Below are 70,542 nucleotides of genomic sequence, written 5' to 3' on the forward strand. Positions count from 1 at the left end.
CTAGGTGCCGGCTGAGCTAGAGGCCAAAATCTACAGGTAGGCACTTCGCAAAAAAACACCTCTGTTTTCTTCCAAAAATTTGGATGTGTCCACGTTGCGCTTTGGGGCGTTTCCTGTCGCGGACGCTATGCCTACCCACACAAGTGAGGTATCATTGTTATCGGGAGACTTGGGGGAACCCTAGGTGGAAGGAAATTTGTGGCTCCTCTCAGATTCCAGAACTTTCTGCCACAGAAATGTGAGGAACATGTGTTTTTTTAGCCAAATTTTGAGGTTTGCAAAGGATTCTGGGTAACAGAACCTGGTCCGAGCCCCGCAAGTCACCCCATCTTGGATTCCCCTAGGTCTCTAGTTTTCAGAAATGCACAGGTTCGGTAGGTTTCCCTAGGTGCCGGCTGAGCTAGAGGCCAAAATCTACAGGTAGGCACTTCGCAAAAAACACCTCTGTTTTCTTCCAAAAATATGGATGTGTCCACGTTGCGTTTTGGGGCGTTTCCTGTCGCGGGCGCTAGGCCTACCCACACAAGTGAGGTATCATTTTTATCGGGAGACTTGGGGGAACGCTGGGTGGAAGGAAATTTGTGGCTCCTCTCAGATTCCAGAACTTTCTGCCACAGAAATGTGAGGAACATGTGTTTTTGTAGCCAAATTTTGAGGTTTGCAAAGGATTCTGGGTAACAGAATCTGGTCCGGGCCCCGCAAGTCACCCCATCTTGGATTCCCCTAGGTCTCTAGTTTTCAGAAATGCACAGGTTTGGTAGGATTCCCTAGGTGGCGGCTGAGCTACAGGCCAAAATCTACAGGTAGTCACTTCGCAAAAAACAATTCTGTTTTCTTCCAAAAATTTGGATGTGTCCATGTTGCGCTTTGGGGCGTTTCCTGTCGCGGGCGCTTTGCCTACCCACACAAAATGAGGTATCGTTTTTATCGGGAGACTTGGGGGAACGCTGGGTGGAAGGAAATTTGTGGCTCCTCTCAGATTCCAGAACTTTCTGCCACAGAAATGTGAGGAACATGTGTTTTTTTAGCCAAATTTTGGGTTTGCAAAGGATTCTGGGTAACAGAACCTGGTCCGAGCCCCGCAAGTCACCCCATCTTGGATTCCCCTAGGTCTCTAGTTTTCAGAAATGCACAGGTTTGGTAGGTTTCCCTAGGTGCCGGCTGAGCTAGAGGCCAAAATCTACAGGTAGGCACTTCGCAAAAAACACCTCTGTTTTCTTCCAAAAATTTGGATGTGTCCACGTTGCGCTTTGGGGCGTTTCCTGTCGCGGGCGCTAGGCCTACCCACACAAGTGAGGTATCATTTTTATCGGGAGACTTGGGGGAACGCTGGGTGGAAGGAAATTTGTGGCTCCTCTCAGATTCCAGAACTTTCTGCCACAGAAATGTGAGTAACATGTGTATTTTTAGCCAAATTTTGGGGTTTGCAAAGGATTCTGGTAACAGAACCTGGTCCGAGCCCCGCAAGTCACACCATCTTGGATTCCCCTAGGTCTCTAGTTTTCAGAAATGCACAGGTTTGGTAGGTTTCCCTAGGTGCCGGCTGAGCTAGAGGCCAAAATCTACAGGTAGGCACTACGCAAAAAACACCTCTGTTTTCTTCCAAAAATTTGGATGTGTCCACGTTGCGCTTTGGGCGTTTCCTGTCGCGGGCGCTAGGCCTACCCACACAAGTGAGGTATCATTTTTATCGGGAGACTTGGGGGAACGCTGCATGGAAGGAAATTTGTGGCTCCTCTCAGATTCCAGAACTTTCTGCCACAGAAATGTGAGGAACATGTGTTTTTTTAGCCAAATTTTGAGGTTTGCAAAGGATTCTGGGTAACAGAACCTGGTCCGAGCCCCGCAAGTCACCCCATCTTGGATTCCCCAAGGTCTCTAGTTTTCAGAAATGCACAGGTTTGGTAGTTTCCCTAGGTGCCGGCTGAGCTAGAGGCCAAAATCTACAGGTAGGCACTTCGCAAAAAACACCTCTGTTTTCTTCCAAAAATTTGGATGTGTCCACGTTACGCTTTGGGGCGTTTCCTGTCGCGGGCGCTAGGCCTACCCACACAAGTGAGGTATCATTTTTATCGGGAGACTTGGGGGAACGCTGGGTGGAAGGAAATTTGTGGCTCCTCTCAGATTCCAGAACTTTCTGCCACAGAAATGTGAGGAACATGTGTTTTTTTAGCCAAATTTTGAGGTTTGCAAAGGATTCTGGGTAACAGAACCTGGTCCGAGCCCCGCAAGTCACCCCATCTTGGATTCCCCTAGGTCTCTAGTTTTCAGAAATGCACAGGTTTGGTAGGTTCCCTAGGTGCCGGCTGAGCTAGAGGCCAAAATCTACAGGTAGGCACTTTGCAAAAAACACCTCAGTTTTCTTCCAAAAATTTGGATGTGTCCACGTTGTGCTTTGGGGCGTTTCCTGTCGCGGACGCTATGCCTACCCACACAAGTGAGGTATCATTGTTATCGGGAGACTTGGGGAACCCTGGTTGGAAGGAAATTTGTGGCTCCTCTCAGATTCCAGAACTTTCTGCCACAGAAATGTGAGGAACATGTGTTTTTTTAGCCAAATTTTGAGGTTTGCAAAGGATTCTGGGTAACAGAACCTGGTCCGAGCCCCGCAAGTCACCCCATCTTGGATTCCCCTAGGTCTCTAGTTTTCAGAAATGCACAGGTTTGGTAGGTTTCCCTAGGTGCCGGCTGAGCTAGAGGCCAAAATCTACAGGTAGGCACTTCGCAAAAAAACACCTCAGTTTTCTTCCAAAAATTTGGATGTGTCCACGTTGCGCTTTGGGGCGTTTCCTGTCGCGGACGCTATGCCTACCCACACAAGTGAGGTATCATTGTTATCGGGAGACTTGGGGGAACCCTGGTTGGAAGGAAATTTGTGGCTCCTCTCAGATTCCAGAACTTTCTGCCACAGAAATGTGAGGAACATGTGTTTTTTTAGCCAAATTTTGAGGTTTGCAAAGGATTCTGGGTAACAGAACCTGGTCCGAGCCCCGCAAGTCACCCCATCTTGGATTCCCCTAGGTCTCTAGTTTTCAGAAATACACAGGTTAGGTAGGTTTCCCTAGGTGGCGGCTGAGCTACAGTCTAAAATCTACAGGTAGTCACTTCGCAAAAAACACTCTGTTTTCTTCCAAAAAATTTGGATGTGTCCACGTTGCGCTTTGGGGCGTTTCCTGTCGCGGGCGCTAGCCTACCCACACAAGTGAGGTATCATTTTTATCGGGAGACTTGGGGGAACGCTGCGTGGAAGGAAATTTGGGGCTCCTCTCAGATTCCAGAACTTTCTGCCACAGAAATGTGAGGAACATGTGTTTTTTTAGCCAAATTTTGAGGTTGCAAAGGATTCTGGGTAACAGAACCTGGTCCGAGCCCCGCAAGTCACCCCATCTTGGATTCCCCTAGGTCTCTAGTTTTCAGAAATGCACAGGTTTGGTAGGTTTCCCTAGGTGCCGGCTGAGCTAGAGGCCAAAATCTACAGGTAGGCACTTCGCAAAAAACACCTCTGTTTTCTTCCAAAAATTTGGATGTGTCCACGTTACGCTTTGGGGCGTTTCCTGTCGCGGGCGCTAGGCCTACCCACACAAGTGAGGTATCATTTTTATCGGGAGACTTGGGGGAACGCTGGGTGGAAGGAAATTTGTGGCTCCTCTCAGATTCCAGAACTTTCTGCCACAGAAATGTGAGGAACATGTGTTTTTTTAGCCAAATTTTGAGGTTTGCAAAGGATTCTGGGTAACAGAACCTGGTCCGAGCCCCACAAGTCACCCCATCTTGGATTCCCCTAGGTCTCTAGTTTTCAGAAATGCACAGGTTTGGTAGGTTTCCCTAGGTGCCGGCTGAGCTAGAGGCCAAAATCTACAGGTAGGCACTTCGCAAAAAACACCTCTGTTTTCTTCCAAAAATGTGGATGTGTCCACGTTGCGCTTTGGGGCGTTTCCTGTCGCGGACGCTATGCCTACCCACACAAGTGAGGTATCATTGTTATCGGGAGACTTGGGGGAACCCTGGGTGGAAGGAAATTTGTGGCTCCTCTCAGATTCCAGAACTTTCTGCCACAGAAATGTGAGGAACATGTGTTTTTTTAGCCAAATTTTGAGGTTTGCAAAGGATTCTGGGTAACAGAACCTGGTCCGAGCCCCGCAAGTCACCCCATCTTGGATTCCCCTAGGTCTCTAGTTTTCAGAAATGCACAGGTTCGGTAGGTTTCCCTAGGTGCCGGCTGAGCTAGAGGCCAAAATCTACAGGTAGGCACTTCGCAAAAAACACCTCTGTTTTCTTCCAAAAATATGGATGTGTCCACGTTACGCTTTGGGGCGTTTCCTGTCGCGGGCGCTAGGCCTACCCACACAAGTGAGGTATCATTTTTATCGGGAGACTTGGGGGAACGCTGGGTGGAAGGAAATTTGTGGCTCCTCTCAGATTCCAGAACTTTCTGCCACAGAAATGTGAGGAACATGTGTTTTTTTAGCCAATTTTTGTGGTTTGCAAAGGATTCTGGGTAACAGAACCTGGTCCGAGCCCCACAAGTCACCCCATCTTGGATTCCCCTAGGTCTCTAGTTTTCAGAAATGCACAGGTTTGGTAGGTTTCCCTAGGTGCCGGCTGAGCTAGAGGCCAAAATCTACAGGTAGGCACTTCGCAAAAAACACCTCTGTTTTCTTCCAAAAATTTGGATGTGTCCACGTTGCTTTTTGGGGCGTTTCCTGTCGCGGGCGCTAGGCCTACCCACACAAGTGAGGTATCATTTTTATCGGGAGACTTGGGGGAACCCTGGGTGGAAGGAAATTTGTGGCTCCTCTCAGATTCCAGAACTTTCTGCCACAGAAATGTGAGGAACATGTGTTTTTGTAGCCAAATTTTGAGGTTTGCAAAGGATTCTGGGTAACAGAACCTGGTCCGGGCCCCGCAAGTCAACCCATCTTGGATTCCCCTAGGTCTCTAGTTTTCAGAAATGCACAGGTTTGGTAGGTTTCCCTAGGTGGCGGCTGAGCTACAGGCCAAAATCTACAGGTAGTCACTTCGCAAAAAACAATTCTGTTTTCTTCCAAAAATTTGGATGTGTCCACGTTGCGCTTTGGGGCGTTTCCTGTCGCGGGCGCTTTGCCTACCCACACAAAATGAGGTATCGTTTTTATCGGGAGACTTGGGGGAACGCTGGGTGGAAGGAAATTTGTGGCTCCTCTCAGATTCCAGAACTTTCTGCCACAGAAATGTGAGGAACATGTGTTTTTTTAGCCAAATTTGGAGGTTTGCAAAGGATTCTGGGTAACAGAACCTGGTCCGAGCCCCGCAAGTCACCCCATCTTGGATTCCCCTAGGTCTCTAGTTTTCAGAAATGCACAGGTTTGGTAGGTTTCCCTAGGTGCCGGCTGAGCTAGAGGCCAAAATCTACAGGTAGGCACTTCGCAAAAAACACCTCTGTTTTCTTCCAAAAATTTGGATGTTTCCACGTTGCGCTTTGGGGCGTTTCCTGTCGCGGGCGCTTTGCCTACCCACACAAGTGAGGTATCGTTTTTATCGGGAGACTTGGGGGAACGCTGGGTGGAAGGAAATTTGTGGCTCCTCTCAGATTCCAGAACTTTCTGCCACAGAAATGTGAGGCACATGTGTTTTTTTAGCCAAATTTTGAGGTTTGCAAAGGATTCTGGGTAACAGAACCTGTTCCGAGCCCCGCAAGTCACCCCATCCTGGATTCCCCTAGGTCTCTAGTTTTCAGAAATGCACAGGTTTGGTAGGTTTCCCTATGTGCCGGCTGAGCTAGAGGCCAAAATCTACAGGTAGGCACTTCGCAAAAAACACCTCTGTTTTCTTCCAAAAATTTGGATGTGTCCACGTTGCGCTTTGGGGCGTTTCCTGTCGCGGGCGCTAGGCCTACCCACACAAGTGAGGTATCATTTTTATCGGGAGACTTGGGGGAACGCTGGGTGGAAGGAAATTTGTGGCTCCTCTCAGATTCCAGAACTTTCTGCCACAGAAATGTGAGGAACATGTGTTTTTTTAGCCAAATTTTGAGGTTTGCAAAGGATTCTGGGTAACAGAACCTGGTCCGAGCCCCGCAAGTCACCCCATCTTGGATTCCCCTAGGTCTCTAGTTTTCAGAAATGCACAGGTTTGGTAGGTTTCCCTAGGTGCCGGCTGAGCTAGAGGCCAAAATCTACAGGTAGGCACTTCGCAAAAAACACCTCTGTTTTCTTCCAAAAATTTGGATGTGTCCACGTTGCGCTTTGGGGCGTTTCCTGTCGCGGGCGCTAGGCCTACCCACACAAGTGAGGTATCATTTTTATCGGGAGACTTGGGGGAAGGCTGGGTGGAAGGAAATTTGTGGCTCCTCTCAGATTCCAGAACTTTCTGCCACAGAAATGTGACGAACATGTGTTTTTTTAGCCAAATTTTGAGGTTTGCAAAGGATTCTGGGTAACAGAACCTGGTCCGAGCCCCGCAAGTCACCCCATCTTGGATTCCCCTAGGTCTCTCGTTTTCAGAAATGCACAGGTTTGGTAGGTTTCCCTAGGTGCCGGCTGAGCTAGAGGCCAAAATCTACAGGTAGGCACTTCGCAAAAAACACCTCTGTTTTCTTCCAAAAATTTGGATGTGTCCACGTTGCGCTTTGGGGCGTTTCCTGTCGCGGGCGCTAGGCCTACCCACACAAGTGAGGTATCATTTTTATCGGGAGACTTGGGGAAACGCTGGGTGGAAGGAAATGTGTGGCTCCTCTCAGATTCCAGAACTTTCTGCCACAGAAATGTGAGGAACATGTGTTTTTTTAGCCAAATTTTGAGGTTTGCAAAGGATTCTGGGTAACAGAACCTGGTCCGAGCCCCGCAAGTCACCCCATCTTGGATTCCCCTAGGTCTCTAGTTTTCAGAAATGCACAGGTTTGGTAGGTTTCCCTAGGTGGCGGCTGAGCTACAGTCCAAAATCTACAGGTAGTCACTTCGCAAAAAACACCTCTGTTTTCTTCCAAAAATTTGGAAGTGTCCACGTTGCGCTTTGGGGCGTTTCCTGTCGCGGGCGCTTTGCCTACCCACACAAGTGAGGTATCGTTTTTATCGGGAGACTTGGGGGAACACTGGGTGGAAGGAAATTTGTGGCTCCTCTCAGATTCCAGAACTTTCTGCCACAGAAATGTGAGGAACATGTGTTTTTTTAGCCAAATTTTGAGGTTTGCAAAGGATTCAGGGTAACAGAACCTGGTCCGAGCCCCGCAAGTCACCCCATCTTGGATTCCCCTAGGTCTCTAGTTTTCAGAAATGCACAGGTTTGGTAGGTTTCCCTCGGTGCCGGCTGAGCTAGAGGCCAAAATCTACAGGTAGGCACTTCGCAAAAAACACCTCTGTTTTCTTCCAAAAATTTGGATGTGTCCACGTTGCGCTTTGGGGCGTTTCCTGTCGCGGGCGCTAGGCCTACCCACACAAGTGAGGTATCATTTTTATCGGGAGACTTGGGGGAACGCTGGGTGGAAGGAAATTTGTGGCTCCTCTCAGATTCCAGAACTTTCTGCCACAGAAATGTGAGGAACATGTGTTTTTTTAGCCAAATTTTGAGGTTTGCAAAGGATTCTGGGTAACAGAACCTGGTCCGAGCCCCGCAAGTCACCCCATCTTGGATTCCCCTAGGTCTCTAGTTTTCAGAAATGCACAGGTTTGGTAGGTTTCCCTAGGTGCCGGCTGAGCTAGAGGCCAAAATCTACAGGTAGGCACTTCGCAAAAAACACCTCTGTTTTCTTCCAAAAATTTGGATGTGTCCATGTTGCGCTTTGGGGCGTTTCCTGTCGCGGGCGCTTTGCCTACCCACACAAGTGAGGTATCATTTTTATCGGGAGACTTGGGGGAACGCTGGGTGGAAGGAAATTTGTGGCTCCTCTCAGATTCCAGAACTTTCTGCCACAGAAATGTGAGGAACATGTGTTTTTTTAGCCAAATTTTGAGGTTTGCAAAGGATTCTGGGTAACAGAACCTGGTCCGAGCCCCGCAAGTCACCCCATCTTGGATTCCCCTAGGTCTCTCGTTTTCAGAAATGCACAGGTTTGGTAGGTTTCCCTAGGTGCCGGCTGAGCTAGAGGCCAAAATCTACAGGCAGGCACTTCGCAAAAAACACCTCTGTTTTCTTCCAAAAATTTGGATGTGTCCACGTTGCGCTTTGGGGCGTTTCCTGTCGCGGGCGCTATGCCTACCCACACAAGTGAGGTATCATTGTTATCGGGAGACTTGGGGGAACCCTGGGTGGAAGGAAATTTGTGGCTCCTCTCAGATTCCAGAACTTTCTGCCACAGAAATGTGAGGAACATGTGTTTTTTTTAGCCAAATTTTGAGGTTTGCAAAGGATTCTGGGTAACAGAACCTGGTCCGAGCCCCGCAAGTCACCCCATCTTGGATTCCCCTAGGTCTCTAGTTTTCAGAAATGCACAGGTTTGGTAGGTTTCCCTAGGTGGCGGCTGAGCTACAGGCCAAAATCTACAGGTAGTCACTTCGCAAAAAACACCTCTGTTTTCTTCCAAAAATTTGGATGTTTCCACGTTGCGCTTTGGGGCGTTTCCTGTCGCGGGCGCTTTGCCTACCCACACAAGTGAGGTATCGTTTTTATCGGGAGACTTGGGGGAACGCTGGGTGGAAGGAAATTTGTGGCTCCTCTCAGATTCCAGAACTTTCTGCCACAGAAATGTGAGGCACATGTGTTTTTTTAGCCAAATTTTGAGGTTTGCAAAGGATTCTGGGTAACAGAACCTGTTCCGAGCCCCGCAAGTCACCCCATCTTGGATTCCCCTAGGTCTCTAGTTTTCAGAAATGCACAGGTTTGGTAGGTTTCCCTATGTGCCGGCTGAGCTAGAGGCCAAAATCTACAGGTAGGCACTTCGCAAAAAACACCTCTGTTTTCTTCCAAAAATTTGGATGTGTCCACGTTGCGCTTTGGGGCGTTTCCTGTCGCGGGCGCTAGGCCTACCCACACAAGTGAGGTATCATTTTTATCGGGAGACTTGGGGGAACGCTGGGTGGAAGGAAATTTGTGGCTCCTCTCAGATTCCAGAACTTTCTGCCACAGAAATGTGAGGAACATGTGTTTTTTTAGCCAAATTTTGAGGTTTGCAAAGGATTCTGGGTAACAGAACCTGGTCCGAGCCCCGCAAGTCACCCCATCTTGGATTCCCCTAGGTCTCTAGTTTTCAGAAATGCACAGGTTTGGTAGGTTTCCCTAGGTGCCGGCTGAGCTAGAGGCCAAAATCTACAGGTAGGCACTTCGCAAAAAACACCTCTGTTTTCTTCCAAAAATTTGGATGTGTCCACGTTGCGCTTTGGGGCGTTTCCTGTCGCGGGCGCTAGGCCTACCCACACAAGTGAGGTATCATTTTTATCGGGAGACTTGGGGGAAGGCTGGGTGGAAGGAAATTTGTGGCTCCTCTCAGATTCCAGAACTTTCTGCCACAGAAATGTGACGAACATGTGTTTTTTTAGCCAAATTTTGAGGTTTGCAAAGGATTCTGGGTAACAGAACCTGGTCCGAGCCCCGCAAGTCACCCCATCTTGGATTCCCCTAGGTCTCTCGTTTTCAGAAATGCACAGGTTTGGTAGGTTTCCCTAGGTGCCGGCTGAGCTAGAGGCCAAAATCTACAGGTAGGCACTTCGCAAAAAACACCTCTGTTTTCTTCCAAAAATTTGGATGTGTCCACGTTGCGCTTTGGGGCGTTTCCTGTCGCGGGCGCTAGGCCTACCCACACAAGTGAGGTATCATTTTTATCGGGAGACTTGGGGAAACGCTGGGTGGAAGGAAATGTGTGGCTCCTCTCAGATTCCAGAACTTTCTGCCACAGAAATGTGAGGAACATGTGTTTTTTTAGCCAAATTTTGAGGTTTGCAAAGGATTCTGGGTAACAGAACCTGGTCCGAGCCCCGCAAGTCACCCCATCTTGGATTCCCCTAGGTCTCTAGTTTTCAGAAATGCACAGGTTTGGTAGGTTTCCCTAGGTGGCGGCTGAGCTACAGTCCAAAATCTACAGGTAGTCACTTCGCAAAAAACACCTCTGTTTTCTTCCAAAAATTTGGAAGTGTCCACGTTGCGCTTTGGGGCGTTTCCTGTCGCGGGCGCTTTGCCTACCCACACAAGTGAGGTATCGTTTTTATCGGGAGACTTGGGGGAACGCTGGGTGGAAGGAAATTTGTGGCTCCTCTCAGATTCCAGAACTTTCTGCCACAGAAATGTGAGGAACATGTGTTTTTTTAGCCAAATTTTGAGGTTTGCAAAGGATTCAGGGTAACAGAACCTGGTCCGAGCCCCGCAAGTCACCCCATCTTGGATTCCCCTAGGTCTCTAGTTTTCAGAAATGCACAGGTTTGGTAGGTTTCCCTAGGTGCCGGCTGAGCTAGAGGCCAAAATCTACAGGTAGGCACTTCGCAAAAAACACCTCTGTTTTCTTCCAAAAATTTGGATGTGTCCACGTTGCGCTTTGGGGCGTTTCCTGTCGCGGGCGCTAGGCCTACCCACACAAGTGAGGTATCATTTTTATCGGGAGACTTGGGGGAACGCTGGGTGGAAGGAAATTTGTGGCTCCTCTCAGATTCCAGAACTTTCTGCCACAGAAATGTGAGGAACATGTGTTTTTTTAGCCAAATTTTGAGGTTTGCAAAGGATTCTGGGTAACAGAACCTGGTCCGAGCCCCGCAAGTCACCCCATCTTGGATTCCCCTAGGTCTCTAGTTTTCAGAAATGCACAGGTTTGGTAGGTTTCCCTAGGTGCCGGCTGAGCTAGAGGCCAAAATCTACAGGTAGTCACTTCGCAAAAAACACCTCTGTTTTCTTCCAAAAATGTGGATGTGTCCATGTTGCGCTTTGGGGCGTTTCCTGTCGCGGGCGCTTTGCCTACCCACACAAGTGAGGTATCATTTTTATCGGGAGACTTGGGGGAACGCTGGGTGGAAGGAAATTTGTGGCTCCTCTCAGATTCCAGAACTTTCTGCCACAGAAATGTCACGAACATGTGTTTTTTTAGCCAAATTTTGAGGTTTGCAAAGGATTCTGGGTAACAGAACCTGGTCCGAGCCCCGCAAGTCACCCCATCTTGGATTCCCCTAGGTCTCTCGTTTTCAGAAATGCACAGGTTTGGTAGGTTTCCCTAGGTGCCGGCTGAGCTAGAGGCCAAAATCTACAGGTAGGCACTTCGCAAAAAACACCTCTGTTTTCTTCCAAAAATTTGGATGTGTCCACGTTGCGCTTTGGGGCGTTTCCTGTCGCGGGCGCTATGCCTACCCACACAAGTGAGGTATCATTGTTATCGGGAGACTTGGGGGAACCCTGGGTGGAAGGAAATTTGTGGCTCCTCTCAGATTCCAGAACTTTCTGCCACAGAAATGTGAGGAACATGTGTTTTTTTAGCCAAATTTTGAGGTTTGCAAAGGATTCTGGGTAACAGAACCTGGTCCGAGGCCCGCAAGTCACCCCATCTTGGATTCCCCTAGGTCTCTAGTTTTCAGAAATGCACAGGTTTGGTAGGTTTCCCTAGGTGGCGGCTGAGCTACAGGCCAAAATCTACAGGTAGTCACTTCGCAAAAAACACCTCTGTTTTCTTCCAAAAATTTGGAAGTGTCCACGTTGCGCTTTGGGGCGTTTCCTGTCGCGGGCGCTTTGCCTACCCAGACAAGTGAGGTATCGTTTTTATCGGGAGACTTGGGGGAACGCTGGGTGGAAGGAAATTTGTGGCTCCTCTCAGATTCCAGAACTTTCTGCCACAGAAATGTGAGGAACATGTGTTTTTTTAGCCAAATTTTGAGGTTTGCAAAGGATTCAGGGTAACAGAACCTGGTCCGAGCCCCGCAAGTCACCCCATCTTGGATTCCCCTAGGTCTCTAGTTTTCAGAAATGCACAGGTTTGGTAGGTTTCCCTAGGTGCCGGCTGAGCTAGAGGCCAAAATCTACAGGTAGGCACTTCGCAAAAAACCCCTCTGTTTTCTTCCAAAAATTTGGATGTGTCCACGTTGCGCTTTGGGGCGTTTCCTGTCGCGGGCGCTAGGCCTACCCACACAAGTGAGGTATCATTTTTATCGGGAGACTTGGGGGAACGCTGGGTGGAAGGAAATTTGTGGCTCCTCTCAGATTCCAGAACTTTCTGCCACAGAAATGTGAGGAACATGTGTTTTTTTAGCCAAATTTTGAGGTTTGCAAAGGATTCTGGGTAACAGAACCTGGTCCGAGCCCCGCAAGTCACCCCATCTTGGATTCCCCTATGTCTCTAGTTTTCAGAAATGCACAGGTTTGGTAGGTTTCCCTAGGTGCCGGCTGAGCTAGAGGCCAAAATCTACAGGTAGGCACTTCGCAAAAAACACCTCTGTTTTCTTCCAAAAATTTGGATGTGTCCACGTTGCGCTTTGGGGCGTTTCCTGTCGCGGGTGCTAGGCCTACCCACACAAGTGAGGTATCATTTTTATCGGGAGACTTGGGGAAACGCTGGGTGGAAGGAAATGTGTGGCTCCTCTCAGATTCCAGAACTTTCTGCCACAGAAATGTGAGGAACATGTGTTTTTTAGCCAAATTTTGAGGTTTGCAAAGGATTCTGGGTAACAGAACCTGGTCCGAGCCCCGCAAGTCACCCCATCTTGGATTCCCCTAGGTCTCTAGTTTTCAGAAATGCACAGGTTTGGTAGGTTTCCCTAGGTGGCGGCTGAGCTACAGTCTAAAATCTAGAGGTAGTCACTTCGCAAAAAACACCTCTGTTTTCTTCCAAAAATTTGGATGTGTCCACGTTGCGCTTTGGGGCGTTTCCTGTCGCGGGCGCTTTGCCTACCCACACAAGTGAGGTATCATTTTTATCGGGAGACTTGGGGGAACGCTGGGTGGAAGGAAATTTGTGGCTCCTCTCAGATTCCAGAACTTTCTGCCACAGAAATGTGAGGAACATGTGTTTCTTTAGCCAAATTTTGAGGTTTGCAAAGGATTCTGGGTAACAGAACCTAGTCCGAGCCCCGCAAGTCGCCCCATCTTGGATTCCCCTAGGTCTTTAGTTTTCAGAAATGCACAGGTTTGGTAGGTTTCCCCAGGTGCCGGCTGAGCTAGAGGCCAAAATCTACAGGTAGGCACTTCGCAAAAAACACCTCTGTTTTCTTCCAAAAATGTGGATGTGTCCACGTTGCGCTTTGGGGCGTTTCCTGTCGCGGGCGCTAGGCCTACCCACACAAGTGAGGTATCATTTTTATCGGGAGACTTGGGGGAACGCTGGGTGGAAGGAAATTTGTGGCTCCTCTCAGATTCCAGAACTTTCTGCCACAGAAATGTGAGGAACATGTGTTTTTTTAGCCAAATTTTGAGGTTTGCAAAGGATTCTGGGTAACAGAACCTGGTCCGAGCCCCGCAAGTCACCCCATCTTGGATTCCTCTAGGTCTCTAGTTTTCAGAAATGCACAGGTTTGGTAGGTTTCCCTAGGTGCCGGCTGAGCTAGAGGCCAAAATCTACAGGTAGGCACTTCGCAAAAAACACCTCTGTTTTCTTCCAAAAATTTGGATGTGTCCACGTTGCGCTTTGGGGCGTTTCCTGTCGCGGGCGCTATGCCTACCCACACAAGTGAGGTATCATTGTTATCGGGAGACTTGGGGAACCCTGGGTGGAAGAAAATTTGTGGCTCCTCTCCGATTCCAGAACTTTCTGCCACAGAAATGTGAGGAACATGTGTTTTTTTAGCCAAATTTTGAGGTTTGCAAAGGATTCTGGGTAACAGAACCTGGTCCGAGCCCCGCAAGTCACCCCATCTTGGATTCCCCTAGGTCTCTAGTTTTCAGAAATGCACAGGTTTAGTAGGTTTCCCTAGGTGCCGGCTGAGCTAGAGGCCAAAATCTACAGGTAGGCACTTCGCAAAAAACACCTCTGTTTTCTTCCAAAAATTTGGATGTGTCCACGTTGCGCTTTGGGGCGTTTCCTGTCGCGGGCGCTTTGCCTACCCACACAAGTGAGGTATCATTTTTATCGGGAGACTTGGGGGAAGGCTGGGTGGAAGGAAATTTGTGGCTCCTCTCAGATTCCAGAACTTTGTGCCACAGAAATGTGACGAACATGTGTTTTTTTAGCCAAATTTTGAGGTTTGCAAAGGATTCTGGGTAACAGAACCTGGTCCGAGCCCCGCAAGTCACCCCATCTTGGATTCCCCTAGGTCTCTCGTTTTCAGAAATGCACAGGTTTGGTAGGTTTCCCTAGGTGCCGGCTGAGCTAGAGGCCAAAATCTACAGGTAGGCACTTCGCAAAAAACACCTCTGTTTTCTTCCAAAAATTTGGATGTGTCCACGTTGCGCTTTGGGGCGTTTCCTGTCGCGGGCGCTATGCCTACCCACACAAGTGAGGTATCATTGTTATCGGGAGACTTGGGGGAACCCTGGGTGGAAGGAAATTTGTGGCTCCTCTCAGATTCCAGAACTTTCTGCCACAGAAATGTGAGGAACATGTGTTTTTTTAGCCAAATTTTGAGGTTTGCAAAGGATTCTGGGTAACAGAACCTGGTCCGAGGCCCGCAAGTCACCCCATCTTGGATTCCCCTAGGTCTCTAGTTTTCAGAAATGCACAGGTTTGCTAGGTTTCCCTAGGTGGCGGCTGAGCTACAGGCCAAAATCTACAGGTAGTCACTTCGCAAAAAACACCTCTGTTTTCTTCCAAAAATTTGGAAGTGTCCACGTTGCGCTTTGGGGCGTTTCCTGTCGCGGGCGCTTTGCCTACCCAGACAAGTGAGGTATCGTTTTTATCGGGAGACTTGGGGGAACGCTGGGTGGAAGGAAATTTGTGGCTCCTCTCAGATTCCAGAACTTTCTGCCACAGAAATGTGAGGAACATGTGTTTTTTTAGCCAAATTTTGAGGTTTGCAAAGGATTCTGGGTAACAGAACCTGGTCCGAGCCCCGCAAGTCACCCCATCTTGGATTCCCCTATGTCTCTAGTTTTCAGAAATGCACAGGTTTGGTAGGTTTCCCTAGGTGCCGGCTGAGCTAGAGGCCAAAATCTACAGGTAGGCACTTCGCAAAAAACACCTCTGTTTTCTTCCAAAAATTTGGATGTGTCCACGTTGCGCTTTGGGGCGTTTCCTGTCGCGGGTGCTAGGCCTACCCACACAAGTGAGGTATCATTTTTATCGGGAGACTTGGGGAAACGCTGGGTGGAAGGAAATGTGTGGCTCCTCTCAGATTCCAGAACTTTCTGCCACAGAAATGTGAGGAACATGTGTTTTTTAGCCAAATTTTGAGGTTTGCAAAGGATTCTGGGTAACAGAACCTGGTCCGAGCCCCGCAAGTCACCCCATCTTGGATTCCCCTAGGTCTCTAGTTTTCAGAAATGCACAGGTTTGGTAGGTTTCCCTAGGTGGCGGCTGAGCTACAGTCTAAAATCTACAGGTAGTCACTTCGCAAAAAACACCTCTGTTTTCTTCCAAAAATTTGGATGTGTCCACGTTGCGCTTTGGGGCGTTTCCTGTCGCGGGCGCTTTGCCTACCCACACAAGTGAGGTATCATTTTTATCGGGAGACTTGGGGGAACGCTGGGTGGAAGGAAATTTGTGGCTCCTCTCAGATTCCAGAACTTTCTGCCACAGAAATGTGAGGAACATGTGTTTCTTTAGCCAAATTTTGAGGTTTGCAAAGGATTCTGGGTAACAGAACTTAGTCCGAGCCCCGCAAGTCGCCCCATCTTGGATTCCCCTAGGTCTTTAGTTTTCAGAAATGCACAGGTTTGGTAGGTTTCCCCAGGTGCCGGCTGAGCTAGAGGCCAAAATCTACAGGTAGGCACTTCGCAAAAAACACCTCTGTTTTCTTCCAAAAATGTGGATGTGTCCACGTTGCGCTTTGGGGCGTTTCCTGTCGCGGGCGCTAGGCCTACCCACACAAGTGAGGTATCATTTTTATCGGGAGACTTGGGGGAACGCTGGGTGGAAGGAAATTTGTGGCTCCTCTCAGATTCCAGAACTTTCTGCCACAGAAATGTGAGGAACATGTGTTTTTTTAGCCAAATTGTGAGGTTTGCAAAGGATTCTGGGTAACAGAACCTGGTCCGAGCCCCGCAAGTCACCCCATCTTGGATTCCTCTAGGTCTCTAGTTTTCAGAAATGCACAGGTTTGGTAGGTTTCCCTAGGTGCCGGCTGAGCTAGAGGCCAAAATCTACAGGTAGGCACTTCGCAAAAAACACCTCTGTTTTCTTCCAAAAATTTGGATGTGTCCACGTTGCGCTTTGGGGCGTTTCCTGTCGCGGGCGCTATGCCTACCCACACAAGTGAGGTATCATTGTTATCGGGAGACTTGGGGAACCCTGGGTGGAAGAAAATTTGTGGCTCCTCTCAGATTCCAGAACTTTCTGCCACAGAAATGTGAGGAACATGTGTTTTTTTAGCCAAATTTTGAGGTTTGCAAAGGATTCTGGGTAACAGAACCTGGTCCGAGCCCCGCAAGTCACCCCATCTTGGATTCCCCTAGGTCTCTAGTTTTCAGAAATGCACAGGTTTAGTAGGTTTCCCTAGGTGCCGGCTGAGCTAGAGGCCAAAATCTACAGGTAGGCACTTCGCAAAAAACACCTCTGTTTTCTTCCAAAAATTTGGATGTGTCCACGTTGCGCTTTGGGGCGTTTCCTGTCGCGGGCGCTTTGCCTACCCACACAAGTGAGGTATTATTTTTATCGGGAGACTTGGGGGAAGGCTGGGTGGAAGGAAATTTGTGGCTCCTCTCAGATTCCAGAACTTTGTGCCACAGAAATGTGACGAACATGTGTTTTTTTAGCCAAATTTTGAGGTTTGCAAAGGATTCTGGGTAACAGAACCTGGTCCGAGCCCCGCAAGTCACCCCATCTTGGATTCCCCTAGGTCTCTCGTTTTCAGAAATGCACAGGTTTGGTAGGTTTCCCTAGGTGCCGGCTGAGCTAGAGGCCAAAATCTACAGGTAGGCACTTCGCAAAAAACACCTCTGTTTTCTTCCAAAAATTTGGATGTGTCCACGTTGCGCTTTGGGGCGTTTCCTGTCGCGGGCGCTAGGCCTACCCACACAAGTGAGGTATCATTTTTATCGGGAGACTTGGGGAAACGCTGGGTGGAAGGAAATGTGTGGCTCCTCTCAGATTCCAGAACTTTCTGCCACAGAAATGTGAGGAACATGTGTTTTTTTAGCCAAATTTTGAGGTTTGCAAAGGATTCTGGGTAACAGAACCTGGTCCGAGCCCCGCAAGTCACCCCATCTTGGATTCCCCTAGGTCTCTAGTTTTCAGAAATGCACAGGTTTGGTAGGTTTCCCTAGGTGGCGGCTGAGCTACAGTCCAAAATCTACAGGTAGTCACTTCGCAAAAAACACCTCTGTTTTCTTCCAAAAATTTGGATGTGTCCATGTTGCGGTTTGGGGCGTTTCCTGTCGCGGGCGCTTTGCCTACCCACACAAGTGAGGTATCATTTTAATCGGGAGACTTGGGGGAACGCTGGGTGGAAGGAAATTTGTGGCTCCTCTCAGATTCCAGAACTTTCTGCCACAGAAATGTGACGAACATGTGTTTTTTTAGCCGAATTTTGAGGTTTGCAAAGGATTCTGGGTAACAGAACCTGGTCCGAGCCCCGCAAGTCACCCCATCTTGGATTCCCCTAGGTCTCTCGTTTTCAGAAATGCACAGGTTTGGTAGGTTTCCCTAGGTGCCGGCTGAGCTAGAGGCCAAAATCTACAGGTAGGCACTTCGCAAAAAACACCTCTGTTTTCTTCCAAAAATTTGGATGTGTCCACGTTGCGCTTTGGGGCGTTTCCTGTCGCGGGCGCTATGCCTACCCACACAAGTGAGGTATCCTTGTTATCGGGAGACTTGGGGGAACCCTGGGTGGAAGGAAATTTGTGGCTCCTCTCAGATTCCAGAACTTTCTGCCACAGAAATGTGAGGAACATGTGTTTTTTTAGCCAAATTTTGAGGTTTGCAAAGGATTCTGGGTAACAGAACCTGGTCCGAGCCCCGCAAGTCACCCTATCTTGGATTCCCCTAGGTCTCTAGTTTTCAGAAATGCACAGGTTTGGTAGGTTTCCCTAGGTGGCGGCTGAGCTACAGGCCAAAATCTACAGGTAGTCACTTCGCAAAAAACACCTCTGTTTTCTTCCAAAAATTTGGAAGTGTCCACGTTGCGCTTTGGGGCGTTTCCTGTCGCGGGCGCTTTGCCTACCCACACAAGTGAGGTATCATTTTTATCGGGAGACTTGGGGGAACGCTGAGTGGAAGGAAATTTGTGGCTCCTCTCAGATTCCAGAACTTTCTGCCACAGAAATGTGAGGAACATGTGTTTTTTTAGCCAAATTTTGAGGTTTGCAAAGGATTCTGGGTAACAGAACCTGGTCCGAGGCCCGCAAGTCACCCCATCTTGGATTCCCCTAGGTCTCTAGTTTTCAGAAATGCACAGGTTTGGTAGGTTTCCCTAGGTGGCGGCTGAGCTACAGGCCAAAATCTACAGGTAGTCACTTCGCAAAAAACACCTCTGTTTTCTTCCAAAAATTTGGAAGTGTCCACGTTGCGCTTTGGGGCGTTTCCTGTCGCGGGCGCTTTGCCTACCCAGACAAGTGAGGTATCGTTTTTATCGGGAGACTTGGGGGAACGCTGGGTGGAAGGAAATTTGTGGCTCCTCTCAGATTCCAGAACTTTCTGCCACAGAAATGTGAGGAACATGTGTTTTTTTAGCCAAATTTTGAGGTTTGCAAAGGATTCAGGGTAACAGAACCTGGTCCGAGCCCCGCAAGTCACCCCATCTTGGATTCCCCTAGGTCTCTAGTTTTCAGAAATGCACAGGTTTGGTAGGTTTCCCTAGGTGCCGGCTGAGCTAGAGGCCAAAATCTACAGGTAGGCACTTCGCAAAAAACACCTCTGTTTTCTTCCAAAAATTTGGATGTGTCCACGTTGCGCTTTGGGGCGTTTCCTGTCGCGGGCGCTAGGCCTACCCACACAAGTGAGGTATCATTTTTATCGGGAGACTTGGGGGAACGCTGGGTGGAAGGAAATTTGTGGCTCCTCTCAGATTCCAGAACTTTCTGCCACAGAAATGTGAGGAACATCTGTTTTTTTAGCCAAATTTTGAGGTTTGCAAAGGATTCTGGGTAACAGAACCTGGTCCGAGCCCCGCAAGTCACCCCATCTTGGATTCCCCTATGTCTCTAGTTTTCAGAAATGCACAGGTTTGGTAGGTTTCCCTAGGTGCCGGCTGAGCTAGAGGCCAAAATCTACAGGTAGGCACTTCGCAAAAAACACCTCTGTTTTCTTCCAAAAATTTGGATGTGTCCACGTTGCGCTTTGGGGCGTTTCCTGTCGCGGGTGCTAGGCCTACCCACACAAGTGAGGTATCATTTTTATCGGGAGACTTGGGGAAACGCTGGGTGGAAGGAAATGTGTGGCTCCTCTCAGATTCCAGAACTTTCTGCCACAGAAATGTGAGGAACATGTGTTTTTTAGCCAAATTTTGAGGTTTGCAAAGGATTCTGGGTAACAGAACCTGGTCCGAGCCCCGCAAGTCACCCCATCTTGGATTCCCCTAGGTCTCTAGTTTTCAGAAATGCACAGGTTTGGTAGGTTTCCCTAGGTGGCGGCTGAGCTACAGTCTAAAATCTACAGGTAGTCACTTCGCAAAAAACACCTCTGTTTTCTTCCAAAAATTTGGATGTGTCCACGTTGCGCTTTGGGGCGTTTCCTGTCGCGGGCGCTTTGCCTACCCACACAAGTGAGGTATCATTTTTATCGGGAGACTTGGGGGAACGCTGGGTGGAAGGAAATTTGTGGCTCCTCTCAGATTCCAGAACTTTCTGCCACAGAAATGTGAGGAACATGTGTTTCTTTAGCCAAATTTTGAGGTTTGCAAAGGATTCTGGGTAACAGAACCTAGTCCGAGCCCCGCAAGTCGCCCCATCTTGGATTCCCCTAGGTCTTTAGTTTTCAGAAATGCACAGGTTTGGTAGGTTTCCCCAGGTGCCGGCTGAGCTAGAGGCCAAAATCTACAGGTAGGCACTTCGCAAAAAACACCTCTGTTTTCTTCCAAAAATGTGGATGTGTCCACGTTGCGCTTTGGGGCGCTTCCTGTCGCGGGCGCTAGGCCTACCCACACAAGTGAGGTATCATTTTTATCGGGAGACTTGGGGGAACGCTGGGTGGAAGGAAATTTGTGGCTCCTCTCAGATTCCAGAACTTTCTGCCACAGAAATGTGAGGAACATGTGTTTTTTTAGCCAAATTTTGAGGTTTGCAAAGGATTCTGGGTAACAGAACCTGGTCCGAGCCCCGCAAGTCACCCCATCTTGGATTCCTCTAGGTCTCTAGTTTTCAGAAATGCACAGGTTTGGTAGGTTTCCCTAGGTGCCGGCTGAGCTAGAGGCCAAAATCTACAGGTAGGCACTTCGCAAAAAACACCTCTGTTTTCTTCCAAAAATTTGGATGTGTCCACGTTGCGCTTTGGGGCGTTTCCTGTCGCGGGCGCTATGCCTACCCACACAAGTGAGGTATCATTGTTATCGGGAGACTTGGGGAACCCTGGGTGGAAGAAAATTTGTGGCTCCTCTCAGATTCCAGAACTTTCTGCCACAGAAATGTGAGGAACATGTGTTTTTTTAGCCAAATTTTGAGGTTTGCAAAGGATTCTGGGTAACAGAACCTGGTCCGAGCCCCGCAAGTCACCCCATCTTGGATTCCCCTAGGTCTCTAGTTTTCAGAAATGCACAGGTTTAGTAGGTTTCCCTAGGTGCCGGCTGAGCTAGAGGCCAAAATCTACAGGTAGGCACTTCGCAAAAAACACCTCTGTTTTCTTCCAAAAATTTGGATGTGTCCACGTTGCGCTTTGGGGCGTTTCCTGTCGCGGGCGCTTTGCCTACCCACACAAGTGAGGTATCATTTTTATCGGGAGACTTGGGGGAAGGCTGGGTGGAAGGAAATTTGTGGCTCCTCTCAGATTCCAGAACTTTGTGCCACAGAAATGTGACGAACATGTGTTTTTTTAGCCAAATTTTGAGGTTTGCAAAGGATTCTGGGTAACAGAACCTGGTCCGAGCCCCGCAAGTCACCCCATCTTGGATTCCCCTAGGTCTCTCGTTTTCAGAAATGCACAGGTTTGGTAGGTTTCCCTAGGTGCCGGCTGAGCTAGAGGCCAAAATCTACAGGTAGGCACTTCGCAAAAAACACCTCTGTTTTCTTCCAAAAATTTGGATGTGTCCACGTTGCGCTTTGGGGCGTTTCCTGTCGCGGGCGCTAGGCCTACCCACACAAGTGAGGTATCATTTTTATCGGGAGACTTGGGGAAACGCTGGGTGGAAGGAAATGTGTGGCTCCTCTCAGATTCCAGAACTTTCTGCCACAGAAATGTGAGGAACATGTGTTTTTTTAGCCAAATTTTGAGGTTTGCAAAGGATTCTGGGTAACAGAACCTGGTCCGAGCCCCGCAAGTCACCCCATCTTGGATTCCCCTAGGTCTCTAGTTTTCAGAAATGCACAGGTTTGGTAGGTTTCCCTAGGTGGCGGCTGAGCTACAGTCCAAAATCTACAGGTAGTCACTTCGCAAAAAACACCTCTGTTTTCTTCCAAAAATTTGGATGTGTCCATGTTGCGCTTTGGGGCGTTTCTTGTCGCGGGCGCTTTGCCTACCCACACAAGTGAGGTATCATTTTTATCGGGAGACTTGGGGGAACGCTGGGTGGAAGGAAATTTGTGGCTCCTCTCAGATTCCAGAACTTTCTGCCACAGAAATGTGACGAACATGTGTTTTTTTAGCCAAATTTTGAGGTTTGCAAAGGATTCTGGGTAACAGAACCTGGTCCGAGCCCCGCAAGTCACCCCATCTTGGATTCCCCTAGGTCTCTCGTTTTCAGAAATGCACAGGTTTGGTAGGTTTCCCTAGGTGCCGGCTGAGCTAGAGGCCAAAATCTACAGGTAGGCACTTCGCAAAAAACACCTCTGTTTTCTTCCAAAAATTTGGAAGTGTCCACGTTGCGCTTTGGGGCGTTTCCTGTCGCGGGCGCTATGCCTACCCACACAAGTGAGGTATCATTGTTATCGGGAGACTTGGGGGAACCCTGGGTGGAAGGAAATTTGTGGCTCCTCTCAGATTCCAGAACTTTCTGCCACAGAAATGTGAGGAACATGTGTTTTTTTAGCCAAATTTTGAGGTTTGCAAAGGATTCTGGGTAACAGAACCTGGTCCGAGCCCCGCAAGTCACCCCATCTTGGATTCCCCTAGGTCTCTAGTTTTCAGAAATGCACAGGTTTGGTAGGTTTCCCTAGGTGGCGGCTGAGCTACAGGCCAAAATCTACAGGTAGTCACTTCGCAAAAAACACCTCTGTTTTCTTCCAAAAATTTGGAAGTGTCCACGTTGCGCTTTGGGGCGTTTCCTGTCGCGGGCGCTTTGCCTACCCACACAAGTGAGGTATCATTTTTATCGGGAGACTTGGGGGAACGCTGAGTGGAAGGAAATTTGTGGCTCCTCTCAGATTCCAGAACTTTCTGCCACAGAAATGTGAGGAACATGTGTTTTTTTAGCCAAATTTTGAGGTTTGCAAAGGATTCTGGGTAACAGAACCTGGTCCGAGCCCCGCAAGTCACCCCATCTTGGATTCCCCTAGGTCTCTAGTTTTCAGAAATGTACAGGTTTGGTAGGTTTCCCTAGGTGCCGGCTGAGCTAGAGGCCAAAGTCTACAGGTAGGCACTTCGCAAAAAACACCTCTGTTTTCTTCCGAAAATTTGGATGTGTCCACGTTGCGCTTTGGGGCGTTTCCTGTCGCGGGTGCTAGGCCTACCCACACAAGTGAGGTATCATTTTTATCGGGAGACTTGGGGAAACGCTGGGTGGAAGGAAATGTGTGGCTCCTCTCAGATTCCAGAACTTTCTGCCACAGAAATGTGAGGAACATGTGTTTTTTTAGCCAAATTTTGAGGTTTGCAAAGGATTCAGGGTAACAGAACCTGGTCCGAGCCCCGCAAGTCACCCCATCTTGGATTCCCCTAGGTCTCTAGTTTTCATAAATGCACAGGTTTGGTAGGTTTCCCTAGGTGCCGGCTGAGCTAGAGGCCAAAATCTACAGGTAGGCACTTCGCAAAAAACACCTCTGTTTTCTTCCAAAAATGTGGATGTGTCCACGTTGCGCTTTGGGGTGTTTCCTGTCGCGGGCGCTAGGCCTACCCACACAAGTGAGGTATCATTTTTATCGGGAGACTTGGGGGAACGCTGGGTGGAAGGAAATTTGTGGCTCCTCTCAGATTCCAGAACTTTCTGCCACAGAAATGTGAGGAACATGTGTTTTTTTAGCCAAATTTTGAGGTTTGCAAAGGATTCTGGGTAACAGAACCTGGTCCGAGCCCCGCAAGTCACCCCATCTTGGATTCCCCTAGGTCTCTAGTTTTCAGAAATGCACAGGTTTGGTAGGTTTCCCTAGGTGCCGGCTGAGCTAGAGGCCAAAATCTACAGGTAGGCACTTCGCAAAAAACACCTCTGTTTTCTTCCAAAAATTTGGATGTGTCCACGTTGCGCTTTGGGGCGTTTCCTGTCGCGGGTGCTAGGCCTACCCACACAAGTGAGGTATCATTTTTATCGGGAGACTTGGGGAAACGCTGGGTGGAAGGAAATGTGTGGCTCCTCTCAGATTCCAGAACTTTCTGCCACAGAAATGTGAGGAACATGTGTTTTTTTAGCCAAATTTTGAGGTTTGCAAAGGATTCTGGGTAACAGAACCTGGTCCGAGCCCCGCAAGTCACCCCATCTTGGATTCCCCTAGGTCTCTAGTTTTCAGAAATGCACAGGTTTGGTAGGTTTCCCTAGGTGCCGGCTGAGCTAGAGGCCAAAATCTACAGGTAGGCACTTCGCAAAAAACACCTCTGTTTTCTTCCAAAAATGTGGATGTGTCCACGTTGCGCTTTGGGGCGTTTCCTGTCGCGGGCGCTAGGCCTACCCACACAAGTGAGGTATCATTTTTATCGGGAGACTTGGGGGAACGCTGGGTGGAAGGAAATTTGTGGCTCCTCTCAGATTCCAGAACTTTCTGCCACAGAAATGTGAGGAACATGTGTTTTTTTAGCCAAATTTTGAGGTTTGCAAAGGATTCTGGGTAACAGAACCTGGTCCGAGCCCCGCAAGTCACCCCATCTTGGATTCCTCTAGGTCTCTAGTTTTCAGAAATGCACAGGTTTGGTAGGTTTCCCTAGGTGCCGGCTGAGCTAGAGGCCAAAATCTACAGGTAGGCACTTCGCAAAAAACACATCTGTTTTCTTCCAAAAATTTGGATGTGTCCACGTTGCACTTTGGGGCGTTTCCTGTCGCGGGCGCTATGCCTACCCACACAAGTGAGGTACCATTGTTATCGGGAGACTTGGGGAACCCTGGGTGGAAGGAAATTTGTGGCTCCTCTCAGATTCCAGAACTTTCTGCCACAGAAATGTGAGGAACATGTGTTTTTTTAGCCAAATTTTGAGGTTTGCAAAGGATTCTGGGTAACAGAACCTGGTCCGAGCCCCGCAAGTCACCCCATCTTGGATTCCCCTAGGTCTCTAGTTTTCAGAAATGCACAGGTTTAGTAGGTTTCCCTAGGTGCCGGCTGAGCTAGAGGCCAAAATCTACAGGTAGGCACTTCGCAAAAAACACCTCTGTTTTCTTCCAAAAATTTGGATGTGTCCACGTTACGCTTTGGGGCGTTTCCTGTCGCGGGCGCTAGGCCTACCCACACAAGTGAGGTATCATTTTTATCGGGAGACTTGGGGGAACGCTGGGTGGAAGGAAATTTGTGGCTCCTCTCAGATTCCAGAACTTTCTGCCACAGAAATGTGAGGAACATGTGTTTTTTTAGCCAAATTTTGAGGTTTGCAAAGGATTCTGGGTAACAGAACCTGGTCCGAGCCCCGCAAGTCACCCCATCTTGGATTCCCCTAGGTCTCTAGTTTTCAGAAATGCACAGGTTTGGTAGGTTTCCCTAGGTGCCGGCTGAGCTAGAGGCCAAAATCTACAGGTAGGCACTTCGCAAAAAACACCTCTGTTTTCTTCCAAAAATTTGGATGTGTCCACGTTGCGCTTTGGGGCGTTTCCTGTCGCGGACGCTATGCCTACCCACACAAGTGAGGTATCATTGTTATCGGGAGACTTGGGGGAACCCTGGGTGGAAGGAAATTTGTGGCTCCTCTCAGATTCCAGAACTTTCTGCCACAGAAATGTGAGGAACATGTGTTTTTTTAGCCAAATTTTGAGGTTTGCAAAGGATTCTGGGTAACAGAACCTGGTCCGAGCCCCGCAAGTCACCCCATCTTGGATTCCCCTAGGTCTCTAGTTTTCAGAAATGCACAGGTTCGGTAGGTTTCCCTAGGTGCCGGCTGAGCTAGAGGCCAAAATCTCCAGGTAGGCACTTCGCAAAAAACACCTCTGTTTTCTTCCAAAAATATGGATGTGTCCACGTTGCGTTTTGGGGCGTTTCCTGTCGCGGGCGCTAGGCCTACCCACACAAGTGAGGTATCATTTTTATCGGGAGACTTGGGGGAACCCTGGGAGGAAGGAAATTTGTGGCTCCTCTCAGATTCCAGAACTTTCTGCCACAGAAATGTGAGGAACATGTGTTTTTGTATCCAAATTTTGAGGTTTGCAAAGGATTCTGGGTAACAGAACCTGGTCCGGGCCCCGCAAGTCACCCCATCTTGGATTCCCCTAGGTCTCTAGTTTTCAGAAATGCACAGGGTTGGTAGGTTTCCCTAGGTGGCGGCTGAGCTGCAGGCCAAAATCTACAGGTAGTCACTTCGCAAAAAACAATTCTGTTTTCTTCCAAAAATTTGGATGTGTCCACGTTGCGCTTTGGGGCGTTTCCTGTCGCGGGCGCTTTGCCTACCCACACAAAATGAGGTATCGTTTTTATCGGGAGACTTGGGGGAACGCTGGGTGGAAGGAAATTTGTGGCTCCTCTCAGATTCCAGAACTTTCTGCCACAGAAATGTGAGGAACATGTGTTTTTTTAGCCAAATTTTGAGGTTTGCAAAGGATTCTGGGTAACAGAACCTGGTCCGAGCCCCGCAAGTCACCCCATCTTGGATTCCCCTAGGTCTCTAGTTTTCAGAAATGCACAGGTTTGGTAGGTTTCCCTAGGTGCCGGCTGAGCTAGAGGCCAAAATCTACAGGTAGGCACTTCGCAAAAAACACCTCTGTTTTCTTCCAAAAATTTGGATGTGTCCACGTTGCGCTTTGGGGCGTTTCCTGTCGCGGGCGCTTTGCCTACCCACACAAGTGAGGTATCGTTTTTATCGGGAGACTTGGGGGAACGCTGGGTGGAAGGAAATTTGTGGCTCCTCTCAGATTCCAGAACTTTCTGCCACAGAAATGTGAGGCACATGTGTTTTTTTAGCCAAATTTTGAGGTTTGCAAAGGATTCTGGGTAACAGAACCTGTTCCGAGCCCCGCAAGTCACCCCATCTTGGATTCCCCTAGGTCTCTAGTTTTCAGAAATGCACAGGTTTGGTAGGTTTCCCTATGTGCCGGCTGAGCTAGAGGCAAAAATCTACAGGTAGGCACTTCGCAAAAAACACCTCTGTTTTCTTCCAAAAATTTGGATGTGTCCACGTTGCGCTTTGGGGCGTTTCCTGTCGCGGGCGCTAGGCCTACCCACACAAGTGAGGTATCATTTTTATCGGGAGACTTGGGGGAACGCTGGGTGGAAGGAAATTTGTGGCTCCTCTCAGATTCCAGAACTTTCTGCCACAGAAATGTGAGGAACATGTGTTTTTTTAGCCAAATTTTGAGGTTTGCAAAGGATTCTGGGTAACAGAACCTGGTCCGAGCCCCGCAAGTCACCCCATCTTGGATTCCCCTAGGTCTCTCGTTTTCAGAAATGCACAGGTTTGGTAGGTTTCCCTAGGTGCCGGCTGAGCTAGAGGCCAAAATCTACAGGTAGGCACTTCGCAAAAAACACCTCTGTTTTCTTCCAAAAATTTGGATGTGTCCACGTTGCGCTTTGGGGCGTTTCCTGTCGCGGGCGCTAGGCCTACCCACACAAGTGAGGTATCATTTTTATCGGGAGACTTGGGGAAACGCTGGGTGGAAGGAAATGTGTGGCTCCTCTCAGATTCCAGAACTTTCTGCCACAGAAATGTGAGGAACATGTGTTTTTTTAGCCAAATTTTGAGGTTTGCAAAGGATTCTGGGTAACAGAACCTGGTCCGAGCCCCGCAAGTCACCCCATCTTGGATTCCCCTAGGTCTCTAGTTTTCAGAAATGCACAGGTTTGGTAGGTTTCCCTAGGTGGCGGCTGAGCTACAGTCCAAAATCTACAGGTAGTCACTTCGCAAAAAACACCTCTGTTTTCTTCCAAAAATTTGGATGTGTCCATGTTGCGCTTTGGGGCGTTTCTTGTCGCGGGCGCTTTGCCTACCCACACAAGTGAGGTATCATTTTTATCGGGAGACTTGGGGGAACGCTGGGTGGAAGGAAATTTGTGGCTCCTCTCAGATTCCAGAACTTTCTGCCACAGAAATGTGACGAACATGTGTTTTTTTAGCCAAATTTTGAGGTTTGCAAAGGATTCTGGGTAACAGAACCTGGTCCGAGCCCCGCAAGTCACCCCATCTTGGATTCCCCTAGGTCTCTCGTTTTCAGAAATGCACAGGTTTGGTAGGTTTCCCTAGGTGCCGGCTGAGCTAGAGGCCAAAATCTACAGGTAGGCACTTCGCAAAAAACACCTCTGTTTTCTTCCAAAAATTTGGAAGTGTCCACGTTGCGCTTTGGGGCGTTTCCTGTCGCGGGCGCTATGCCTACCCACACAAGTGAGGTATCATTGTTATCGGGAGACTTGGGGGAACCCTGGGTGGAAGGAAATTTGTGGCTCCTCTCAGATTCCAGAACTTTCTGCCACAGAAATGTGAGGAACATGTGTTTTTTTAGCCAAATTTTGAGGTTTGCAAAGGATTCTGGGTAACAGAACCTGGTCCGAGCCCCGCAAGTCACCCCATCTTGGATTCCCCTAGGTCTCTAGTTTTCAGAAATGCACAGGTTTGGTAGGTTTCCCTAGGTGGCGGCTGAGCTACAGGCCAAAATCTACAGGTAGTCACTTCGCAAAAAACACCTCTGTTTTCTTCCAAAAATTTGGAAGTGTCCACGTTGCGCTTTGGGGCGTTTCCTGTCGCGGGCGCTTTGCCTACCCACACAAGTGAGGTATCATTTTTATCGGGAGACTTGGGGGAACGCTGAGTGGAAGGAAATTTGTGGCTCCTCTCAGATTCCAGAACTTTCTGCCACAGAAATGTGAGGAACATGTGTTTTTTTAGCCAAATTTTGAGGTTTGCAAAGGATTCTGGGTAACAGAACCTGGTCCGAGCCCCGCAAGTCACCCCATCTTGGATTCCCCTAGGTCTCTAGTTTTCAGAAATGTACAGGTTTGGTAGGTTTCCCTAGGTGCCGGCTGAGCTAGAGGCCAAAATCTACAGGTAGGCACTTCGCAAAAAACACCTCTGTTTTTTTCCGAAAATTTGGATGTGTCCACGTTGCGCTTTGGGGCGTTTCCTGTCGCGGGTGCTAGGCCTACCCACACAAGTGAGGTATCATTTTTATCGGGAGACTTGGGGAAACGCTGGGTGGAAGGAAATGTGTGGCTCCTCTCAGATTCCAGAACTTTCTGCCACAGAAATGTGAGGAACATGTGTTTTTTTAGCCAAATTTTGAGGTTTGCAAAGGATTCAGGGTAACAGAACCTGGTCCGAGCCCCGCAAGTCACCCCATCTTGGATTCCCCTAGGTCTCTAGTTTTCATAAATGCACAGGTTTGGTAGGTTTCCCTAGGTGCCGGCTGAGCTAGAGGCCAAAATCTACAGGTAGGCACTTCGCAAAAAACACCTCTGTTTTCTTCCAAAAATGTGGATGTGTCCACGTTGCGCTTTGGGGTGTTTCCTGTCGCGGGCGCTAGGCCTACCCACACAAGTGAGGTATCATTTTTATCGGGAGACTTGGGGGAACGCTGGGTGGAAGGAAATTTGTGGCTCCTCTCAGATTCCAGAACTTTCTGCCACAGAAATGTGAGGAACATGTGTTTTTTTAGCCAAATTTTGAGGTTTGCAAAGGATTCTGGGTAACAGAACCTGGTCCGAGCCCCGCAAGTCACCCCATCTTGGATTCCCCTAGGTCTCTAGTTTTCAGAAATGCACAGGTTTGGTAGGTTTCCCTAGGTGCCGGCTGAGCTAGAGGCCAAAATCTACAGGTAGGCACTTCGCAAAAAACACCTCTGTTTTCTTCCAAAAATTTGGATGTGTCCACGTTGCGCTTTGGGGCGTTTCCTGTCGCGGGTGCTAGGCCTACCCACACAAGTGAGGTATCATTTTTATCGGGAGACTTGGGGAAACGCTGGGTGGAAGGAAATGTGTGGCTCCTCTCAGATTCCAGAACTTTCTGCCACAGAAATGTGAGGAACATGTGTTTTTTTAGCCAAATTTTGAGGTTTGCAAAGGATTCTGGGTAACAGAACCTGGTCCGAGCCCCGCAAGTCACCCCATCTTGGATTCCCCTAGGTCTCTAGTTTTCAGAAATGCACAGGTTTGGTAGGTTTCCCTAGGTGGCGGCTGAGCTACAGTCCAAAATCTACAGGTAGTCACTTCGCAAAAAACACCTCTGTTTTCTTCCAAAAATTTGGATGTGTCCACGTAGCGCTTTGGGGCGTTTCCTGTCGCGGGCGCTTTGCCTACCCACACAAGTGAGGTATCATTTTTATCGGGAGACTTGGGGGAACGCTGGGTGGAAGGAAATTTGTGGCTCCTCTCAGATTCCAGAACTTTCTGCCACAGAAATGTGAGGAACATGTGTTTTTTTAGCCAAATTTTGAGGTTTGCAAAGGATTCTGGGTAACAGAACCTGGTCCGAGCCCCGCAAGTCGCCCCATCTTGGATTCCCCTAGGTCTCTAGTTTTCAGAAATGCACAGGTTTGGTAGGTTTCCCCAGGTGCCGGCTGAGCTAGAGGCCAAAATCTACAGGTAGGCACTTCGCAAAAAACACCTCTGTTTTCTTCCAAAAATGTGGATGTGTCCACGTTGCGCTTTGGGGCGTTTCCTGTCGCGGGCGCTAGGCCTACCCACACAAGTGAGGTATCATTTTTATCGGGAGACTTGGGGGAACGCTGGGTGGAAGGAAATTTGTGGCTCCTCTCAGATTCCAGAACTTTCTGCCACAGAAATGTGAGGAACATGTGTTTTTTTAGCCAAATTTTGAGGTTTGCAAAGGATTCTGGGTAACAGAACCTGGTCCGAGCCCCGCAAGTCACCCCATCTTGGATTCCTCTAGGTCTCTAGTTTTCAGAAATGCACAGGTTTGGTAGGTTTCCCTAGGTGCCGGCTGAGCTAGAGGCCAAAATCTACAGGTAGGCACTTCGCAAAAAACACATCTGTTTTCTTCCAAAAATTTGGATGTGTCCACGTTGCACTTTGGGGCGTTTCCTGTCGCGGGCGCTATGCCTACCCACACAAGTGAGGTACCATTGTTATCGGGAGACTTGGGGAACCCTGGGTGGAAGGAAATTTGTGGCTCCTCTCAGATTCCAGAACTTTCTGCCACAGAAATGTGAGGAACATGTGTTTTTTTAGCCAAATTTTGAGGTTTGCAAAGGATTCTGGGTAACAGAACCTGGTCCGAGCCCCGCAAGTCACCCCATCTTGGATTCTCCTAGGTCTCTAGTTTTCAGAAATGCACAGGTTTAGTAGGTTTCCCTAGGTGCCGGCTGAGCTAGAGGCCAAAATCTACAGGTAGGCACTTCGCAAAAAACACCTCTGTTTTCTTCCAAAAATTTGGATGTGTCCACGTTACGCTTTGGGGCGTTTCCTGTCGCGGGCGCTAGGCCTACCCACACAAGTGAGGTATCATTTTTATCGGGAGACTTGGGGGAACGCTGGGTGGAAGGAAATTTGTGGCTCCTCTCAGATTCCAGAACTTTCTGCCACAGAAATGTGAGGAACATGTGTTTTTTTAGCCAAATTTTGAGGTTTGCAAAGGATTCTGGGTAACAGAACCTGGTCCGAGCCCCGCAAGTCACCCCATCTTGGATTCCCCTAGGTCTCTAGTTTTCAGAAATGCACAGGTTTGGTAGGTTTCCCTAGGTGCCGGCTGAGCTAGAGGCCAAAATCTACAGGTAGGCACTTCGCAAAAAACACCTCTGTTTTCTTCCAAAAATTTGGATGTGTCCACGTTGCGCTTTGGGGCGTTTCCTGTCGCGGACGCTATGCCTACCCACACAAGTGAGGTATCATTGTTATCGGGAGACTTGGGGGAACCCTGGGTGGAAGGAAATTTGTGGCTCCTCTCAGATTCCAGAACTTTCTGCCACAGAAATGTGAGGAACATGTGTTTTTTTAGCCAAATTTTGAGGTTTGCAAAGGATTCTGGGTAACAGAACCTGGTCCGAGCCCCGCAAGTCACCCCATCTTGGATTCCCCTAGGTCTCTAGTTTTCAGAAATGCACAGGTTCGGTAGGTTTCCCTAGGTGCCGGCTGAGCTAGAGGCCAAAATCTCCAGGTAGGCACTTCGCAAAAAACACCTCTGTTTTCTTCCAAAAATATGGATGTGTCCACGTTGCGTTTTGGGGCGTTTCCTGTCGCGGGCGCTAGGCCTACCCACACAAGTGAGGTATCATTTTTATCGGGAGACTTGGGGGAACCCTGGGAGGAAGGAAATTTGTGGCTCCTCTCAGATTCCAGAACTTTCTGCCACAGAAATGTGAGGAACATGTGTTTTTGTAGCCAAATTTTGAGGTTTGCAAAGGATTCTGGGTAACAGAACCTGGTCCGGGCCCCGCAAGTCACCCCATCTTGGATTCCCCTAGGTCTCTCGTTTTCAGAAATGCACAGGGTTGGTAGGTTTCCCTAGGTGGCGGCTGAGCTACAGGCCAAAATCTACAGGTAGTCACTTTGCAAAAAACAATTCTGTTTTCTTCCAAAAATTTGGATGTGTCCACGTTGCGCTTTGGGGCGTTTCCTGTCGCGGGCGCTTTGCCTACCCACACAAAATGAGGTATCGTTTTTATCGGGAGACTTGGGGGAACGCTGGGTGGAAGGAAATTTGTGGCTCCTCTCAGATTCCAGAACTTTCTGCCACAGAAATGTGAGGAACATGTGTTTTTTTAGCCAAATTTTGAGGTTTGCAAAGGATTCTGGGTAACAGAACCTGGTCCGAGCCCCGCAAGTCACCCCATCTTGGATTCCCCTAGGTCTCTAGTTTTCAGAAATGCACAGGTTTGGTAGGTTTCCCTAGGTGCCGGCTGAGCTAGAGGCCAAAATCTACAGGTAGGCACTTCGCAAAAAACACCTCTGTTTTCTTCCAAAAATTTGGATGTGTCCACGTTGCGCTTTGGGGCGTTTCCTGTCGCGGGCGCTTTGCCTACCCACACAAGTGAGGTATCGTTTTTATCGGGAGACTTGGGGGAACGCTGGGTGGAAGGAAATTTGTGGCTCCTCTCAGATTCCAGAACTTTCTGCCACAGAAATGTGAGGCACATGTGTTTTTTTAGCCAAATTTTGAGGTTTGCAAAGGATTCTGGGTAACAGAACCTGTTCCGAGCCCCGCAAGTCACCCCATCTTGGATTCCCCTAGGTCTCTAGTTTTCAGAAATGCACAGGTTTGGTAGGTTTCCCTATGTGCCGGCTGAGCTAGAGGCAAAAATCTACAGGTAGGCACTTCGCAAAAAACACCTCTGTTTTCTTCCAAAAATTTGGATGTGTCCACGTTGCGCTTTGGGGCGTTTCCTGTCGCGGGCGCTAGGCCTACCCACACAAGTGAGGTATCATTTTTATCGGGAGACTTGGGGGAACGCTGGGTGGAAGGAAATTTGTGGCTCCTCTCAGATTCCAGAACTTTCTGCCACAGAAATGTGAGGAACATGTGTTTTTTTAGCCAAATTTTGAGGTTTGCAAAGGATTCTGGGTAACAGAACCTGGTCCGAGCCCCGCAAGTCACCCCATCTTGGATTCCCCTAGGTCTCTCGTTTTCAGAAATGCACAGGTTTGGTAGGTTTCCCTAGGTGCCGGCTGAGCTAGAGGCCAAAATCTACAGGTAGGCACTTCGCAAAAAACACCTCTGTTTTCTTCCAAAATTTTGGATGTGTCCACGTTGCGCTTTGGGGCGTTTCCTGTCGCGGGCGCTAGGCCTACCCACACAAGTGAGGTATCATTTTTATCGGGAGACTTGGGGAAACGCTGGGTGGAAGGAAATGTGTGGCTCCTCTCAGATTCCAGAACTTTCTGCCACAGAAATGTGAGGAACATGTGTTTTTTTAGCCAAATTTTGAGGTTTGCAAAGGATTCTGGGTAACAGAACCTGGTCCGAGCCCCGCAAGTCACCCCATCTTGGATTCCCCTAGGTCTCTAGTTTTCAGAAATGCACAGGTTTGGTAGGTTTCCCTAGGTGGCGGCTGAGCTACAGTCCAAAATCTACAGGTAGTCACTTCGCAAAAAACACCTCTGTTTTCTTCCAAAAATTTGGATGTGTCCACGTTGCGCTTTGGGGCGTTTCCTGTCGCGGGCGCTTTGCCTACCCACACAAGTGAGGTATCATTTTTATCGGGAGACTTGGGGGAAGGCTGGGTGGAAGGAAATTTGTGGCTCCTCTCAGATTCCAGAACTTTCTGCCACAGAAATGTGACGAACATGTGTTTTTTTAGCCAAATTTTGAGGTTTGCAAAGGATTCTGGGTAACAGAACCTGGTCCGAGCCCCGCAAGTCACCCCATCTTGGATTCCCCTAGGTCTCTCGTTTTCAGAAATGCACAGGTTTGGTAGGTTTCCCTAGGTGCCGGCTGAGCTAGAGGCCAAAATCTACAGGTAGGCACTTCGCAAAAAACACCTCTGTTTTCTTCCAAAAATTTGGATGTGTCCACGTTGCGCTTTGGGGCGTTTCCTGTCGCGGGCGCTAGGCCTACCCACACAAGTGAGGTATCATTTTTATCGGGAGACTTGGGGAAACGCTGGGTGGAAGGAAATGTGTGGCTCCTCTCAGATTCCAGAACTTTCTGCCACAGAAATGTGAGGAACATGTGTTTTTTTAGCCAAATTTTGAGGTTTGCAAAGGATTCTGGGTAACAGAACCTGGTCCGAGCCCCGCAAGTCACCCCATCTTGGATTCCCCTAGGTCTCTAGTTTTCAGAAATGCACAGGTTTGGTAGGTTTCCCTAGGTGGCGGCTGAGCTACAGTCCAAAATCTACAGGTAGTCACTTCGCAAAAAACACCTCTGTTTTCTTCCAAAAATTTGGATGTGTCCACGTTGCGCTTTGGGGCGTTTCCTGTCGCGGGCGCTTTGCCTACCCACACAAGTGAGGTATCATTTTTATCGGGAGACTTGGGGGAACGCTGGGTGGAAGGAAATTTGTGGCTCCTCTCAGATTCCAGAACTTTCTGCCACAGAAATGTGACGAACATGTGTTTTTTTAGCCAAATTTTGAGGTTTGCAAAGGATTCTGGGTAACAGAACCTGGTCCGAGCCCCGCAAGTCACCCCATCTTGGATTCCCCTAGGTCTCTCGTTTTCAGAAATGCACAGGTTTGGTAGGTTTCCCTAGGTGCCGGCTGAGCTAGAGGCCAAAATCTACAGGTAGGCACTTCGCAAAAAACACCTTTGTTTTCTTCCAAAAATTTGGATGTGTCCACGTTGCGCTTTGGGGCGTTTCCTGTCGCGGGCGCTATGCCTACCCACACAAGTGAGGTATCATTGTTATCGGGAGACTTGGGGGAACCCTGGGTGGAAGGAAATTTGTGGCTCCTCTCAGATTCCAGAACTTTCTGCCACAGAAATGTGAGGAACATGTGTTTTTTTAGCCAAATTTTGAGGTTTGCAAAGGATTCTGGGTAACAGAACCTGGTCCGAGCCCCGCAAGTCACCCCATCTTGGATTCCCCTAGGTCTCTAGTTTTCAGAAATGCACAGGTTTGGTAGGTTTCCCTAGGTGGCGGCTGAGCTACAGTCCAAAATCTACAGGTAGTCACTTCGCAAAAAACACCTCTGTTTTCTTCCAAAAATTTGGATGTGTCCATGTTGCGCTTTGGGGCGTTTCTTGTCGCGGGCGCTTTGCCTACCCACACAAGTGAGGTATCATTTTTATCGGGAGACTTGGGGGAACGCTGGGTGGAAGGAAATTTGTGGCTCCTCTCAGATTCCAGAACTTTCTGCCACAGAAATGTGACGAACATGTGTTTTTTTAGCCAAATTTTGAGGTTTGCAAAGGATTCTGGGTAACAGAACCTGGTCCGAGCCCCGCAAGTCACCCCATCTTGGATTCCCCTAGGTCTCTCGTTTTCAGAAATGCACAGGTTTGGTAGGTTTCCCTAGGTGCCGGCTGAGCTAGAGGCCAAAATCTACAGGTAGGCACTTCGCAAAAAACACCTCTGTTTTCTTCCAAAAATTTGGAAGTGTCCACGTTGCGCTTTGGGGCGTTTCCTGTCGCGGGCGCTATGCCTACCCACACAAGTGAGGTATCATTGTTATCGGGAGACTTGGGGGAACCCTGGGTGGAAGGAAATTTGTGGCTCCTCTCAGATTCCAGAACTTTCTGCCACAGAAATGTGAGGAACATGTGTTTTTTTAGCCAAATTTTGAGGTTTGCAAAGGATTCTGGGTAACAGAACCTGGTCCGAGCCCCGCAAGTCACCCCATCTTGGATTCCCCTAGGTCTCTAGTTTTCAGAAATGCACAGGTTTGGTAGGTTTCCCTAGGTGGCGGCTGAGCTACAGGCCAAAATCTACAGGTAGTCACTTCGCAAAAAACACCTCTGTTTTCTTCCAAAAATTTGGAAGTGTCCACGTTGCGCTTTGGGGCGTTTCCTGTCGCGGGCGCTTTGCCTACCCACACAAGTGAGGTATCATTTTTATCGGGAGACTTGGGGGAACGCTGAGTGGAAGGAAATTTGTGGCTCCTCTCAGATTCCAGAACTTTCTGCCACAGAAATGTGAGGAACATGTGTTTTTTTAGCCAAATTTTGAGGTTTGCAAAGGATTCTGGGTAACAGAACCTGGTCCGAGCCCCGCAAGTCACCCCATCTTGGATTCCCCTAGGTCTCTAGTTTTCAGAAATGTACAGGTTTGGTAGGTTTCCCTAGGTGCCGGCTGAGCTAGAGGCCAAAATCTACAGGTAGGCACTTCGCAAAAAACACCTCTGTTTTCTTCCGAAAATTTGGATGTGTCCACGTTGCGCTTTGGGGCGTTTCCTGTCGCGGGTGCTAGGCCTACCCACACAAGTGAGGTATCATTTTTATCGGGAGACTTGGGGAAACGCTGGGTGGAAGGAAATGTGTGGCTCCTCTCAGATTCCAGAACTTTCTGCCACAGAAATGTGAGGAACATGTGTTTTTTTAGCCAAATTTTGAGGTTTGCAAAGGATTCAGGGTAACAGAACCTGGTCCGAGCCCCGCAAGTCACCCCATCTTGGATTCCCCTAGGTCTCTAGTTTTCATAAATGCACAGGTTTGGTAGGTTTCCCTAGGTGCCGGCTGAGCTAGAGGCCAAAATCTACAGGTAGGCACTTCGCAAAAAACACCTCTGTTTTCTTCCAAAAATGTGGATGTGTCCACGTTGCGCTTTGGGGTGTTTCCTGTCGCGGGCGCTAGGCCTACCCACACAAGTGAGGTATCATTTTTATCGGGAGACTTGGGGGAACGCTGGGTGGAAGGAAATTTGTGGCTCCTCTCAGATTCCAGAACTTTCTGCCACAGAAATGTGAGGAACATGTGTTTTTTTAGCCAAATTTTGAGGTTTGCAAAGGATTCTGGGTAACAGAACCTGGTCCGAGCCCCGCAAGTCACCCCATCTTGGATTCCCCTAGGTCTCTAGTTTTCAGAAATGCACAGGTTTGGTAGGTTTCCCTAGGTGCCGGCTGAGCTAGAGGCCAAAATCTACAGGTAGGCACTTCGCAAAAAACACCTCTGTTTTCTTCCAAAAATTTGGATGTGTCCACGTTGCGCTTTGGGGCGTTTCCTGTCGCGGGTGCTAGGCCTACCCACACAAGTGAGGTATCATTTTTATCGGGAGACTTGGGGAAACGCTGGGTGGAAGGAAATGTGTGGCTCCTCTCAGATTCCAGAACTTTCTGCCACAGAAATGTGAGGAACATGTGTTTTTTTAGCCAAATTTTGAGGTTTGCAAAGGATTCTGGGTAACAGAACCTGGTCCGAGCCCCGCAAGTCACCCCATCTTGGATTCCCCTAGGTCTCTAGTTTTCAGAAATGCACAGGTTTGGTAGGTTTCCCTAGGTGGCGGCTGAGCTACAGTCCAAAATCTACAGGTAGTCACTTCGCAAAAAACACCTCTGTTTTCTTCCAAAAATTTGGATGTGTCCACGTAGCGCTTTGGGGCGTTTCCTGTCGCGGGCGCTTTGCCTACCCACACAAGTGAGGTATCATTTTTATCGGGAGACTTGGGGGAACGCTGGGTGGAAGGAAATTTGTGGCTCCTCTCAGATTCCAGAACTTTCTGCCACAGAAATGTGAGGAACATGTGTTTTTTTAGCCAAATTTTGAGGTTTGCAAAGGATTCTGGGTAACAGAACCTGGTCCGAGCCCCGCAAGTCGCCCCATCTTGGATTCCCCTAGGTCTCTAGTTTTCAGAAATGCACAGGTTTGGTAGGTTTCCCCAGGTGCCGGCTGAGCTAGAGGCCAAAATCTACAGGTAGGCACTTCGCAAAAAACACCTCTGTTTTCTTCCAAAAATGTGGATGTGTCCACGTTGCGCTTTGGGGCGTTTCCTGTCGCGGGCGCTAGGCCTACCCACACAAGTGAGGTATCATTTTTATCGGGAGACTTGGGGGAACGCTGGGTGGAAGGAAATTTGTGGCTCCTCTCAGATTCCAGAACTTTCTGCCACAGAAATGTGAGGAACATGTGTTTTTTTAGCCAAATTTTGAGGTTTGCAAAGGATTCTGGGTAACAGAACCTGGTCCGAGCCCCGCAAGTCACCCCATCTTGGATTCCTCTAGGTCTCTAGTTTTCAGAAATGCACAGGTTTGGTAGGTTTCCCTAGGTGCCGGCTGAGCTAGAGGCCAAAATCTACAGGTAGGCACTTCGCAAAAAACACATCTGTTTTCTTCCAAAAATTTGGATGTGTCCACGTTGCACTTTGGGGCGTTTCCTGTCGCGGGCGCTATGCCTACCCACACAAGTGAGGTACCATTGTTATCGGGAGACTTGGGGAACCCTGGGTGGAAGGAAATTTGTGGCTCCTCTCAGATTCCAGAACTTTCTGCCACAGAAATGTGAGGAACATGTGTTTTTTTAGCCAAATTTTGAGGTTTGCAAAGGATTCTGGGTAATAGAACCTGGTCCGAGCCCCGCAAGTCACCCCATCTTGGATTCCCCTAGGTCTCTAGTTTTCAGAAATGCACAGGTTTAGTAGGTTTCCCTAGGTGCCGGCTGAGCTAGAGGCCAAAATCTACAGGTAGGCACTTCGCAAAAAACACCTCTGTTTTCTTCCAAAAATTTGGATGTGTCCACGTTACGCTTTGGGGCGTTTCCTGTCGCGGGCGCTAGGCCTACCCACACAAGTGAGGTATCATTTTTATCGGGAGACTTGGGGGAACGCTGGGTGGAAGGAAATTTGTGGCTCCTCTCAGATTCCAGAACTTTCTGCCACAGAAATGTGAGGAACATGTGTTTTTTTAGCCAAATTTTGAGGTTTGCAAAGGATTCTGGGTAACAGAACCTGGTCCGAGCCCCGCAAGTCACCCCATCTTGGATTCCCCTAGGTCTCTAGTTTTCAGAAATGCACAGGTTTGGTAGGTTTCCCTAGGTGCCGGCTGAGCTAGAGGCCAAAATCTACAGGTAGGCACTTCGCAAAAAACACCTCTGTTTTCTTCCAAAAATTTGGATGTGTCCACGTTGCGCTTTGGGGCGTTTCCTGTCGCGGACGCTATGCCTACCCACACAAGTGAGGTATCATTGTTATCGGGAGACTTGGGGGAACCCTGGGTGGAAGGAAATTTGTGGCTCCTCTCAGATTCCAGAACTTTCTGCCACAGAAATGTGAGGAACATGTGTTTTTTTAGCCAAATTTTGAGGTTTGCAAAGGATTCTGGGTAACAGAACCTGGTCCGAGCCCCGCAAGTCACCCCATCTTGGATTCCCCTAGGTCTCTAGTTTTCAGAAATGCACAGGTTCGGTAGGTTTCCCTAGGTGCCGGCTGAGCTAGAGGCCAAAATCTCCAGGTAGGCACTTTGCAAAAAACACCTCTGTTTTCTTCCAAAAATATGGATGTGTCCACGTTGCGTTTTGGGGCGTTTCCTGTCGCGGGCGCTAGGCCTACCCACACAAGTGAGGTATCATTTTTATCGGGAGACTTGGGGGAACCCTGGGAGGAAGGAAATTTGTGGCTCCTCTCAGATTCCAGAACTTTCTGCCACAGAAATGTGAGGAACATGTGTTTTTGTAGCCAAATTTTGAGGTTTGCAAAGGATTCTGGGTAACAGAACCTGGTCCGGGCCCCGCAAGTCACCCCATCTTGGATTCCCCTAGGTCTCTCGTTTTCAGAAATGCACAGGGTTGGTAGGTTTCCCTAGGTGGCGGCTGAGCTACAGGCCAAAATCTACAGGTAGTCACTTCGCAAAAAACAATTCTGTTTTCTTCCAAAAATTTGGATGTGTCCACGTTGCGCTTTGGGGCGTTTCCTGTCGCGGGCGCTTTGCCTACCCACACAAAATGAGGTATCGTTTTTATCGGGAGACTTGGGGGAACGCTGGGTGGAAGGAAATTTGTGGCTCCTCTCAGATTCCAGAACTTTCTGCCACAGAAATGTGAGGAACATGTGTTTTTTTAGCCAAATTTTGAGGTTTGCAAAGGATTCTGGGTAACAGAACCTGGTCCGAGCCCCGCAAGTCACCCCATCTTGGATTCCCCTAGGTCTCTAGTTTTCAGAAATGCACAGGTTTGGTAGGTTTCCCTAGGTGCCGGCTGAGCTAGAGGCCAAAATCTACAGGTAGGCACTTCGCAAAAAACACCTCTGTTTTCTTCCAAAAATTTGGATGTGTCCACGTTGCGCTTTGGGGCGTTTCCTGTCGCGGGCGCTTTGCCTACCCACACAAGTGAGGTATCGTTTTTATCGGGAGACTTGGGGGAACGCTGGGTGGAAGGAAATTCGTGGCTCCTCTCAGATTCCAGAACTTTCTGCCACAGAAATGTGAGGCACATGTGTTTTTTTAGCCAAATTTTGAGGTTTGCAAAGGATTCTGGGTAACAGAACCTGTTCCGAGCCCCGCAAGTCACCCCATCTTGGATTCCCCTAGGTCTCTAGTTTTCAGAAATGCACAGGTTTGGTAGGTTTCCCTATGTGCCGGCTGAGCTAGAGGCAAAAATCTACAGGTAGGCACTTCGCAAAAAACACCTCTGTTTTCTTCCAAAAATTTGGATGTGTCCACGTTGCGCTTTGGGGCGTTTCCTGTCGCGGGCGCTAGGCCTACCCACACAAGTGAGGTATCATTTTTATCGGGAGACTTGGGGGAACGCTGGGTGGAAGGAAATTTGTGGCTCCTCTCAGATTCCAGAACTTTCTGCCACAGAAATGTGAGGAACATGTGTTTTTTTAGCCAAATTTTGAGGTTTGCAAAGGATTCTGGGTAACAGAACCTGGTCCGAGCCCCGCAAGTCACCCCATCTTGGATTCCCCTAGGTCTCTCGTTTTCAGAAATGCACAGGTTTGGTAGGTTTCCCTAGGTGCCGGCTGAGCTAGAGGCCAAAATCTACAGGTAGGCACTTCGCAAAAAACACCTCTGTTTTCTTCCAAAAATTTGGATGTGTCCACGTTGCGCTTTGGGGCGTTTCCTGTCGCGGGCGCTAGGCCTACCCACACAAGTGAGGTATCATTTTTATCGGGAGACTTGGGGAAACGCTGGGTGGAAGGAAATGTGTGGCTCCTCTCAGATTCCAGAACTTTCTGCCACAGAAATGTGAGGAACATGTGTTTTTTTAGCCAAATTTTGAGGTTTGCAAAGGATTCTGGGTAACAGAACCTGGTCCGAGCCCCGCAAGTCACCCCATCTTGGATTCCCCTAGGTCTCTAGTTTTCAGAAATGCACAGGTTTGGTAGGTTTCCCTAGGTGGCGGCTGAGCTACAGTCCAAAATCTACAGGTAGTCACTTCGCAAAAAACACCTCTGTTTTCTTCCAAAAATTTGGATGTGTCCACGTTGCGCTTTGGGGCGTTTCCTGTCGCGGGCGCTTTGCCTACCCACACAAGTGAGGTATCATTTTTATCGGGAGACTTGGGGGAAGGCTGGGTGGAAGGAAATTTGTGGCTCCTCTCAGATTCCAGAACTTTCTGCCACAGAAATGTGAGGAACATGTGTTTTTTTAGCCAAATTTTGAGGTTTGCAAAGGATTCTGGGTAACAGAACCTGGTCCGAGCCCCGCAAGTCACCCCATCTTGGATTCTCCTAGGTCTCTCGTTTTCAGAAATGCACAGGTTTGGTAGGTTTCCCTAGGTGCCGGCTGAGCTAGAGGCCAAAATCTACAGGTAGGCACTTCGCAAAAAACACCTCTGTTTTCTTCCAAAAATTTGGATGTGTCCACGTTGCGCTTTGGGGCGTTTCCTGTCGCGGGCGCTAGGCCTACCCACACAAGTGAGGTATCATTTTTATCGGGAGACTTGGGGAAACGCTGGGTGGAAGGAAATGTGTGGCTCCTCTCAGATTCCAGAACTTTCTGCCACAGAAATGTGAGGAACATGTGTTTTTTTAGCCAAATTTTGAGGTTTGCAAAGGATTCTGGGTAACAGAACCTGGTCCGAGCCCCGCAAGTCACCCCATCTTGGATTCCCCTAGGTCTCTAGTTTTCAGAAATGCACAGGTTTGGTAGGTTTCCCTAGGTGGCGGCTGAGCTACAGTCCAAAATATACAGGTAGTCACTTCGCAAAAAACACCTCTGTTTTCTTCCAAAAATTTGGATGTGTCCACGTTGCGCTTTGGGGCGTTTCCTGTCGCGGGCGCTTTGCCTACCCACACAAGTGAGGTATCATTTTTATCGGGAGACTTGGGGGAACGCTGGGTGGAAGGAAATTTGTGGCTCCTCTCAGATTCCAGAACTTTCTGCCACAGAAATGTGACGAACATGTGTTTTTTTAGCCAAATTTTGAGGTTTGCAAAGGATTCTGGGTAACAGAACCTGGTCCGAGCCCCGCAAGTCACCCCATCTTGGATTCCCCTAGGTCTCTCGTTTTCAGAAATGCACAGGTTTGGTAGGTTTCCCTAGGTGCCGGCTGAGCTAGAGGCCAAAATCTACAGGTAGGCACTTCGCAAAAAACACCTTTGTTTTCTTCCAAAAATTTGGAAGTGTCCACGTTGCGCTTTGGGGCGTTTCCTGTCGCGGGCGCTATGCCTACCCACACAAGTGAGGTATCATTGTTATCGGGAGACTTGGGGGAACCCTGGGTGGAAGGAAATTTGTGGCTCCTCTCAGATTCCAGAACTTTCTGCCACAGAAATGTGAGGAACATGTGTTTTTTTAGCCAAATTTTGAGGTTTGCAAAGGATTCTGGGTAACAGAACCTGGTCCGAGCCCCGCAAGTCACCCCATCTTGGATTCCCCTAGGTCTCTAGTTTTCAGAAATGCACAGGTTCGGTAGGTTTCCCTAGGTGCCGGCTGAGCTAGAGGCCAAAATCTCCAGGTAGGCACTTCGCAAAAAACACCTCTGTTTTCTTCCAAAAATATGGATGTGTCCACGTTGCGCTTTGGGGTGTTTCCTGTCGCGGGCGCTAGGCCTACCCACACAAGTGAGGTATCATTTTTATCGGGAGACTTGGGGGAACCCTGGGAGGAAGGAAATTTGTGGCTCCTCTCAGATTCCAGAACTTTCTGCCACAGAAATGTGAGGAACATGTGTTTTTGTAGCCAAATTTTGAGGTTTGCAAAGGATTCTGGGTAACAGAACCTGGTCCGGGCCCCGCAAGTCACCCCATCTTGGATTCCCCTAGGTCTCTCGTTTTCAGAAATGCACAGGGTTGGTAGGTTTCCCTAGGTGGCGGCTGAGCTACAGGCCAAAATCTACAGGTAGTCACTTCGCAAAAAACAATTCTGTTTTCTTCCAAAAATTTGGATGTGTCCACGTTGCGCTTTGGGGCGTTTCCTGTCGCGGGCGCTTTGCCTACCCACACAAAATGAGGTATCGTTTTTATCGGGAGACTTGGGGGAACGCTGGGTGGAAGGAAATTTGTGGCTCCTCTCAGATTCCAGAACTTTCTGCCACAGAAATGTGAGGAACATGTGTTTTTTTAGCCAAATTTTGAGGTTTGCAAAGGATTCTGGGTAACAGAACCTGGTCCGAGCCCCGCAAGTCACCCCATCTTGGATTCCCCTAGGTCTCTAGTTTTCAGAAATGCACAGGTTTGGTAGGTTTCCCTAGGTGCCGGCTGAGCTAGAGGCCAAAATCTACAGGTAGGCACTTCGCAAAAAACACCTCTGTTTTCTTCCAAAAATTTGGATGTGTCCACGTTGCGCTTTGGGGCGTTTCCTGTCGCGGGCGCTTTGCCTACCCACACAAGTGAGGTATCGTTTTTATCGGGAGACTTGGGGGAACGCTGGGTGGAAGGAAATTTGTGGCTCCTCTCAGATTCCAGAACTTTCTGCCACAGAAATGTGAGGCACATGTGTTTTTTTAGCCAAATTTTGAGGTTTGCAAAGGATTCTGGGTAACAGAACCTGTTCCGAGCCCCGCAAGTCACCCCATCTTGGATTCCCCTAGGTCTCTAGTTTTCAGAAATGCACAGGTTTGGTAGGTTTCCCTATGTGCCGGCTGAGCTAGAGGCAAAAATCTACAGGTAGGCACTTCGCAAAAAACACCTCTGTTTTCTTCCAAAAATTTGGATGTGTCCACGTTGCGCTTTGGGGCGTTTCCTGTCGCGGGCGCTAGGCCTACCCACACAAGTGAGGTATCATTTTTATCGGGAGACTTGGGGGAACGCTGGGTGGAAGGAAATTTGTGGCTCCTCTCAGATTCCAGAACTTTCTGCCACAGAAATGTGAGGAACATGTGTTTTTTTAGCCAAATTTTGAGGTTTGCAAAGGATTCTGGGTAACAGAACCTGGTCCGAGCCCCGCAAGTCACCCCATCTTGGATTCCCCTAGGTCTCTCGTTTTCAGAAATGCACAGGTTTGGTAGGTTTCCCTAGGTGCCGGCTGAGCTAGAGGCCAAAATCTACAGGTAGGCACTTCGCAAAAAACACCTCTGTTTTCTTCCAAAAATTTGGATGTGTCCACGTTGCACTTTGGGGCGTTTCCTGTCGCGGACGCTATGCCTACCCACACAAGTGAGGTATCATTGTTATCGGGAGACTTGGGGGAACCCTGGGTGGAAGGAAATTTGTGGCTCCTCTCAGATTCCAGAACTTTCTGCCACAGAAATGTGAGGAACATGTGTTTTTTTAGCCAAATTTTGAGGTTTGCAAAGGATTCTGGGTAACAGAACCTGGTCCGAGCCCCGCAAGTCACCCCATCTTGGATTCCCCTAGGTCTCTAGTTTTCAGAAATGCACAGGTTCGGTAGGTTTCCCTAGGTGCCGGCTGAGCTAGAGGCCAAAATCTCCAGGTAGGCACTTCGCAAAAAACACCTCTGTTTTCTTCCAAAAATATGGATGTGTCCACGTTGCGTTTTGGGGCGTTTCCTGTCGCGGGCGCTAGGCCTACCCACACAAGTGAGGTATCATTTTTATCGGGAGACTTGGGGGAACCCTGGGAGGAAGGAAATTTGTGGCTCCTCTCAGATTCCAGAACTTTCTGCCACAGAAATGTGAGGAACATGTGTTTTTGTAGCCAAATTTTGAGGTTTGCAAAGGATTCTGGGTAACAGAACCTGGTCCGGGCCCCGCAAGTCACCCCATCTTGGATTCCCCTAGGTCTCTCGTTTTCAGAAATGCACAGGGTTGGTAGGTTTCCCTAGGTGGCGGCTGAGCTACAGGCCAAAATCTACAGGTAGTCACTTCGCAAAAAACAATTCTGTTTTCTTCCAAAAATTTGGATGTGTCCACGTTGCGCTTTGGGGCGTTTCCTGTCGCGGGCGCTTTGCCTACCCACACAAAATGAGGTATCGTTTTTATCGGGAGACTTGGGGGAACGCTGGGTGGAAGGAAATTTGTGGCTCCTCTCAGATTCCAGAACTTTCTGCCACAGAAATGTGAGGAACATGTGTTTTTTTAGCCAAATTTTGAGGTTTGCAAAGGATTCTGGGTAACAGAACCTGGTCCGAGCCCCGCAAGTCACCCCATCTTGGATTCCCCTAGGTCTCTAGTTTTCAGAAATGCACAGGTTTGGTAGGTTTCCCTAGGTGCCGGCTGAGCTAGAGGCCAAAATCTACAGGTAGGCACTTCGCAAAAAACACCTCTGTTTTCTTCCAAAAATTTGGATGTGTCCACGTTGCGCTTTGGGGCGTTTCCTGTCGCGGGCGCTTTGCCTACCCACACAAGTGAGGTATCGTTTTTATCGGGAGACTTGGGGGAACGCTGGGTGGAAGGAAATTTGTGGCTCCTCTCAGATTCCAGAACTTTCTGCCACAGAAATGTGAGGCACATGTGTTTTTTTAGCCAAATTTTGAGGTTTGCAAAGGATTCTGGGTAACAGAACCTGTTCCGAGCCCCGCAAGTCACCCCATCTTGGATTCCCCTAGGTCTCTAGTTTTCAGAAATGCACAGGTTTGGTAGGTTTCCCTATGTGCCGGCTGAGCTAGAGGCAAAAATCTACAGGTAGGCACTTCGCAAAAAACACCTCTGTTTTCTTCCAAAAATTTGGATGTGTCCACGTTGCGCTTTGGGGCGTTTCCTGTCGCGGGCGCTAGGCCTACCCACACAAGTGAGGTATCATTTTTATCGGGAGACTTGGGGGAACGCTGGGTGGAAGGAAATTTGTGGCTCCTCTCAGATTCCAGAACTTTCTGCCACAGAAATGTGAGGAACATGTGTTTTTTTAGCCAAATTTTGAGGTTTGCAAAGGATTCTGGGTAACAGAACCTGGTCCGAGCCCCGCAAGTCACCCCATCTTGGATTCCCCTAGGTCTCTCGTTTTCAGAAATGCACAGGTTTGGTAGGTTTCCCTAGGTGCCGGCTGAGCTAGAGGCCAAAATCTACAGGTAGGCACTTCGCAAAAAACACCTCTGTTTTCTTCCAAAAATTTGGATGTGTCCACGTTGCGCTTTGGGGCGTTTCCTGTCGCGGGCGCTAGGCCTACCCACACAAGTGAGGTATCATTTTTATCGGGAGACTTGGGGAAACGCTGGGTGGAAGGAAATGTGTGGCTCCTCTCACATTCCAGAACTTTCTGCCACAGAAATGTGAGGAACATGTGTTTTTTTAGCCAAATTTTGAGGTTTGCAAAGGATTCTGGGTAACAGAACCTGGTCCGAGCCCCGCAAGTCACCCCATCTTGGATTCCCCTAGGTCTCTAGTTTTCAGAAATGCACAGGTTTGGTAGGTTTCCCTAGGTGGCGGCTGAGCTACAGTCCAAAATCTACAGGTAGTCACTTCGCAAAAAACACCTCTGTTTTCTTCCAAAAATTTGGATGTGTCCACGTTGCGCTTTGGGGCGTTTCCTGTCGCGGGCGCTTTGCCTACCCACACAAGTGAGGTATCATTTTTATCGGGAGACTTGGGGGAAGGCTGGGTGGAAGGAAATTTGTGGCTCCTCTCAGATTCCAGAACTTTCTGCCACAGAAATGTGACGAACATGTGTTTTTTTAGCCAAATTTTGAGGTTTGCAAAGGATTCTGGGTAACAGAACCTGGTCCGAGCCCCGCAAGTCACCCCATCTTGGATTCCCCTAGGTCTCTCGTTTTCAGAAATGCACAGGTTTGGTAGGTTTCCCTAGGTGCCGGCTGAGCTAGAGGCCAAAATCTACAGGTAGGCACTTCGCAAAAAACACCTCTGTTTTCTTCCAAAAATTTGGATGTGTCCACGTTGCGCTTTGGGGCGTTTCCTGTCGCGGGCGCTAGGCCTACCCACACAAGTGAGGTATCATTTTTATCGGGAGACTTGGGGAAACGCTGGGTGGAAGGAAATGTGTGGCTCCTCTCAGATTCCAGAACTTTCTGCCACAGAAATGTGAGGAACATGTGTTTTTTTAGCCAAATTTTGAGGTTTGCAAAGGATTCTGGGTAACAGAACCTGGTCCGAGCCCCGCAAGTCACCCCATCTTGGATTCCCCTAGGTCTCTAGTTTTCAGAAATGCACAGGTTTGGTAGGTTTCCCTAGGTGGCGGCTGAGCTACAGTCCAAAATCTACAGGTAGTCACTTCGCAAAAAACACCTCTGTTTTCTTCCAAAAATTTGGATGTGTCCACGTTGCGCTTTGGGGCGTTTCCTGTCGCGGGCGCTTTGCCTACCCACACAAGTGAGGTATCATTTTTATCGGGAGACTTGGGGGAACGCTGGGTGGAAGGAAATTTGTGGCTCCTCTCAGATTCCAGAACTTTCTGCCACAGAAATGTGACGAACATGTGTTTTTTTAGCCAAATTTTGAGGTTTGCAAAGGATTCTGGGTAACAGAACCTGGTCCGAGCCCCGCAAGTCACCCCATCTTGGATTCCCCTAGGTCTCTCGTTTTCAGAAATGCACAGGTTTGGTAGGTTTCCCTAGGTGCCGGCTGAGCTAGAGGCCAAAATCTACAGGTAGGCACTTCGCAAAAAACACCTTTGTTTTCTTCCAAAAATGTGGATGTGTCCACGTTGCGCTTTGGGGCGTTTCCTGTCGCGGGCGCTATGCCTACCCACACAAGTGAGGTATCATTGTTATCGGGAGACTTGGGGGAACCCTGGGTGGAAGGAAATTTGTGGCTCCTCTCAGATTCCAGAACTTTCTGCCACAGAAATGTGAGGAACATGTGTTTTTTTAGCCAAATTTTGAGGTTTGCAAAGGATTCAGGGTAACAGAACCTGGTCCGAGCCCCGCAAGTCACCCCATCTTGGATTCCCCTAGGTCTCTAGTTTTCAGAAATGCACAGGTTTGGTAGGTTTCCCTAGGTGCCGGCTGAGCTAGAGGCCAAAATCTACAGGTAGGCACTTCGCAAAAAACACCTCTGTTTTCTTCCAAAAATGTGGATGTGTCCACGTTGCGCTTTGGGGCGTTTCCTGTCGCGGTCGCTAGGCCTACCCACACAAGTGAGGTATCATTTTTATCGGGAGACTTGGGGGAACGCTGGGTGGAAGGAAATTTGTGGCTCCTCTCAGATTCCAGAACTTTCTGCCACAGAAATGTGAGGAACATGTGTTTTTTTAGCCAAATTTTGAGGTTTGCAAAGGATTCTGGGTAACAGAACCTGGTCCGAGCCCCGCAAGTCACCCCATCTTGGATTCCCCTAGGTCTCTAGTTTTCAGAAATGCACAGGTTTGGTAGGTTTCCCTAGGTGGCGGCTGAGCTACAGTCCAAAATCTACAGGTAGTCACTTCGCAAAAAACACCTCTGTTTTCTTCCAAAAATTTGGATGTGTCCACGTTGCGCTTTGGGGCGTTTCCTGTCGCGGGCGCTTTGCCTACCCACACAAGTGAGGTATCATTTTTATCGGGAGACTTGGGGGAACGCTGGGTGGAAGGAAATTTGTGGCTCCTCTCAGATTCCAGAACTTTCTGCCACAGAAATGTGACGAACATGTGTTTTTTTAGCCAAATTTTGAGGTTTGCAAAGGATTCTGGGTAACAGAACCTGGTCCGAGCCCCGCAAGTCACCCCATCTTGGATTCCCCTAGGTCTCTCGTTTTCAGAAATGCACAGGTTTGGTAGGTTTCCCTAGGTGCCGGCTGAGCTAGAGGCCAAAATCTACAGGTAGGCACTTCGCAAAAAACACCTTTGTTTTCTTCCAAAAATTTGGATGTGTCCACGTTGCGCTTTGGGGCGTTTCCTGTCGCGGGCGCTATGCCTACCCACACAAGTGAGGTATCATTGTTATCGGGAGACTTGGGGGAACCCTGGGTGGAAGGAAATTTGTGGCTCCTCTCAGATTCCAGAACTTTCTGCCACAGAAATGTGAGGAACATGTGTTTTTTTAGCCAAATTTTGAGGTTTGGAAAGGATTCAGGGTAACAGAACCTGGTCCGAGCCCCGCAAGTCACCCCATCTTGGATTCCCCTAGGTCTCTAGTTTTCAGAAATGCACAGGTTTGGTAGGTTTCCCTAGGTGCCGGCTGAGCTAGAGGCCAAAATCTACAGGTAGGCACTTCGCAAAAAACACCTCTGTTTTCTTCCAAAAATGTGGATGTGTCCACGTGGCGCTTTGGGGCGTTTCCTGTCGCGGTCGCTAGGCCTACCCACACAAGTGAGGTATCATTTTTATCGGGAGACTTGGGGGAACGCTGGGTGGAAGGAAATTTGTGGCTCCTCTCAGATTCCAGAACTTTCTGCCACAGAAATGTGAGGAACATGTGTTTTTTTAGCCAAATTTTGAGGTTTGCAAAGGATTCTGGGTAACAGAACCTGGTCCGAGCCCCGCAAGTCACCCCATCTTGGATTCCCCTAGGTCTCTAGTTTTCAGAAATGCACAGGTTTGGTAGGTTTCCCTAGGTGCCGGCTGAGCTAGAGGCCAAAATCTACAGGTAGGCACTTCGCAAAAAACACCTCTGTTTTCTTCCAAAATTTTGGATGTGTCCACGTTGCGCTTTGGGGCGTTTCCTGTCGCGGGTGCTAGGCCTACCCACACAAGTGAGGTATCATTTTTATCGGGAGACTTGGGGAAACGCTGGGTGGAAGGAAATGTGTGGCTCCTCTCAGATTCCAGAACTTTCTGCCACAGAAATGTGAGGAACATGTTTTTTTTAGCCAAATTTTGAGGTTTGCAAAGGATTCTGGGTAACAGAACCTGGTCCGAGCCCCGCAAGTCACCCCATCTTGGATTCCCCTAGGTCTCTAGTTTTCAGAAATGCACAGGTTTGGTAGGTTTCCCTAGGTGGCGGCTGAGCTACAGTATAAAATCTACAGGTAGTCACTTCGCAAAAAACACCTCTGTTTTCTTCCAAAAATTTGGATGTGTCCACGTTGCGCTTTGGGGCGTTTCCTGTCGCGGGCGCTAGGCCTACCCACACAAGTGAGGTATCATTTTTATCGGGAGACTTGGGGGAACGCTGGGTGGAAGGAAATTTGTGGCTCCTCTCAGATTCCAGAACTTTCTACTACAGAAATGTGAGGAACATGTGTTTTTTTAGCCAAATTTTGAGGTTTGCAAAGGATTCTGGGTAACAGAACCTGGTCCGAGCCCCGCAAGTCACCCCATCTTGGATTCCTCTAGGTCTCTAGTTTTCAGAAATGCACAGGTTTGGTAGGTTTCCCTAGGTGCCGGCTGAGCTAGAGGCCAAAATCTACAGGTAGGCACTTCGCAAAAAACACATCTGTTTTCTTCCAAAAATTTGGATGTGTCCACGTTGCACTTTGGGGTGTTTCCTGTCGCGGGCGCTATGCCTACCCACACAAGTGAGGTATCATTGTTATCGGGAGACTTGGGGAACCCTGGGTGGAAGGAAATTTGTGGCTCCTCTCAGATTCCAGAACTTTCTGCCACAGAAATGTGAGGAACATGTGTTTTTTTAGCCAAATTTTGAGGTTTGCAGAGGATTCTGGGTAACAGAACCTGGTCCGAGCCCCGCAAGTCACCCCATCTTGGATTCCCCTAGGTCTCTAGTTTTCAGAAATGCACAGGTTTAGTAGGTTTCCCTAGGTGCCGGCTGAGCTAGAGGCCAAAATCTACAGGTAGGCACTTCGCAAAAAACACCTCTGTTTTCTTCCAAAAATTTGGATGTGTCCACGTTGCGCTTTGGGGCGTTTCCTGTCGCGGGCGCTATGCCTACCCACACAAGTGAGGTATCATTGTTATCGGGAGACTTGGGGGAACCCTGGGTGGAAGGAAATTTGTGGCTCCTCTCAGATTCCAGAACTTTCTGCCACAGAAATGTGAGGAACATGTGTTTTTTTAGCCAAATTTTGAGGTTTGCAAAGGATTCTGGGTAACAGAACCTGGTCCGAGCCCCGCAAGTCACCCCATCTTGGATTCCCCTAGGTCTCTAGTTTTCAGAAATGCACAGGTTTGGTAGGTTTCCCTAGGTGGCGGCTGAGCTACAGGCCAAAATCTACAGGTAGTCACTTCGCAAAAAACACCTCTGTTTTCTTCCAAAAATTTGGAAGTGTCCACGTTGCGCTTTGGGGCGTTTCCTGTCGCGGGCGCTTTGCCTACGCACACAAGTGAGGTATCGTTTTTATCGGGAGACTTGGGGGAACGCTGGGTGGAAGGAAATTTGTGGCTCCTCTCAGATTCCAGAACTTTCTGCCACAGAAATGTGAGGAACATGTGTTTTTTTAGCCAAATTTTGAGGTTTGCAAAGGATTCAGGGTAACAGAACCTGGTCCGAGCCCCGCAAGTCACCCCATCTTGGATTCCCCTAGGTCTCTAGTTTTCAGAAATGCACAGGTTTGGTAGGTTTCCCTAGGTGCCGGCTGAGCTAGAGGCCAAAATCTACAGGTAGGCACTTCGCAAAAAACACCTCTGTTTTCTTCCAAAAATGTGGATGTGTCCACGTTGCGCTTTGGGGCGTGTCCTGTCGCGGGCGCTAGGCCTACCCACACAAGTGAGGTATCATTTTTATCGGGAGACTTGGGGGAACGCTGGGTGGAAGGAAATTTGTGGCTCCTCTCAGATTCCAGAACTTTCTGCCACAGAAATGTGAGGAACATGTGTTTTTTTAGCCAAATTTTGAGGTTTGCAAAGGATTCTGGGTAACAGAACCTGGTCCGAGCCCCGCAAGTCACCCCATCTTGGATTCCCCTAGGTCTCTAGTTTTCAGAAATGCACAGGTTTGGTAGGTTTCCCTAGGTGCCGGCTGAGCTAGAGGCCAAAATCTACAGGTAGGCACTTCGCAAAAAACACCTCTGCTTTCTTCCAAAAATTTGGATGTGTCCACGTTGCGCTTTGGGGCGTTTCCTGTCGCGGGTGCTAGGCCTACCCACACAAGTGAGGTATCATTTTTATCGGGAGACTTGGGGAAACGCTGGGTGGAAGGAAATGTGTGGCTCCTCTCAGATTCCAGAACTTTCTGCCACAGAAATGTGAGGAACATGTGTTTTTTTAGCCAAATTTTGAGGTTTGCAAAGGATTCTGGGTAACAGAACCTGGTCCGAGCCCCGCAAGTCACCCCATCTTGGATTCCCCTAGGTCTCTAGTTTTCAGAAATGCACAGGTTTGGTAGGTTTCCCTAGGTGGCGGCTGAGCTACAGTCCAAAATCTACAGGTAGTCACTTCGCAAAAAACACCTCTGTTTTCTTCCAAAAATTTGGATGTGTCCACGTAGCGCTTTGGGGCGTTTCCTGTCGCGGGCGCTTTGCCTACCCACACAAGTGAGGTATCATTTTTATCGGGAGACTTGGGGGAACGCTGGGTGGAAGGAAATTTGTGGCTCCTCTCAGATTCCAGAACTTTCTGCCACAGAAATGTGAGGAACATGTGTTTTTTTAGCCAAATTTTGAGGTTTGCAAAGGATTCTGGGTAACAGAACCTGGTCCGAGCCCCGCAAGTCGCCCCATCTTGGATTCCCCTAGGTCTCTAGTTTTCAGAAATGCACGGGTTTGGTAGGTTTCCCTAGGTGCCGGCTGAGCTAGAGGCCAAAATCTACAGGTAGGCACTTCGCAAAAAACACCTCTGTTTTCTTCCAAAAATGTGGATGTGTCCACGTTGCGCTTTGGGGCGTTTCCTGTCGCGGGCGCTAGGCCTACCCACACAAGTGAGGTATCATTTTTATCGGGAGACTTGGGGGAACGCTGGGTGGAAGGAAATTTGTGGCTCCTCTCAGATTCCAGAACTTTCTGCCACAGAAATGTGAGGAACATGTGTTTTTTTAGCCAAATTTTGAGGTTTGCAAAGGATTCTGGGTAACAGAACCTGGTCCGAGCCCCGCAAGTCACCCCATCTTGGATTCCTCTAGGTCTCTAGTTTTCAGAAATGCACAGGTTTGGTAGGTTTCCCTAGGTGCCGGCTGAGCTAGAGGCCAAAATCTACAGGTAGGCACTTAGCAAAAAACACATCTGTTTTCTTCCAAAAATTTGGATGTGTCCACGTTGCACTTTGGGGCGTTTCCTGTCGCGGGCGCTATGCCTACCCACACAAGTGAGGTACCATTGTTATCGGGAGACTTGGGGAACCCTGGGTGGAAGGAAATTTGTGGCTCCTCTCAGATTCCAGAACTTTCTGCCACAGAAATGTGAGGAACATGTGTTTTTTTAGCCAAATTTTGAGGTTTGCAAAGGATTCTGGGTAACAGAACCTGGTCCGAGCCCCGCCAGTCACCCCATCTTGGATTCCCCTAGGTCTCTAGTTTTCAGAAATGCACAGGTTTGGTAGGTTTCCCTAGGTGGCGGCTGAGCTACAGGCCAAAATCTACAGGTAGTCACTTCGCAAAAAACACCTCTGTTTTCTTCCAAAAATTTGGAAGTGTCCACGTTGCGCTTTGGGGCGTTTCCTGTCGCGGGCGCTTTGCCTACCCACACAAGTGAGGTATCGTTTTTATCGGGAGACTTGGGGGAACACTGGGTGGAAGGAAATTTGTGGCTCCTCTCAGATTCCAGAACTTTCTGCCACAGAAATGTGAGGAACATGTGTTTTTTTAGCCAAATTTTGAGGTTTGCAAAGGATTCAGGGTAACAGAACCTGGTCCGAGCCCCGCAAGTCACCCCATCTTGGATTCCCCTAGGTCTCTAGTTTTCAGAAATGCACAGGTTTGGTAGGTTTCCCTAGGTGGCGGCTGAGCTACAGTCCAAAATCTACAGGTAGTCACTTCGCAAAAAACACCTCTGTTTTCTTCCAAAAATTTGGATGTGTCCACGTAGCGCTTTGGGGCGTTTCCTGTCGCGGGCGCTTTGCCTACCCACACAAGTGAGGTATCATTTTTATCGGGAGACTTGGGGGAACGCTGGGTGGAAGGAAATTTGTGGCTCCTCTCAGATTCCAGAACTTTCTGCCACAGAAATGTGAGGAACATGTGTTTTTTTAGCCAAATTTTGAGGTTTGCAAAGGATTCTGGGTAACAGAACCTGGTCCGAGCCCCGCAAGTCGCCCCATCTTGGATTCCCCTAGGTCTCTAGTTTTCAGAAATGCACAGGTTTGGTAGGTTTCCCTAGGTGCCGGCTGAGCTAGAGGCCAAAATCTACAGGTAGGCACTTCGCAAAAAACACCTCTGTTTTCTTCCAAAAATGTGGATGTGTCCACGTTGCGCTTTGGGGCGTTTCCTGTCGCGGGCGCTAGGCCTACCCACACAAGTGAGGTATCATTTTTATCGGGAGACTTGGGGGAACGCTGGGTGGAAGGAAATTTGTGGCTCCTCTCAGATTCCAGAACTTTCTGCCACAGAAATGTGAGGAACATGTGTTTTTTTAGCCAAATTTTGAGGTTTGCAAAGGATTCTGGGTAACAGAACCTGGTCCGAGCCCCGCAAGGCACCCCATCTTGGATTCCTCTAGGTCTCTAGTTTTCAGAAATGCACAGGCTTGGTAGGTTTCCCTAGGTGCCGGCTGAGCTAGAGGCCAAAATCTACAGGTAGGCACTTAGCAAAAAACACATCTGTTTTCTTCCAAAAATTTGGATGTGTCCACGTTGCACTTTGGGGCGTTTCCTGTCGCGGGCGCTATGCCTACCCACACAAGTGAGGTACCATTGTTATCGGGAGACTTGGGGAACCCTGGGTGGAAGGAAATTTGTGGCTCCTCTCAGATTCCAGAACTTTCTGCCACAGAAATGTGAGGAACATGTGTTTTTTTAGCCAAATTTTGAGGTTTGCAAAGGATTCTGGGTAACAGAACCTGGTCCGAGCCCCGCCAGTCACCCCATCTTGGATTCCCCTAGGTCTCTAGTTTTCAGAAATGCACAGGTTTGGTAGGTTTCCCTAGGTGGCGGCTGAGCTACAGGCCAAAATCTACAGGTAGTCACTTCGCAAAAAACACCTCTGTTTTCTTCCAAAAATTTGGAAGTGTCCACGTTGCGCTTTGGGGCGTTTCCTGTCGCGGGCGCTTTGCCTACCCACACAAGTGAGGTATCGTTTTTATCGGGAGACTTGGGGGAACACTGGGTGGAAGGAAATTTGTGGCTCCTCTCAGATTCCAGAACTTTCTGCCACAGAAATGTGAGGAACATGTGTTTTTTTAGCCAAATTTTGAGGTTTGCAAAGGATTCAGGGTAACAGAACCTGGTCCGAGCCCCGCAAGTCACCCCATCTTGGATTCCCCTAGGTCTCTAGTTTTCAGAAATGCACAGGTTTGGTAGGTTTCCCTAGGTGCCGGCTGAGCTAGAGGCCAAAATCTACAGGTAGGCACTTCGCAAAAAACACCTCTGTTTTCTTCCAAAAATGTGGATGTGTCCACGTTGCGCTTTGGGGCGTTTCCTGTCGCGGGCGCTAGGCCTACCCACACAAGTGAGGTATCATTTTTATCGGGAGACTTGGGGGAACGCTGGGTGGAAGGAAATTTGTGGCTCCTCTCAGATTCCAGAACTTTCTGCCACAGAAATGTGAGGAACATGTGTTTTTTTAGCCAAATATTGAGGTTTGCAAAGGATTCTGGGTAACAGAACCTGGTCCGAGCCCCGCAAGTCACCCCATCTTGGATTCCCCTAGGTCTCTAGTTTTCAGAAATGCACAGGTTTGGTAGGTTTCCCTAGGTGCCGGCTGAGCTAGAGGCCAAAATCTACATGTAGGCACTTCGCAAAAAACACCTCTGTTTTCTTCCAAAAATTTGGATGTGTCCACGTTGCGCTTTGGGGCGTTTCCTGTCGCGGGTGCTAGGCCTACCCACACAAGTGAGGTATCATTTTTATCGGGAGACTTGGGGAAACGCTGGGTGGAAGGAAATGTGTGGCTCCTCTCAGATTCCAGAACTTTCTGCCACAGAAATGTGAGGAACATGTGTTTTTTTAGCCAAATTTTGAGGTTTGCAAAGGATTCTGGGTAACAGAACCTGGTCCGAGCCCCGCAAGTCACCCCATCTTGGATTCCCCTAGGTCTCTAGTTTTCAGAAATGCACAGGTTTGGTAGGTTTCCCTAGGTGGCGGCTGAGCTACAGTCCAAAATCTACAGGTAGTCACTTCGCAAAAAACACCTCTGTTTTCTTCCAAAAATTTGGATGTGTCCACGTAGCGCTTTGGGGCATTTCCTGTCGCGGGTGCTTTGCCTACCCACACAAGTGAGGTATCATTTTTATCGGGAGACTTGGGGGAACGCTGGGTGGAAGGAAATTTGTGGCTCCTCTCAGATTCCAGAACTTTCTGCCACAGAAATGTGAGGAACATGTGTTTTTTTAGCCAAATTTTGAGGTTTGCAAAGGATTCTGGGTAACAGAACCTGGTCCGAGCCCCGCAAGTCGCCCCATCTTGGATTCCCCTAGGTCTCTAGTTTTCAGAAATGCACAGGTTTGGTAGGTTTCCCCAGGTGCCAGCTGAGCTAGAGGCCAAAATCTACAGGTAGGCACTTCGCAAAAAACACCTCTGTTTTCTTCCAAAAATGTGGATGTGTCCACGTTGCGCTTTGGGGCGTTTCCTGTCGCGGGCGCTAGGCCTACCCACACAAGTGAGGTATCATTTTTATCGGGAGACTTGGGGGAACGCTGGGTGGAAGGAAATTTGTGGCTCCTCTCAGATTCCAGAACTTTCTGCCACAGAAATGTGAGGAACATGTGTTTTTTTAGCCAAATTTTGAGGTTTGCAAAGGATTCTGGGTAACAGAACCTGGTCCGAGCCCCGCAAGTCACCCCATCTTGGATTCCTCTAGGTCTCTAGTTTTCAGAAATGCACAGGTTTGGTAGGTTTCCCTAGGTGCCGGCTGAGCTAGAGGCCAAAATCTACAGGTAGGCACTTCGCAAAAAACACATCTGTTTTCTTCCAAAAATTTGGATGTGTCCACGTTGCACTTTGGGGCGTTTCCTGTCGCGGGCGCTATGCCTACCCACACAAGTGAGGTACCATTGTTATCGGGAGACTTGGGGAACCCTGGGTGGAAGGAAATTTGTGGCTCCTCTCAGATTCCAGAACTTTCTGCCACAGAAATGTGAGGAACATGTGTTTTTTTAGCCAAATTTTGAGGTTTGCAAAGGATTCTGGGTAACAGAACCTGGTCCGAGCCCCGCCAGTCACCCCATCTTGGATTCCCCTAGGTCTCTAGTTTTCAGAAATGCACAGGTTTAGTAGGTTTCCCTAGGTGCCGGCTGAGCTAGAGGCCAAAATCTACAGGTAGGCACTTCGCAAAAAACACCTCTGTTTTCTTCCAAAAATTTGGATGTGTCCACGTTACGCTTTGGGGCGTTTCCTGTCGCGGGCGCTAGGCCTACCCACACAAGTGAGGTATCATTTTTATCGGGAGACTTGGGGGAACGCTGGGTGGAAGGAAATTTGTGGCTCCTCTCAGATTCCAGAACTTTCTGCCACAGAAATGTGAGGAACATGTGTTTTTTTAGCCAAATTTTGAGGTTTGCAAAGGATTCTGGGTAACAGAACCTGGTCCGAGCCCCGCAAGTCACCCCATCTTGGATTCCCCTAGGTCTCTAGTTTTCAGAAATGCACAGGTTTGGTAGGTTTCCCTAGGTGCCGGCTGAGCTAGAGGCCAAAATCTACAGGTAGGCACTTCGCAAAAAACACCTCTGTTTTCTTCCAAAAATGTGGATGTGTCCACGTTGCGCTTTGGGGCGTTTCCTGTCGCGGACGCTATGCCTACCCACACAAGTGAGGTATCATTGTTATCGGGAGACTTGGGGGAACCCTGGGTGGAAGGAAATTTGTGGCTCCTCTCAGATTCCAGAACTTTCTGCCACAGAAATGTGAGGAACATGTGTTTTTTTAGCCAAATTTTGAGGTTTGCAAAGGATTCTGGGTAACAGAACCTGGTCCGAGCCCCGCAAGTCACCCCATCTTGGATTCCCCTAGGTCTCTAGTTTTCAGAAATGCACAGGTTCGGTAGGTTTCCCTAGGTGCCGGCTGAGCTAGAGGCCAAAATCTCCAGGTAGGCACTTCGCAAAAAACACCTCTGTTTTCTTCCAAAAATATGGATGTGTCCACGTTGCGTTTTGGGGCGTTTCCTGTCGCGGGCGCTAGGCCTACACACACAAGTGAGGTATCATTTTTATCGGGAGACTTGGGGGAACGCTGGGTGGAAGGAAATTTGTGGCTCCTCTCAGATTCCAGAACTTTCTGCCACAGAAATGTGAGGAACATGTGTTTTTTTAGCCAAATTTTGAGGTTTGCAAAGGATTCTGGGTAACAGAACCTGGTCCGAGCCCCGCAAGTCACCCCATCTTGGATTCCCCTAGGTCTCTCGTTTTCAGAAATGCACAGGTTTGGTAGGTTTCCCTAGGTGGCGGCTGAGCTACAGGCCAAAATCTACAGGTAGTCACTTCGCAAAAAACAATTCTGTTTTCTTCCAAAAATTTGGATGTGTCCACGTTGCGCTTTGGGGCGTTTCCTGTCGCGGGCGCTTTGCCTACCCACACAAAATGAGGGATCGTTTTTATCGGGAGACTTGGGGGAACGCTGGGTGGAAGGAAATTTGTGGCTCCTCTCAGATTCCAGAACTTTCTGCCACAGAAATGTGAGGAACATGTGTTTTTTTAGCCAAATTTTGAGGTTTGCAAAGGATTCTGGGTAACAGAACCTGGTCCGAGCCCCGCAAGTCACCCCATCTTGGATTCCCCTAGGTCTCTAGTTTTCAGAAATGCACAGGTTTGGTAGGTTTCCCTAGGTGCCGGCTGAGCTAGAGGCCAAAATCTACAGGTAGGCACTTCGCAAAAAACACCTCTGTTTTCTTCCAAAAATTTGGATGTGTCCACGTTGCGCTTTGGGGCGTTTCCTGTCGCGGGCGCTTTGCCTACCCACACAAGTGAGGTATCGTTTTTATCGGGAGACTTGGGGGAACGCTGGGTGGAAGGAAATTTGTGGCTCCTCTCAGATTCCAGAACTTTCTGCCACAGAAATGTGAGGCACATGTGTTTTTTTAGCCAAATTTTGAGGTTTGCAAAGGATTCTGGGTAACAGAACCTGTTCCGAGCCCCGCAAGTCACCCCATCTTGGATTCCCCTAGGTCTCTAGTTTTCAGAAATGCACAGGTTTGGTAGGTTTCCCTATGTGCCGGCTGAGCTAGAGGCAAAAATCTACAGGTAGGCACTTCGCAAAAAACACCTCTGTTTTCTTCCAAAAATTTGGATGTGTCCACGTTGCGCTTTGGGGCGTTTCCTGTCGCGGGCGCTAGGCCTACCCACACAAGTGAGGTATCATTTTTATCGGGAGACTTGGGGGAACGCTGGGTGGAAGGAAATTTGTGGCTCCTCTCAGATTCCAGAACTTTCTGCCACAGAAATGTGAGGAACATGTGTTTTTTTAGCCAAATTTTGAGGTTTGCAAAGGATTCTGGGTAACAGAACCTGGTCCGAGCCCCGCAAGTCACCCCATCTTGGATTCCCCTAGGTCTCTCGTTTTCAGAAATGCACAGGTTTGGTAGGTTTCCCTAGGTGCCGGCTGAGCTAGAGGCCAAAATCTACAGGTAGGCACTTCGCAAAAAACACCTCTGTTTTCTTCCAAAAATTTGGATGTGTCCACGTTGCGCTTTGGGGCGTTTCCTGTCGCGGGCGCTAGGCCTACCCACACAAGTGAGGTATCATTTTTATCGGGAGACTTGAGGAAACGCTGGGTGGAAGGAAATGTGTGGCTCCTCTCAGATTCCAGAACTTTCTGCCACAGAAATGTGAGGAACATGTGTTTTTTTAGCCAAATTTTGAGGTTTGCAAAGGATTCTGGGTAACAGAACCTGGTCCGAGCCCCGCAAGTCACCCCATCTTGGATTCCCCTAGGTCTCTAGTTTTCAGAAATGCACAGGTTTGGTAGGTTTCCCTAGGTGGCGGCTGAGCTACAGTCCAAAATCTACAGGTAGTCACTTCGCAAAAAACACCTCTGTTTTCTTCCAAAAATTTGGATGTGTCCACGTTGCGCTTTGGGGCGTTTCCTGTCGCGGGCGCTTTGCCTACCCACACAAGTGAGGTATCATTTTTATCGGGAGACTTGGGGGAAGGCTGGGTGGAAGGAAATTTGTGGCTCCTCTCAGATTCCAGAACTTTCTGCCACAGAAATGTGACGAACATGTGTTTTTTTAGCCAAATTTTGAGGTTTGCAAAGGATTCTGGGTAACAGAACCTGGTCCGAGCCCCGCAAGTCACCCCATCTTGGATTCCCCTAGGTCTCTAGTTTTCAGAAATGCACAGGTTTGGTAGGTTTCCCTATGTGCCGGCTGAGCTAGAGGCAAAAATCTACAGGTAGGCACTTCGCAAAAAACACCTCTGTTTTCTTCCAAAAATTTGGATGTGTCCACGTTGCGCTTTGGGGCGTTTCCTGTCGCGGGCGCTAGGCCTACCCACACAAGTGAGGTATCATTTTTATCGGGAGACTTGGGGGAACGCTGGGTGGAAGGAAATTTGTGGCTCCTCTCAGATTCCAGAACTTTCTGCCACAGAAATGTGAGGAACATGTGTTTTTTTAGCCAAATTTTGAGGTTTGCAAAGGATTCTGGGTAACAGAACCTGGTCCGAGCCCCGCAAGTCACCCCATCTTGGATTCCCCTAGGTCTGTCGTTTTCAGAAATGCACAGGTTTGGTAGGTTTCCCTAGGTGCCGGCTGAGCTAGAGGCCAAAATCTACAGGTAGGCACTTCGCAAAAAACACCTCTGTTTTCTTCCAAAAATTTGGATGTGTCCACGTTGCGCTTTGGGGCGTTTCCTGTCGCGGGCGCTAGGCCTACCCACACAAGTGAGGTATCATTTTTATCGGGAGACTTGGGGAAACGCTGGGAGGAAGGAAATGTGTGGCTCCTCTCAGATTCCAGAACTTTCTGCCACAGAAATGTGAGGAACATGTGTTTTTTTAGCCAAATTTTGAGGTTTGCAAAGGATTCTGGGTAACAGAACCTGGTCCGAGCCCCGCAAGTCACCCCATCTTGGATTCCCCTAGGTCTCTAGTTTTCAGAAATGCACAGGTTTGGTAGGTTTCCCTAGGTGGCGGCTGAGCTACAGTCCAAAATCTACAGGTAGTCACTTCGCAAAAAACACCTCTGTTTTCTTCCAAAAATTTGGATGTGTCCACGTTGCGCTTTGGGGCGTTTCCTGTCGCGGGCGCTTTGCCTACCCACACAAGTGAGGTATCATTTTTATCGGGAGACTTGGGGGAAGGCTGGGTGGAAGGAAATTTGTGGCTCCTCTCAGATTCCAGAACTTTCTGCCACAGAAATGTGACGAACATGTGTTTTTTTAGCCAAATTTTGAGGTTTGCAAAGGATTCTGGGTAACAGAACCTGGTCCGAGCCCCGCAAGTCACCCCATCTTGGATTCCCCTAGGTCTCTCGTTTTCAGAAATGCACAGGTTTGGTAGGTTTCCCTAGGTGCCGGCTGAGCTAGAGGCCAAAATCTACAGGTAGGCACTTCGCAAAAAACACCTCTGTTTTCTTCCAAAAATTTGGATGTGTCCACGTTGCGCTTTGGGGCGTTTCCTGTCGCGGGCGCTAGGCCTACCCACACAAGTGAGGTATCATTTTTATCGGGAGACTTGGGGAAACGCTGGGTGGAAGGAAATGTGTGGCTCCTCTCAGATTCCAGAACTTTCTGCCACAGAAATGTGAGGAACATGTGTTTTTTTAGCCAAATTTTGAGGTTTGCAAAGGATTCTGGGTAACAGAACCTGGTCCGAGCCCCGCAAGTCACCCCATCTTGGATTCCCCTAGGTCTCTAGTTTTCAGAAATGCACAGGTTTGGTAGGTTTCCCTAGGTGGCGGCTGAGCTACAGTCCAAAATCTACAGGTAGTCACTTCGCAAAAAACACCTCTGTTTTCTTCCAAAAATTTGGATGTGTCCACGTTGCGCTTTGGGGCGTTTCCGGTCGCGGGCGCTTTGCCTACCCTCACAAGTGAGGTATCATTTTTATCGGGAGACTTGGGGGAACGCTGGGTGGAAGGAAATTTGTGGCTCCTCTCAGATTCCAGAACTTTCTGCCACAGAAATGTGACGAACATGTGTTTTTTTAGCCAAAGTTTGAGGTTTGCAAAGGATTCTGGGTAACAGAACCTGGTCCGAGCCCCGCAAGTCACCCCATCTTGGATTCCCCTAGGTCTCTCGTTTTCAGAAATGCACAGGTTTGGTAGGTTTCCCTAGGTGCCGGCTGAGCTAGAGGCCAAAATCTACAGGTAGGCACTTCGCAAAAAACACCTTTGTTTTCTTCCAAAAATTTGGATGTGTCCACGTTGCGCTTTGGGGCGTTTCCTGTCGCGGGCGCTATGCCTACCCACACAAGTGAGGTATCATTGTTATCGGGAGACTTGGGGGAACCCTGGGTGGAAGGAAATTTGTGGCTCCTCTCAGATTCCAGAACTTTCTGCCACAGAAATGTGAGGAACATGTGTTTTTTTAGCCAAATTTTGAGGTTTGCAAAGGATTCAGGGTAACAGAACCTGGTCCGAGCCCCGCAAGTCACCCCATCTTGGATTCCCCTAGGTCTCTAGTTTTCAGAAATGCACAGGTTTGGTAGGTTTCCCTAGGTGCCGGCTGAGCTAGAGGCCAAAATCTACAGGTAGGCACTTCGCAAAAAACACCTCTGTTTTCTTCCAAAAATGTGGATGTGTCCACGTTGCGCTTTGGGGCGTTTCCTGTCGCGGTCGCTAGGCCTACCCACACAAGTGAGGTATCATTTTTATCGGGAGACTTGGGGGATAGCTGGGTGGAAGGAAATTTGTGGCTCCTCTCAGATTCCAGAACTTTCTGCCACAGAAATGTGAGGAACATGTGTTTTTTTAGCCAAATTTTGAGGTTTGCAAAGGATTCTGGGTAACAGAACCTGGTCCGAGCCCCGCAAGTCACCCCATCTTGGATTCCCCTAGGTCTCTAGTTTTCAGAAATGCACAGGTTTGGTAGGTTTCCCTAGGTGCCGGCTGAGCTAGAGGCCAAAATCTACAGGTAGGCACTTCGCAAAAAACACCTCTGTTTTCTTCCAAAAATTTGGATGTGTCCACGTTGCGCTTTGGGGCGTTTCCTGTCGCGGGTGCTAGGCCTACCCACACAAGTGAGGTATCATTTTTATCGGGAGACTTGGGGAAACGCTGGGTGGAAGGAAATGTGTGGCTCCTCTCAGATTCCAGAACTTTCTGCCACAGAAATGTGAGGAACATGTGTTTTTTAGCCAAATTTTGAGGTTTGCAAAGGATTCTGGGTAACAGAACCTGGTCCTAAGCCCCGCAAGTCACCCCATCTTGGATTCCCCTAGGTCTCTAGTTTTCAGAAATGCACAGGTTTGGTAGGTTTCCCTAGGTGGCGGCTGAGCTACAGTCTAAAATCTACAGGTAGTCACTTCGCAAAAAACACCTCTGTTTTCTTCCAAAAATTTGGATGTGTCCACGTTGCGCTTTGGGGCGTTTCCTGTCGCGGGCGCTTTGCCTACCCACACAAGTGAGGTATCATTTTTATCGGGAGACTTGGGGGAACGCTGGGTGGAAGGAAATTTGTGGCTCCTCTCAGATTCCAGAACTTTCTGCCACAGAAATGTGAGGAACATGTGTTTCTTTAGCCAAATTTTGAGGTTTGCAAAGGATTCTGGGTAACAGAACCTAGTCCGAGCCCCGCAAGTCGCCCCATCTTGGATTCCCCTAGGTCTCTAGTTTTCAGAAATGCACAGGTTTGGTAGGTTTCCCCAGGTGCCGGCTGAGCTAGAGGCCAAAATCTACAGGTAGGCACTTCGCAAAAAACACCTCTGTTTTCTTCCAAAAATGTGGATGTGTCCACGTTGCGCTTTGGGGCGTTTCCTGTCGCGGGCACTAGGCCTACCCACACAAGTGAGGTATCATTTTTATCGGGAGACTTGGGGGAACGCTGGGTGGAAGGAAATTTGTGGCTCCTCTCAGATTCCAGAACTTTCTGCCACAGAAATGTGAGGAACATGTGTTTTTTTAGCCAAATTTTGAGGTTTGCAAAGGATTCTGGGTAACAGAACCTGGTCCGAGCCCCGCAAGTCACCCCATCTTGGATTCCTCTAGGTCTCTAGTTTTCAGAAATGCACAGGTTTGGTAGGTTTCCCTAGGTGCCGGCTGAGCTAGAGGCCAAAATCTACAGGTAGGCACTTCGCAAAAAACACATCTGTTTTCTTCCAAAAATTTGGATGTGTCCACGTTGCACTTTGGGGCGTTTCCTGTCGCGGGCGCTATGCCTACCCACACAAGTGAGGTATCATTGTTATCGGGAGACTTGGGGAACCCTGGGTGGAAGGAAATTTGTGGCTCCTCTCAGATTCCAGAACTTTCTGCCACAGAAATGTGAGGAACATGTGTTTTTTTAGCCAAATTTTGAGGTTTGCAGAGGATTCTGGGTAACAGAACCTGGTCCGAGCCCCGCAAGTCACCCCATCTTGGATTCCCCTAGGTCTCTAGTTTTCAGAAATGCACAGGTTTAGTAGGTTTCCCTAGGTGCCGGCTGAGCTAGAGGCCAAAATCTACAGGTAGGCACTTCGCAAAAAACACCTCTGTTTTCTTCCAAAAATTTGGATGTGTCCACGTTGCGCTTTGGGGCGTTTCCTGTCGCGGGCGCTATGCCTACCCACACAAGTGAGGTATCATTGTTATCGGGAGACTTGGGGGAACCCTGGGTGGAAGGAAATTTGTGGCTCCTCTCAGATTCCAGAACTTTCTGCCACAGAAATGTGAGGAACATGTGTTTTTTTAGCCAAATTTTGAGGTTTGCAAAGGATTCTGGGTAACAGAACCTGGTCCGAGCCCCGCAAGTCACCCCATCTTGGATTCCCCTAGGTCTCTAGTTTTCAGAAATGCACAGGTTTGGTAGGTTTCCCTAGGTGGCGGCTGAGCTACAGGCCAAAATCTACAGGTAGTCACTTCGCAAAAAACACCTCTGTTTTCTTCCAAAAATTTGGAAGTGTCCACGTTGCGCTTTGGGGCGTTTCCTGTCGCGGGCGCTTTGCCTACCCACACAAGTGAGGTATCGTTTTTATCGGGAGACTTGGGGGAACGCTGGGTGGAAGGAAATTTGTGGCTCCTCTCAGATTCCAGAACTTTCTGCCACAGAAATGTGAGGAACATGTGTTTTTTTAGCCAAATTTTGAGGTTTGCAAAGGATTCAGGGTAACAGAACCTGGTCCGAGCCCCGCAAGTCACCCCATCTTGGATTCCCCTAGGTCTCTAGTTTTCAGAAATGCACAGGTTTGGTAGGTTTCCCTAGGTGCCGGCTGAGCTAGAGGCCAAAATCTACAGGTAGGCACTTCGCAAAAAACACCTCTGTTTTCTTCCAAAAATGTGGATGTGTCCACGTTGCGCTTTGGGGCGTGTCCTGTCGCGGGCGCTAGGCCTACCCACACAAGTGAGGTATCATTTTTATCGGGAGACTTGGGGGAACGCTGGGTGGAAGGAAATTTGTGGCTCCTCTCAGATTCCAGAACTTTCTGCCACAGAAATGTGAGGAACATGTGTTTTTTTAGCCAAATTTTGAGGTTTGCAAAGGATTCTGGGTAACAGAACCTGGTCCGAGCCCCGCAAGTCACCCCATCTTGGATTCCCCTAGGTCTCTAGTTTTCAGAAATGCACAGGTTTGGTAGGTTTCCCTAGGTGCCGGCTGAGCTAGAGGCCAAAATCTACAGGTAGGCACTTCGCAAAAAACACCTCTGTTTTCTTCCAAAAATTTGGATGTGTCCACGTTGCGCTTTGGGGCGTTTCCTGTCGCGGGTGCTAGGCCTACCCACACAAGTGAGGTATCATTTTTATCGGGAGACTTGGGGAAACGCTGGGTGGAAGGAAATGTGTGGCTCCTCTCAGATTCCAGAACTTTCTGCCACAGAAATGTGAGGAACATGTGTTTTTTTAGCCAAATTTTGAGGTTTGCAAAGGATTCTGGGTAACAGAACCTGGTCCGAGCCCCGCAAGTCACCCCATCTTGGATTCCCCTAGGTCTCTAGTTTTCAGAAATGCACAGGTTTGGTAGGTTTCCCTAGGTGGCGGCTGAGCTACAGTCCAAAATCTACAGGTAGTCACTTCGCAAAAAACACCTCTGTTTTCTTCCAAAAATTTGGATGTGTCCACGTAGCGCTTTGGGGCGTTTCCTGTCGCGGGCGCTTTGCCTACCCACACAAGTGAGGTATCATTTTTATCGGGAGACTTGGGGGAACGCTGGGTGGAAGGAAATTTGTGGCTCCTCTCAGATTCCAGAACTTTCTGCCACAGAAATGTGAGGAACATGTGTTTTTTTAGCCAAATTTTGAGGTTTGCAAAGGATTCTGGGTAACAGAACCTGGTCCGAGCCCCGCAAGTCACCCCATCTTGGATTCCTCTAGGTCTCTAGTTTTCAGAAATGCACAGGTTTGGTAGGTTTCCCTAGGTGCCGGCTGAGCTAGAGGCCAAAATCTACAGATAGGCACTTAGCAAAAAACACATCTGTTTTCTTCCAAAAATTTGGATGTGTCCACGTTGCACTTTGGGGCGTTTCCTGTCGCGGGCGCTATGCCTACCCACACAAGTGAGGTACCATTGTTATCGGGAGACTTGGGGAACCCTGGGTGGAAGGAAATTTGTGGCTCCTCTCAGATTCCAGAACTTTCTGCCACAGAAATGTGAGGAACATGTGTTTTTTTAGCCAAATTTTGAGGTTTGCAAAGGATTCTGGGTAACAGAACCTGGTCCGAGCCCCGCCAGTCACCCCATCTTGGATTCCCCTAGGTCTCTAGTTTTCAGAAATGCACAGGTTTGGTAGGTTTCCCTAGGTGGCGGCTGAGCTACAGGCCAAAATCTACAGGTAGTCACTTCGCAAAAAACACCTCTGTTTTCTTCCAAAAATTTGGAAGTGTCCACGTTGCGCTTTGGGGCGTTTCCTGTCGCGGGCGCTTTGCCTACCCACACAAGTGAGGTATCGTTTTTATCGGGAGACTTGGGGGAACACTGGGTGGAAGGAAATTTGTGGCTCCTCTCAGATTCCAGAACTTTCTGCCACAGAAATGTGAGGAACATGTGTTTTTTTAGCCAAATTTTGAGGTTTGCAAAGGATTCAGGGTAACAGAACCTGGTCCGAGCCCCGCAAGTCACCCCATCTTGGATTCCCCTAGGTCTCTAGTTTTCAGAAATGCACAGGTTTGGTAGGTTTCCCTAGGTGCCGGCTGAGCTAGAGGCCAAAATCTACAGGTAGGCACTTCGCAAAAAACACCTCTGTTTTCTTCCAAAAATTTGGATGTGTCCACGTTGCGCTTTGGGGCGTTTCCTGTCGCGGGTGCTAGGCCTACCCACACAAGTGAGGTATCATTTTTATCGGGAGACTTGGGGAAACGCTGGGTGGAAGGAAATGTGTGGCTCCTCTCAGATTCCAGAACTTTCTGCCACAGAAATGTGAGGAACATGTGTTTTTTTAGCCAAATTTTGAGGTTTGCAAAGGATTCTGGGTAACAGAACCTGGTCCGAGCCCCGCAAGTCACCCCATCTTGGATTCCCCTAGGTCTCTAGTTTTCAGAAATGCACAGGTTTGGTAGGTTTCCCTAGGTGGCGGCTGAGCTACAGTCCAAAATCTACAGGTAGTCACTTCGCAAAAAACACCTCTGTTTTCTTCCAAAAATTTGGATGTGTCCACGTAGCGCTTTGGGTCGTTTCCTGTCGCGGGTGCTTTGCCTACCCACACAAGTGAGGTATCATTTTTATCGGGAGACTTGGGGGAACGCTGGGTGGAAGGAAATTTGTGGCTCCTCTCAGATTCCAGAACTTTCTGCCACAGAAATGTGAGGAACATGTGTTTTTTTAGCCAAATTTTGAGGTTTGCAAAGGATTCTGGGTAACAGAACCTGGTCCGAGCCCCGCAAGTCGCCCCATCTTGGATTCCCCTAGGTCTCTAGTTTTCAGAAATGCACAGGTTTGGTAGGTTTCCCCAGGTGCCAGCTGAGCTAGAGGCCAAAATCTACAGGTAGGCACTTCGCAAAAAACACCTCTGTTTTCTTCCAAAAATGTGGATGTGTCCACGTTGCGCTTTGGGGCGTTTCCTGTCGCGGGCGCTAGGCCTACCCACACAAGTGAGGTATCATTTTTATCGGGAGACTTGGGGGAACGCTGGGTGGAAGGAAATTTGTGGCTCCTCTCAGATTCCAGAACTTTCTGCCACAGAAATGTGAGGAACATGTGTTTTTTTAGCCAAATTTTGAGGTTTGCAAAGGATTCTGGGTAACAGAACCTGGTCCGAGCCCCGCAAGTCACCCCATCTTGGATTCCTCTAGGTCTCTAGTTTTCAGAAATGCACAGGTTTGGTAGGTTTCCCTAGGTGCCGGCTGAGCTAGAGGCCAAAATCTACAGGTAGGCACTTCGCAAAAAACACATCTGTTTTCTTCCAAAAATTTGGATGTGTCCACGTTGCACTTTGGGGCGTTTCCTGTCGCGGGCGCTATGCCTACCCACACAAGTGAGGTACCATTGTTATCGGGAGACTTGGGGAACCCTGGGTGGAAGGAAATTTGTGGCTCCTCTCAGATTCCAGAACTTTCTGCCACAGAAATGTGAGGAACATGTGTTTTTTTAGCCAAATTTTGAGGTTTGCAAAGGATTCTGGGTAACAGAACCTGGTCCGAGCCCCGCCACTCACCCCATCTTGGATTCCCCTAGGTCTCTAGTTTTCAGAAATGCACAGGTTTAGTAGGTTTCCCTAGGTGCCGGCTGAGCTAGAGGCCAAAATCTACAGGTAGGCACTTCGCAAAAAACACCTCTGTTTTCTTCCAAAAATTTGGATGTGTCCACGTTGCTCTTTGGGGCGTTTCCTGTCGCGGACGCTATGCCTACCCACAAAAGTGAGGTATCATTGTTATCGGGAGACTTGGGGGAACCCTGGGTGGAAGGAAATTTGTGGCTCCTCTCAGATTCCAGAACTTTCTGCCACAGAAATGTGAGGAACATGTGTTTTTTTAGCCAAATTTTGAGGTTTGCAAAGGATTCAGGGTAACAGAACCTGTTCCGAGCCCCGCAAGTCACCCCATCTTGGATTCCCCTAGGTCTCTAGTTTTCAGAAATGCACAGGTTTGGTAGGTTTCCCTAGGTGCCGGCTGAGCTAGAGGCCAAAATCTACAGGTAGGCACTTCGCAAAAAACACCTCTGTTTTCTTCCAAAAATGTGGATGTGTCCACGTTGCGCTTTGGGGCGTTTCCTGTCGCGGGCGCTAGGCCTACCCACACAAGTGAGGTATCATTTTTATCGGGAGACTTGGGGGAACGCTGGGTGGAAGGAAATTTGTGGCTCCTCTCAGATTCCAGAACTTTCTGCCACAGAAATGTGAGGAACATGTGTTTTTTTAGCCAAATTTTGAGGTTTGCAAAGGATTCTGGGTAACAGAACCTGGTCCGAGCCCCGCAAGTCACCCCATCTTGGATTCCCCTAGGTCTCTAGTTTTCAGAAATGCACAGGTTTGGTAGGTTTCCCTAGGTGCCGGCTGAGCTAGAGGCCAAAATCTACAGGTAGGCACTTCGCAAAAAACACCTCTGTTTTCTTCCAAAAATTTGGATGTGTCCACGTTGCGCTTTGGGGCGTTTCCTGTCGCGGGTGCTAGGCCTACCCACACAAGTGAGGTATCATTTTTATCGGGAGACTTGGGGAAACGCTGGGTGGAAGGAAATGTGTGGCTCCTCTCAGATTCCAGAACTTTCTGCCACAGAAATGTGAGGAACATGTGTTTTTTTAGCCAAATTTTGAGGTTTGCAAAGGATTCTGGGTAACAGAACCTGGTCCGAGCCCCGCAAGTCACCCCATCTTGGATTCCCCTAGGTCTCTAGTTTTCAGAAATGCACAGGTTTGGTAGGTTTCCCTAGGTGGCGGCTGAGCTACAGTCCAAAATCTACAGGTAGTCACTTCGCAAAAAACACCTCTGTTTTCTTCCAAAAATTTGGATGTGTCCACGTAGCGCTTTGGGTCGTTTCCTGTCGCGGGTGCTTTGCCTACCCACACAAGTGAGGTATCATTTTTATCGGGAGACTTGGGGGAACGCTGGGTGGAAGGAAATTTGTGGCTCCTCTCAGATTCCAGAACTTTCTGCCACAGAAATGTGAGGAACATGTGTTTTTTTAGCCAAATTTTGAGGTTTGCAAAGGATTCTGGGTAACAGAACCTGGTCCGAGCCCCGCCACTCACCCCATCTTGGATTCCCCTAGGTCTCTAGTTTTCAGAAATGCACAGGTTTAGTAGGTTTCCCTAGGTGCCGGCTGAGCTAGAGGCCAAAATCTACAGGTAGGCACTTCGCAAAAAACACCTCTGTTTTCTTCCCAAAATTTGGATGTGTCCACGTTACGCTTTGGGGCGTTTCCTGTCGCGGGCGCTAGGCCTACCCACACAAGTGAGGTATCATTTTTATCGGGAGACTTGGGGGAACGCTGGGTGGAAGGAAATTTGTGGCTCCTCTCAGATTCCAGAACTTTCTGCCACAGAAATGTGAGGAACATGTGTTTTTTTAGCCAAATTTTGAGGTTTGCAAAGGATTCTGGGTAACAGAACCTGGTCCGAGCCCCGCAAGTCACCCCATCTTGGATTCCCCTAGGTCTCTAGTTTTCAGAAATGCACAGGTTTGGTAGGTTTCCCTAGGTGCCGGCTGAGCTAGAGGCCAAAATCTACAGGTAGGCACTTCGCAAAAAACACCTCTGTTTTCTTCCAAAAATTTGGAT

Source organism: Pleurodeles waltl, chromosome 5, assembly GCF_031143425.1.
Source record: "Pleurodeles waltl isolate 20211129_DDA chromosome 5, aPleWal1.hap1.20221129, whole genome shotgun sequence".
NCBI lineage: Eukaryota > Metazoa > Chordata > Amphibia > Caudata > Salamandridae > Pleurodeles > Pleurodeles waltl.